Consider the following 72,089-nt stretch of genomic DNA (forward strand, 5'->3'; position numbering starts at 1 on the left):
ATAAGAAATTACATGATTGGTTAACATTTACATTTAAAGCAAGCTAAACTGGGCAAATAATGATTGGTTGACCTTTACAGAAAAAATGTCCTTGGTCCATAGCTTGACCGAAAAAGGTTACGTCACACCCGGACCAACAGAATGCATGGCATGCCTTGCCCCGGGCTCTGAAGAATGGGTTGGTTAACAACTCTTAGTCCTAGGTGGGTGGGGGGCAACACCACTTGGGGGCTAACACCTGCCTTAAGCAAATGCCATCTATGGCTCCAAGAATTGTGCATGGCTTTCTGTCATAAATTCCTAGCATTGGGGCTAAAGTGGATCACGAGTCAAGTCGCAGAACTGAGATGGAGTGTTAAACAAAAATGGAGTTGCTTAGGTTTCTTAAAACATTATAATTCTTCCCTAGGGCTTTACTGCTTCAGCCTCCAGGAGGGGCATTGCAGCTGTGGGGATAATTCTGAGGACTTTGCCCCTTGGTCAGGGCTGTAAACCCTTTGAAGTCTTTTACTAAGCAACTCTAGGCTCCCAGGCTGACTTTCCTCTACTAAGTAACTAAAACCAGTCACAGTTAAAATCATACAAAAACCATACAATCATCCAGTACAAAGCAATTCATACAGAAGCAAAAATGGCTGTTAGGTGCTGTGATTATATATATATATATATATATATATATATATATATATATATATATATGATTTTTTGCGTTCTTCAGTCCCTCTTCTGAAGCTGCGACCGTGCATCCTGCTCCCCGGTAGCTCCCTCACCCACTGGGCAGTGAGAAAGAGGCGGAGTTGTGTTGTTGGGAGCTAATTGGTGCTCCTGGTGCATTTTGGTGCAGTTGGAGTGCACTCCAGTCTGATCCCTGCCTCCTCTGCTGCTGCTAATGGTCACTGGAATCGAGTTCCTTGGGCTTTGGAGATAATGCTGGAGTCGCACCTTTGCTCAGCCCCCGGGGTCTGGGGCTCCCCTGAAGGCTTGCGTCACCTTGGTTCCAGTGCACATTCCTGGGGATGACACACAAGAGTTAATGAAATGGGGGGGAAGTAGTAGCTCATGCCTGTATGCCTAGCTACTCGGGAGGCCGCGATCTGAGGATCAATCTCTGAAGCCAGTCTGGCAGGAAGTCCATGAAAGTGTTATTTCCAATAAAGACTCAGAAAAAGCCAAAAGCAGGTCAGGGCTGTGGCTCAAGTGGTAGAGCACTAGCCTTAAGCACAATGAGGGTCAGGAGCAGGACCCAGTCCCTGGAGTCAACCCACAGGGCTGGCCAATAAAAGTAATCAAACTTCTGCTGTCTTTTCTGCCCTTGCTCATCAGCCTAGGGCTGGCTTTGTGTGCTCTGCTCTGCCACAGTGCTGTTGCACCCAGAAAGCTTGCTCTTTCTCACCCGCACTGACCGACTCATTCTCCACTCGAAGTTGAATTTTTTTTGCGCAAGGCTGATATTCTACTGTTGAGTCCCACTTCTACTTCTGACTTTCTGGTATAATTGGGTTAAGAGCCCCAGAGATTTTTCTGCCTAGCCTGGCTTCAAGCCTCCATCCTCAGTTCTCAGCCCATTGAGAAGCTAGTATTATAAATGTGACCCATGGGTACCCAGCAAATTTGACTTTTATTTATTTATTTTTACTATTGTTTAACTATGGATGTGGAAACAAATTGTCGTTTTTTATATCTGGTTTATTTCACTTACAATATATAGATTCATTCATGTAGCATGGGTCCGAATGCCATTCCTTTTTAAGATTGAATAGTATTTCATTGGATGCATAGATCACATTTTGTTTATTCATCCATGGACATTTGGGTTGCTCCTACCTTTCCACTACTGTGAATGATGCGATGACTAATATTATAGTTCTTTTATATTGGGCACACTGCTGTAACAGAGTAGCCAGAGGAGCGGCTAGAACCCCAGGTGAACTGTGGGGACTCACCAGTACTTTTCCTTCACATTAACAATCCACAAGAATCCTTACAGCCTGCAAGGTCCATATGATATGACCGATTTACACCTTTTGCTTTTCTCCTAGTTAGGCTGATCTTGCTGTTTTCCTAACTAAATAAATACCCAAGAAGTTAACAAATCAGGCAGGGCCTTTGCAAACTTCTAGAAATTTCTTCTCTAAACCTTTGTGTGGACCTGGATACTTGAAGGCTTCTGCTTATAACCCTAGCTACTCAGTAGGCTGAGATCTGAGGATACTTGTTAAAAGCCAGACTGGGCAGACAAAGCTGACAGACTCCTATCTCCAATAAACTAGCAAAACACCTCAAAGTGGAGGTTTGGCTCAAGTGGTAGAGGATCTGCCTTGCACGAAAAGCTAAGCAAGGGCATGAGACCTGGAGTTCAAGCCCCCTGGCATGCATACACACACACACACACACACACACACACACACAAATAAACCTTTGTGTAGTTCTCTCCATTTTCTCAGGAACAGGAGCAGAAGTTCTACCTCAGCAACCCCTTCCCTTGCCTGCTGACCTAAAATATTCATTTTCTCACTAGTTCTTTGATTTCTCCACAGAGCAGGTCTCAGTTTGGGCCTCCCTCGAGAGGATGTGAGCTCCTAGGTCACAATCTATTCTATACCATCCTTATCTCTAGCAGCACCTGCTACTGTTTATTGAGAATAAACTAGAGCTCTTTCTGGACTGAAGAATTTGCAGAAAAGGTCCCCCTCTTCCCTGAGCCAAGCAGCCTAAGTAAACCTGAGACCTGAAGATTTTAGCTCATATACTTCTCCACCTTGGGAAAGTAAACTGAGGACCTTCCCCAGCTAGGTACATTGTAGCTATTGTATTCAGTAATTACTGCTTGAGGGAAGTATAGCAGTCAAAGTCATAAAAGGAAGGAAATTATTTAGTCTCTCTCCCCTTCACCTCTCTTCAACTAGCTTCCTAGAGTACTCTGAAGGAAATTGGAGTTGAGGTGTGTTTTGTTTTCCTTTTATCTTCCCAGAGTCACTTTTTAATCAAAGTTGAAAACCAGGCCAGGCTTCCCCACAATACTTTAAGAACCCAGATTTAATCTCATGCCCTTTCATCACTTTTTTTTTTTTTTTTTTTTTTTTTGGTTCTGGTCATGGGGCCTGAACTCTGGGCCTGGGCGCTCTCCCTCAGCTCTTCAGCTCAAGGCTAGCGCTCTACCACTTGAAGCACAGCGCCACTTCCAGCTTTTTTCTTTTTGCTTATGTGGTGCTGAGGAATCGAACCCAGGGCCTCATGCATGCAAGGCAAGCACTCTACCACTGAGCCACCTTCCCAGCCCCTTTCATCACTTTTGTAATATAGGATGCACCAAACAAGGGATTTTTATCCTCCTCCCAGAGACAAGACTACTTTCAGTGGAAAAACAGACCTGATCATTGACTGAAAGTAAATGAGAACTGATACTTTCAGACTGAGCCCTCCTATTGGGGCAGCCATGGGAATTAAATGAGATAATATATAGTAAAAGGTTGCCTGGCTGTGGTGGCTCACATATGTAATCCTATCTACTCAGGAAGCTGAAGTCTGAGGACTGGGGCTTGAACTCAGGGCCTGGGCCCTGTCCTTGAGCTTAAGGCTAGTGCTCTACCACTTGAGCCACAGCTTTTTTAAGTAGTGTATTGAAGATAAAAGTCTCATGGACTTTAGTGCCTGGGCTGGCTTTGAAACAGGATCCTCAAATCTCAGCCTCCTGAGTAGTTAGGATAACAGGTGTGAGCCACCAGCACTTGACTCACAATGACCCCTTTAAAGCCCTCTCACCTGCACTGTTGATCTTGCTATGGTTGCTTCACATATTTGTTTATTTACTTGGTTGTCACTGTGCTTCCTCAAATAGATGATTGGTTGTGACTTGGGTCATCACCTTGTCAGCTTCTAGACTATTGTATTTGATGAATGGTAAATCTCTCCTCCCACTGTCCCCTTGCTACTTCTCTCTTTATTATTTTTGTGTGGTCCTGTGCCTTGAACTCAAGGTTTGGGTCCTGTCCTTGAGGTTTTATTGCTTATGCTAGCACTCAACCCCTTGAACCACAGCCTCCCCATTCAGTTTTCTTGGTGGGTAACTGGAGATAAGAGTCTCAGACAAGCCTATCCTGGTGGCTCCCACCTGTAATCCTAGCTACTCAGGAGGCAGAGATCTGAGAATCTGGGTTTAAAAGCCAGTAAAGGCAGGAAAGTTCAGGAGATTCTTATCTCCAGTCAATCACAGAAAGAGCCAGATGTGGCTATATGGCTCAAGTGATAGAGCGCAATCCTTAAGCAAAAATTTAGGGACAGTGCCCACGCCTAGAGTTTAAGGCCCAAGACTGGCAAAAAATAAAAAGGAAAGCAAGCAAGCAAGAAAGAAACTCATAGACATTTCTGCCCAGATTTGCTTCGAATAGTGATCCTCAGATCTCTGCCCCACAAGTAGCTAGGATTACGAGCATGAGCCACCAACATCCACGTCCCTTTTTATTTAAGTATTTATTTTAACAAACTGTGGTCTGTGTCTTCAACCTTCCTGGTGGGATGCAAAATTTCTTACCAGGTGTCCTTACTTTGGCTTTTTTAGGGATCTTCAGTGTTGATGCTATTTATTCTGGGACCTCAAGCTGATGAAGCCAAAGCCTTAGCCAAGGGTTTTGAAAAAAGAATAGATTCACCTAGAAGTGCTGGTTTATGGGTCAGTATTTAAAACACATTTTATTGTGTGTGTATGTATGTGTGTGTGTGTGTGTGTGTGTGTGTGCGCATGCATGTGCAAGTGCTCTGATACTAGGGCTTGCTCTCTTGCTTAGCTTTTCTGCTCAAGTCTGGTATTTACCACTTAAGCCACACTTCCATTTCTGACTTTTTTTTTTTTTGGTTCGGGTTGTGGGGCCTGAACTCTGGGCCTTGGCGCTGTCCCTCAGCTCTTCAGCTCAAGGCTAGCACTCTACTGCTTGATCCACAGCACCACTTCCGGTTTTTTTCTATTTGCTTATGTGGTGCTGAGGAATCGAACCCAGGGCCTCAGGCATGCAAGGCAAGCGCTTTACCACTAAGCCATCTTCTCAGCCCCCATTTCTGACTTTTTAAAACTTAATTGTCGGTAAGAATCTCACAAGCTTTTTTGCCCAGGATGACTACAAACCAAGGTCTTTAGATCTCAGCCTCTTTAAGTTGCTTGAATGGCAGGCAGGAACCAGTGTCTGGCTTGTTCTTAATATTCTTTTTTATTTTTTTTGTCTGTCGTGGGTCTTGAAATCTGGGCCTGGTACTGTCCTTGCACTCTTCAGCTCAAGGCGAGTGCTCTACCGCGTGAGCCACAGAGCCACTTCCATGTTTTTAATATTCTTTAACAAACTCCTGATTCAAAGACTGGGTCTCCATTTTCCCATCTCATCATCACAAACCTTTAATCCCCATTCATTCTCTTCTCTATGAAGAAAGGATGATGATAATGGTGTGATTTCCAGGCTGGCACCAGACAGATCGGCTTAGCTGAAAGCAAAGCCCAAAAATCATAAGTCTGAGACTTCTGGCAAAGATCCAGGAGAAAGGAGAAGGGATTGGAATGCAAGGGTTTAAGGACAATGTCTGTGAACTATGGAGGAAATGAAGGCTCAGAAGACAGAGGTGACCTCTCACAGTCCCTTTGGTGGCAGTGGGGTACAGGAGGAGCCTAGTGTCCTGCACCCCAGGACTTGGCATGTCTGCAGTGAGTGGGCATTCATCTAACTCCTTAGAGGTCTCCAAGAGGGCAGTGGCATTATCAGAAGCCCCAAGATCACTCATACTGTGGCAGATGTAAGAGGTAGCAGGCTCAGATTCCATACTGTCTATCCCTGGCTTATTTCCTTATGTTTGCCCTACTCATCATAATAGCATTGCAGTAGATACCTAGGACCAGAGACTGAGTGATTCATTCAAAATAGGAGGGAGTGACAATCAACACCAATGATAGCAAGGGAGTGAAAAGCCAGGGCAGGAAGCTAGGGAGGTTGGCGGGACTGAAAAATGGACAAGAAGAGAGCTGTAGCCAGGTGCTCGTTACTCACACCTGTAATTCTCACTACTCAGGAGGCTGAGATCAGAGGATGATGGTTTAAAGTCAGCCTGGGAAGAAAAATCCAACAGACTCTTATGTCCAGTTACTCAAAAAAAAAAAAAAAAACAATAACAACCTGGAAGTGGAGCTGTGTCTCAAGTGGTAGAGGGCTGTCTTGAGTGAAAAGTCAAGTGAGGTAGATGCTGGTGGTTCACACCTGTAATCTTAGCTACTCAGGAGGCTGAAATCTGAAGATCATGGTTCAAAGCCAACCTGAGCATGAAAGTTTGTGAGACTTCTTTTTTTGAGTTACTACAGGGGGTAGGAGGGAGTCAGTACCGAGGCTTGAACTCAGGACCTAGGTGTTCCTGAACTCTTTTGCTCAAGGCTAGCACTCTACCACTTGGAGCCATAGCAACACTTCTAGTTTTCGTTTGGTTAATTATAGATAAAAGTCTCATGGAATTTCCTGTTTGGGCTAGCTTTGAACCATGATCCTCATATCTTAGCTCCCTGAGTAGCTAGGATTACAGGCATGAGCTATGAGACACTCATTTCCCTTTAATTACTAAAAAGCTGGAAGCACAGATGTTCCTCAAAAGGTAGCATGCTAGCCTTGAGCATAAACAGCTCAAGGTCAATGTCCAGGCTCTGAATTCAAGCCCCAGGACCTGCATACATACACACCAAGGACCTGCATACACACCAAGGGGGTCCACTAACAGCCAGAGTGATGAAGGCTATGAAGAGAACATTCATTCACCTGCCTACCACACTAGGACCTTGCAGAACAATCTAGAACTGTGTAGAGAGTTCTGTCTCCTCCCCGTTTGCTGTTCTCCCTTAGATTTGGATGCTGGCTCTTCCTGTTACTGAAGTCCCCATTCTTAGGCCTGTAGGAGACCCTTCCTCCAGTTCTGTCCCCAGCACCACACCCAAAACACGGCTCCCAGTCAGCCACCCCTTCTATACCCCACACCCCATGGTCATACTACTGTATCTTCCTCTGTGTGTGTGTGTGTGTATGCACGCATGCACACGTGTGTGTATGTATGCATGTGTGCACGCTCATCCTGGGAATTGAATTTAGGACCTGCACATTGTCCCTCAGCTTTTCTACTCAAGGTTATCTCTGTATCTCTTGAGCCACAGCTCTGCTTTCAGCTTTTTGATAGTTAATTGGAGATAAGTGTCTTATGGACTTTCCTGTCTGGCTGCACACCATGATTCTTGCCTCACTCCCAGTCTCCTGAGTAGCTAATACCAGTACACAGAAAATCTATCTATCTATCTATCTATCTATCTATCTATCTATCTATCTATCTATCTATCTATCTATCTATTGTTGGTAATGAGGCTTCAACTCAGAACCTAGTCACTATCCCTTAACTTTTTTGATCAAGGCTGGAACTCTGCCACTTTAAACACAGCCCAACTTTGGAATATTTGCTGGTTCTTTGAAGGTAAGTCTAGGGACTTTTCCTACCCAAGTTGTCTTTGAACCAAGATCCTTAGTTCTCCGCCTCCAGAATCCTTCCTATGTTATTTTTCCATATCTGTTTGTTACTATTTATCTGCTTTTGTCCAGAGAAGCTGATCTGAGACCCTTCCCAGATCACGCATGCTGCCATGTGCAGTGTGGCAAAGGAATGGCTTGCAGAATGAAGGAATGAAGTCTGTGTGTCCAGCCTCCATCTAGGGATGTGGCAGGTTTCAGGTTAAGGCAGTAAAGGTGGCTAATTTATGATCCCTGGCTCGTGAGCCCATGTTCTTCCCATAATGAGAAAGCCTACAGCTGGAAAGAAAGACATGAGATCTTGGGGGTGGCAGCCCTGAACTCCCATTCTGGTAGAAAGGATGTTCTCCCTAGGAGAGTTTTGGGAGTCTGTGATGAGAAACAAAGTAGTCACCAGGAAGGAATAGGAATAGCCCAAAAGGCAGGGAGTAACAGAACACTCCCCTCCCCTCACCCAAAATCTAAGACCACTGGACAATAAATGGTTGGTGTGAACATTGCTCTGTCCTTTGACTGGGCTTGGACAATGTCCCTGCTTCTGTGTGTGTGTGTGTGTGTGTGTGTATGCGTGCACGAGGGTACACACACACACACCATGGATGAACACAGAAATATTATCTTATAAGAAATGTACTCATTATCTTGCCCATGTAATTGTAACCCCTCTGTACAGTATTTTCACAATAAAAAGAAAAAGAAAAAAATATTACTTTAAAAAATCATCTCTAAAACAACTCACTGATGGCTTACGACTGTAATCCTAGCTATTCGGGGAGGCAGAGATCTGAAGATCTCAGTTCAAAGCCAGCCCCAGCAGATATATTTGAGAGATTCTTATCTCCCATGAACCAGCAAAATCCCAAAAGTGAACATATGGCTCCAGTGGGAAGAGTGCCAGCCTTGAGAAGAAAAGCCAAGTAAGAGTGACAGACTCTGAGTTAAAGCCCCAATGCTAGCAAAAATCAGGCAAATAACTAATTTTAAAAATCCGCTCAGAGCTTTCCTCATCTGTAAAATGGAATGATGAGCAAGATAATGGAAGAATGAAGGAATCCTGAAGGGCCTCAGTTCACCCCATTCCACCCCCAACACCTAGCAAATATACAAAATCACCTGCTCATTACTTAGAGCCAACCAACTAGGCCTGCCTAACCTTGTTGTTTTAGTGCCACCTGCTGGTACAGATGCAAAATGCTGCATGTTGCCATCCTAGGAGACACTTAGGCATGTGTCTTACCTGCTCCACAGACCTCTGGCCTCATTGGGTCTCACCTTGTCTATCTGCTACATAAACACAGTATACTCCTTCTGCTCCATATCCTGCATCTTCCTGGCTTGTGATTTTCAGATTATTTCTTTTCTATTCCTTCTGTTGATCCTGGGGCTTGATCTCAAGCCAGGGTGCTGTCCCTTAATATGTATGCTCAAGGCTAGCACTCTACCAATTGAACCACACCTCCACTTCTGGCCTTTTGGTGATTACTTGGAGATAAGAGTTTCGTATGAGCTAGGTGTCAATTGCTCAGGCCTTTAATTCTAGCTTCTCAGGAGGCTGGTATCTGAGGATGTCAGTTCAAAGCCAGCCTGGGCAAGAAAATCTGTTAGTTTCCTATCTCCAGTTATTTACAGAAAAATCTAGAAGTGGTGCTGTGGCATAGAGTGCTACCTTTGAGCAAAAGAGCTCTGGATAGCTCCCAGATGCTGAGTTCAAGCCATAGGACTAGCAAAAAAAAAAAAAAAAAAAAAGTTTTATAGTTTTTTTTTTTGCCTGGGCTGGCTTTGAACCCTGATCCTCAGATCTCAGCCTCCTGAGTAACGAGGATTACACACAAAGGGCCCCTCTTGTAGAGGTTCTGCCTCCTATCACCTTGACCTTCAGCCTTCCTGTATACAGGCTCCCAGACTTCATCTCATCCTGCCTTGAGCAGTTAAGCATGTGGGCCCCTGGGCATCACACTGTGGCCCATCACCCCTGGAAGACTTGTACATGAACACTGGACTGATTGGACCTCAGAGGTGTTTCCTTTCTTTTTAGTCCCCTTCTTTGTAGAGATCTTCATTTCTTTGATTTTCAATCCCAAATAATTTAATAATCTTACTGATATCCATCCCTTCTTTCAAAACTGATCACACCTCTTTTGTGGGCCTATTTTTAAGGCCCTGATAATACACCTTGTGTCCTGTTGTGGCTTCTCCTGACCAGCTAACTCAGGAGGACTAATGCTTGTGCAAAAGATCTGATAAGTTTACAGGTGTTATGAAGGAGTCTGGATGGATTCAATTGACTGGATGAGTTTGTACTGATTTATACAAAACACTGATTTAATATTTCATATTAATGAAATGTAATCTGATTACTCCAAAGCATTGTATGTGTGTTTATATACACATATGTGTCTATGTTTCTTTGAAAGAATGGCAGTTTTTATTTTAGAACTATATCAAACTCAAGAATAGTAATTGGTATAGTTGATATTTCCAATGACAGCAGATTTTTTTTGCCTCCAATAATCAATATTTATTGAGCATTTACAGTGTACTGACATAATAGAACATACAGAAAATATTGTCCCTGCTCTGGAGGATCTTACATTCTGAAAGAAAAAAATATATCTTTTTTTTTTTCTTGGTCGTGGGGCCTGGGCGCTGTCCCTCAGCTCTTCAGCTTGAGGTGAGTGCTCTACCACTTGAGCCACAGCACCACTTCGGACTTTTTCTGTGTATGTGGTGCTGAGGAATAGAAACTAGGGCCTTATGCTTGTGAGGCAAGCACTCTATCACTGAGCCACCTTCTCAGCCCCACCTGTCTTTTAAAATGGCACTTTTATTTGGTGTCTTCTGTAACATTCTGAGGAAATACTCTGTAGGGTGAGATTTGGTATAACTCAGACCCATCATTACTTAGAGAAGATTTAAAGGCAAACAATGGCAGACCATTTGGGATAGAGTTTATAGGAGATATACAGTCTCATCAAGTAAGGTGAGATATGCTGCAGTAGAGGATGAGGTTAATAGTTTGTGGGATGCAAGCAAAGAAAGCAAGGGATCTTAGACAGTAAGTAGAGCCAGAAAAGTCATGTGACCTTTTCCAAAGCACATGGCCACCAAGGAGGAATGGTTGGTGACAAGACAGAAGACTAAAAAAAAGGAAGGTAATCCTGTGCACCTGACAAATAAAATGACCAAAATCAGAAGGCAAACAGAATCAAGAAATTCTCAAAAACCAAAACAGAATTTATAGTTAATGCTAACCAATGTCATGATGGGTCAAAAACGTTGTGGCTTCCTAAGTTAGAAAATGCTATATATCAAAATTTTAACTGGAACATATTACTTTTCAAATCAATTTTCCCCTCCCAAAGGAAAAACTTGGCTCTGTAGGAGATGGTCATTAGATAGATTAGTATTTTTGCTATTGTGATAAACTTTGCACTTTAAACTTGGTGAAAGCCCATTAGCTGCCAAAAGGGAGTAAGGAACAAGTTTATAATAATGTACAATTTCTTTTGAGGTGTTTCAAAACCAAAAGACTAATTTACATGAAAGTTGTAGAGAAAGTAGTAATAATGATTACCAAACAGTTCATTTTCACTGCATCTTTACTTTTACATTTGTTCGTAGGTTGCCTAAAACATTTAAATACAAATAAAATGTGTAGCAAAAATAATGAGCAAACATTACAAATAATGGAATGTGAACTATTTCTGCCCTTATCCAGAGTTAATTGAGACGCAACTTTGTGTCAAAGAATACTTCTAGTGCTGTACTCTAAGTTGTGCACACTGAGATAACTCTTCCACAGAAATACATGATTCCAGCATGTAACAGCCATGGAATATGTTTGTACCACAGCCCTGCAAGTGCGCCCAAACTTTCTAATATCCAGAATAACTACACCTGTGCCTGGAACCAGTTTTCCCTTTTATTCTCCACCAGTACAAACCAATATGTAGGAAGATTTCTTCACTTTGACCTGGAAGCAGTTTTAACACTGGCCTTTGTGAAGTCACCATGTACCAAAGTACATGCCAAACATTTACAACTTGTATAAAAATTCTACATCCTCATATTGGTCATCTCAAGATGAAAACAGATAGCTTACTAAATGTTAATGGGCAATATCTATTCCCCTAATATTAAGCAACAAAAAAAACCCTGGGAAATATAGAAATTCAAATAGAAGCAACGTAAACCTGTCATAAATCATAAATGACAAACTATTTGTGGGACAGTATGGATGACAAATGGTCTACTGTATAAATTTTAGAATGAGGCAGACAAAAGTTGGAAAGCCATTTAATTTTCCCCTCCTTCTCCTGCTTTCACTTCATCTTATATCCACAATGTCAACTTTTCGCTCAGTAACTACGTTATTAGCGTGCAGTCTTTGAACCACTCTTCACTGAATGTATCAAGTTCAACAATGACTTCATCAAAAGCTGTCTTTGCAAGAAAGCTAGCTTCCTCTGGGGAGTTCAGAATTTCATAATAAAACACAGAGAAGTTAAGGGGCAGACCCAAACTGATAGGTTTATCAGTTGTGAAGCTTGAACTCTGGGTCTGTGCGCTGTCTCTCAGCTCTTCAGCTCAAAGCTAGTGCTCTACTACTTGAGCCACAGCGCCACTTCTGGTTTTCTGAGAGGTTTATCAGATATAAGAGTCTCAAATGTTTCTATCTTGCTATTGTTTCTAACATATTTATAAGATTTCTTTATTGCTTCGTATGTCCCTCCCTGATGGTATAACCCCTGTTTTCACTGTATTTGATGTTGTATAATTTGTGGAGGGGAAGGGAAAAAACAAATTGTTTAAATAGGGATACAGGTGGACCCATTGCAACAATATGAAGTACAAGACGTTATGCCGAAAAACGAATTTTACAATTTTGGCACATGGGGGTGGAGGGTGTGATGAGATGTGAGGGGGGGATAGGAAGGGATGGGATGGGGAAACAAAGGAGGAGGCAACAATGCTTGATATGAAATGTACTCATTACCTTGCTCATGTAATTGTAACCCCTCTGTACACTATTTTCACAAGAAAAACAAAAGTCTCTCAGACATTCCTGCCCAGGCTGGGCTGGCTTTGAACGGTGATGCTCAGATCTAAGCCTCCTGAGTAGCTAGGATTACAGGTGTGAACCACTAGCACTCAGCTTGCATTTCCTTTTGGCTGATCTCAAAAGCTTCTTGGTATGCTGGTTATGAACGATTCACAATCCCTTTCTTGTCATCAGCAGCAGCAATCTCAGCCAAGTAGTGGTAGTAGTCTCTCTTCATTTTCAAATACAAGACTGCTTTCTGCTTGTGAAGCACTAGGGATGGAGAACTTTTCCAAACGTGACAGTGCATCATTGTAGCTATCTCCTAGCTCATTCTTGATTCTATGTTCTTCATCATCTGCTGTTTTTCTCAGCACCTTCCATTTTTTTGCTCAATACTTGAAATGACCCTCTAAGATGACCTATAGGCATCTATAACATTTCTGTAAGCAACTGAGAGAAGATTCCTTTAATCATTAGACAATTCAGCTCTTTGCTCAGTGAGACTTCATGTCACCATATTGCTCAGCCTGCTAGGTCAGTTTGGCCTTCTGTACCAGCTCATTTGTACCCATGACTGGATTTTGTGTCCTGAGTAGGTGGTGGAGGACAGACAGGGTTTCAGTGGCTTCTGGGTGGTGGCAGGAGTGGCATTAAGGCTGAGACTCGGCCCTGGATCTTGAAGTTCACGGGCTCCAGTGATGGCATTTCCTCCAATCCAATTTTATTGTTTTTTTTTTAATTCACACTGAAATTTTCAATCAATGAAAGTACATTTTGATTGATGCTCTCTTTTGCCATTTTAAAATGATTTCATATCCAGACATTATAGTAACATGTGGTTGTGGGATTTATTTTTGAAACAATACGATGTCAATGTGTATGTTGGCAGGTGCTCAATGTGAACATTCTATGACCTCTTACCACAATGATGAGATGAAGAATGAAGTCTTGCCTTCAACTCCAACTGTCATTGAGAGCCAAGAGGTTCACATTTGTGAACAGTTGGGATATGCTCAGGTTCCATCTAAAATTCTGAGAAATGGGAAATCTTTACTATTGTTATGGAGGTATGTTTAGAGTTTCTGAATGCTGCTTTTACAAGAGACTGCTCAATGTTACTTAATCTATATTCCTCATCTTTTTTTTTTTTTTTTTGGTCAGTCGTGGGACTTGAACTCTGGGCTTGGGCTCTATCCCTGTGCTTCTCAGCTCAAGGGGAGCTCTCTACTGCTTGAGCCACAGCGCCACTTCCAGTTTTTGAGTGGTTTTTATTGGAGATAAGAGTCTCATGGACTTTCCTTCCTGGGCTGGCTTTCAACCATGATCCTCAGATCTCAGCCTTCTGAAAAGCTAGGATTTCAGGTGTGAGCTACCAGTGCCCAGATATTCCTCATCTTTTAAAAAATTCTCTAATAGGGGCTGGGAAGGTGGCTCAGTGGTAGAGTGCTTGCCTTATATGCATTAGGCCCTGGGTTTGATTCCTCAGCACCACATAAGCAGAAAAAGCCAGAAGTGGTGATGTGGCTGAAATGGTAGAGCGCTAGCCTTGAGCTGAAGAGCTGAGGTACAGTGCCCAGGCCCAGGAAAGACAAAAAAAAAAAAGGAAGAAAGAAAAAAAACCAAACAATATCTTTACTTATTTTTAAATATGCAACAAAATACTACATTTTGACTTAAGGATCTGCAATGAAACCATTTTTAAAAATACTTTTCTAATTTAAAATATTGTAGTTCTTTGAATGTAAACATCTTTTTGTAAACATCTTAGAAGAGAAAATGTAACAGGGGGCACACCTTCACTGCCCTTATCAGAAGGACTCGTGATACAAAATAGAACAATATCAAAATTTGATATGTGGCATAAGGAGTAGAGCACCAAGCTTGAGCATAAAAAGCAAAGACTAATGTGCCATGAGTTTAAAGCTCTCTATGAGCACAAATAAAAAAAGATAAATATAGTAATAGAATATCATGAAACAAATTGTGCATCATCTTATTTGTGTTGATGTCCAAATAGAAAACATTAGACATGGAAATCCAGAAATTTTACATGGGTTTTCAGAGTACTGTGTGTGTGTGTGTGTGTGTGTGTGTGTGTGTGTGTGTGAGAGAGAGAGAGAGAGAGAGAGAGAGAGAGAGAGAGAGAGAGAGAGAGAGAGAGAGAGAGAGAGAGAGAGAGAGAGAGAGAGAGAGGATAACTGTCCCTGAAAGAGAGAGAGAAGATAACTTTGTCCCTGTGACTAGGGGGATCCTGAGGAAGTAGTCACAAGGCGTAGTGTCATCAGGTCAGTAGAGTGCATAGTGGATGATGAAGGGAAAATAGCTTGGATGGTTCTCAGTGAGTTAAGGACTGTGGGAGTGACTGGGTATCTATCCTGAAGCACCTGGTGAGGGTAAGACTGAGTGGGCCCCTGATTGTTGAGGAGTACCTGAAGAGGCAGATAACTTTTCTCAGCTGACCTTGACCCCTGGCGTGTTTGACTCACATCAGTAATCAGCAGAAAGTTGTCATTCCCTTCATAGCATCACTTCAGTAGGACAAAAGACTAACCGGGGCCAATCAGTCAAGGAAAAGTGAATTCTTGGCAAAGATATCAATTGGTAATTGGTTCAGGATGTTCTGATCTGTGAACCATCTTGGGAGCCACGTAGAACAATGGTCACAGGTGGGGTCACCTACTGATCAGAAAGGCTCCCTAGAGGTCTTTGACAGCAAGATGGTGAGTGGATTGTACAAGTGTGCTCTTCCTCATGTCCTTCAGAAAAAGTCCATTTCGAAGAAGGTGACCTATTTTTCGCCAGGAGTGGAAATGTAGACTTGGTAGGCATTCATGATTTGAATCTTTTCCTGGCTTAGGCTATCTACTAGAGCATCAGTATTTCCAGGATAAGTTGATGAAGATTTGAAGAAAGGGAAAAAAACTTGCTCTGGCTTTGGATTCCATGACATTATACAGAGGAATGAAGGGTTCCAGGAGATAGCTCTCCAGCACTCAACTAGATTCTTTTCTCATTACCATTACTCAGGAGTGTTGGGATTCTGAGGAAGTATTTAAAAACAATCTACCCTTCCCTCAGGGCTGGGTTGAGATCACAGGAAACAGTAGATATTATCTATGAGCTGCAATATAAAGGATGTAGAGTTAAGGCTCACTTGACTTTCCCATGGTTAGACAATTGGAATAACATAGGCAGGAGTAACATGTCCACAACAACCAACATGGAACTGTGGCATCGAATAATCTATTCATTGTATAGATGTCATGTTCTATTTGAATCCAGGGCTCAGCTATGCTTTAATGGCTAAGGAATTTCCATATTTGTTACATTCATATGGCTTCTGTCCTCTGGGTATTTTCTGAGACAAACTGACCTATGTCTTCTTGAAAAACTTTCCACATTTGTTGTATTCATAATATGTCTCTCCTGTGGGTAGTCAATGAAGAATCCTAAGCTGTGCCTTCTGAGTGAAAAACTGCACATTTGCTACATGCATGAGGCTTCTATCCAGTGTGGGTTCTCTGATATAAATTGAGTTTTTTCCAGGTGAAAGATCTTCCACATTTGTTATATTCCTAAGATTTCTCATGTGTATGAATTCACTTATGCCTGCTGAGTTAGGAGGTTCTGGTTAAATGATTTTCCACATTTGTTACATCTATAAGGTTTCTCAACTGTGTGAATTCTATCATGTGTGACCTCCACTTAAAATCTTTCCATAGTTGTTGCATTCATAAGGTTTCTATCCTGTATGTGTTCTCTGATGCAAAGTGACATGTGACTTCCGGCTGAAAGACTTTCCACATTTATTGCATTCATAAGGTTTCTCACCTGTGTGAATTCTCTTATGCCTCTTGAGGTTTGACTTCTGGGTAAAGGATTTTTCACATATCTTACATTCATAAGGTTTCTCTGCTGTGTGTATTCTCTGATGGACACGAAGTTCTGTCTTCTGGATGAAAGACTTTGCACATTCGTTACATTTATATGGTTTCTCACCTGTGTGAATTCTTTTGTTTGTTGAGGGTTGACTTTCGGGTAAAGGACTTTTCACATATCTTACATTCATAAGCTTTCTCTGCTGTGTGTATTCTCTGATGGACATGAAGTTCTGTCTTCTGGATGAAAGACTTTGCACATTCGTTATATTTATATGGTTTCTCACCTGTGTGAATTCTTTTGTTTGTTGAGGGTTGACTTTCAGGTAAAGGACTTTTCATACATCTTACATTCATAAGGCTTCTCTCCTGTGTGTGTTCTCTGATGAATAGTAAGTTCTGCCTTCCAGTTGCAAGACTTTCCACATTTGTTACATTCATAAGGTTTCTCTCCTGTGTGTGTTCTTTGATGAACATGAAGGTATGCCTTACGGGTGAAAGACTGTCCACATTTTATACAGGCATCAGTTTCTCTCCTGTGTGTATTCTGTGGTGAACATGAAGGTGTGTCTTACGGGCGAAAGACCTTCCACATTTGTCACATTTATAAGGTTTCTCTCCTGTGTGTCTTCTCTGATGCAAAGTGAGGCCTGACTTATGTCTGAAGGTGTTTCCACAGTTGTCACATTCATAAGGTTTCTCTCCTGTATGGATTCTCCAATGGACAGTAAAGTTTGCCTTGTGTCTGAAAGATTTTCCACATTTGTTACATTCATAAGGTTTCTCTCCTGTGTGTGTTCTTTGATGAGCATGAAGGCATGCCTTACGGGTGAAAGACTGTCCACATTTTATACAGGCATAAGGTTTCTCTCCTGTGTGTATTCTGTGGTGAACATAAAGGTGTGTCTTACAGGCGAAAGACCTTCCACATTTGTCACATTTATAAGGTTTCTCTCCTGTGTGTCTTCTCTGATGCAAAGTGAGGCCTGACTTATGTCTGAAGGTGTTTCCACAGTTGTCACATTCATAAGGTTTCTCTCCTGTATGGATTCTCCAATGGACAGTAAAGTTTGCCTTGTGTCTGAAAGATTTTCCACATTTGTTACATTCATAAGGTTTCTCTCCTGTGTGTGTTCTTTGATGAGCATGAAGGTATGCCTTACGGGTGAAAGACCTTCCACATTTGTCACATTTATAAGGTTTCTCTCCTGTGTGTATTCTGTGGTGAACATGAAGGTGTGTCTTACGGGCGAAAGACCTTCCACATTTGTCACATTTATAAGGTTTCTCTCCTGTGTGTCTTCTCTGATGCAAAGTGAGGTCTGACTTCTGTCTGAAGGTGTTTCCACAGTTGTCACATTCATAAGGTTTCTCTCCTGTGTGTGTTCTTTGATGAACATGAAGGGATGCCTTACGGGTGAAAGACTGTCCACATTTTATACATGCATAAGGTTTCTCTCCTGTGTGTATTCTGTGGTGAACATGAAGGTGTGTCTTACGGGTGAAAGACCTTCCACATTTGTCACATTTATAAGGTTTCTCTCCTGTGTGTATTCTGTGGTGAACATGAAGGTGTGTCTTACGGGTGAAAGACCTTCCACATTTGTCACATTTATAAGGTTTCTCTCCTGTGTGTCTTCTCTGATGCAAAGTGAGGCCTGACTTATGTCTGAAGGTGTTTCCACAGTTGTCACATTCATAAGGTTTCTCTCCTGTGTGTGTTCTTTGATGAACATGAAGGGATGCCTTACGGGTGAAAGACTGTCCACATTTTATACATGCATAAGGTTTCTCTCCTGTGTGTATTCTGTGGTGAACATGAAGGTGTGTCTTACGGGTGAAAGACCTTCCACATTTGTCACATTTATAAGGTTTCTCTCCTGTGTGTACTCTGTGGTGAACATGAAGGTGTGTCTTACGGGTGAAAGACCTTCCACATTTGTCACATTTATAAGGTTTCTCTCCTGTGTGTCTTCTCTGATGCAAAGTGAGGCCTGACTTATGTCTGAAGGTGTTTCCACAGTTGTCACATTCATAAGGTTTCTCTCCTGTATGGATTCTCCAATGGACAGTAAAGTTTGCCTTGTGTCTGAAAGATTTTCCACATTTGTTACATTCATAAGGTTTCTCTCCTGTGTGTGTTCTCTGATGAAAAATGAGGTATGACTGCCTGAAGTTCTTTCCACATTTCTTGCATTCAGAAGTTTTCTCTTCTGTGTGAGTTCTCCAATGCCTGCTGAGAGATGACTTCTGGGTGGGAAATTTCCTACATTCCTCATATGCATAGGATAGCTCTACTGTGGGTGTTTCAGGCTGGAAAGTCAGGTCTGACTTCTGAAAGATAAATTTTGCAAATTGGAGACTCATCAGACTACTCCTCTGGAGATTTGCTCTGAGGTTTTGTAAGGTATATTGCTTTAGTGAAAGACTAATGGACTAATGTCCACTACATGGACAAGGATTCTGTCCTGAGTATATTTTCTGATGTGTAGTGACTATAAGGCTAAAGTAGAATGTTTTTACAGACCATACATTCAGGTGCTCTCCTTACTCTCTGAAGTATTTCTTAGACAAGGAGAGCTGACTTATAGTCTTTTCTATATTTACTAAGTGGAAGGTCTCTCTCACACAAACCCAATTACATCTAAAAAATATGATCTCTAGCCGGGCGCTGGTGGCTCACGCCTGTAATCCTAGCTACTCAGGAGGCTGAGATCTGAGGATTGTGGTTCAAAGCCAGCCCGGGCAGGAAGGAAGGTTCATGAGACTCTTATCTCCAATAAACTGCTAGAAAAACGGAAGTGGTGCTTTGACTCAAGCGGTAAAGTGCTTACCTTGAGCTGAAGAGCACAAGGACAGCACCCAAGCCCAGAGTTCAAGCCCCATGACAAAAAAAAAAGAATATGATCTCTAACCCAGGCACTGGTGGTTCATGCTGTAATCCTGGTTACTCAAGAGGCTGAGATCTAAGAACTGTGGTTCAAAGCCAGGCAGGGCAGGAAAGTCTGTGAGACTCTTATCTCCAATAAAGTACCAGAAAACAGGAATTGGTGCTGTGGCTCAGGTGGTAGAGCACTGTGTTGAGCTGAAGAGCTGAGGGACAGTGCATAGACCCTGAGTTCAAGCCCCACAACTGACAAAAAAGCTTTTTAAATAAGAAAATTTTTAAAAAAGAATATGGTCTCTGAGTTTAATACTTCCCTTCTCCATATTCAAAATTCTGCAGCTCATTTGGAGTTCTCATACTTTTGACTAAAATGTTCTGAATATCTGCAGGATTCTTCAATTACAGGAGACACACCAGGCCTACATGCAGCATGCATCTCATCAGGCTCACTATAGAGAAGCATGTTCTGATACTCAATGAAATCCTCAGTCCTTATCTCTAAGGAGTTCACATTATTTCTAATCACCTCTGGCTTATGTTTTGAGCTCAAATTAAGGGTCATTACTAATCTCACCCTTTCCTCCACTGTGTTAATTTTCGTGACTGTTGCTTCACACAGACATTCATCTGACTTTGCTGGCACATCTTAATCACATCCTCAATTCCTGGGACATCTAAGATGAGTCATAGAAAAAAAGATAAAAAATAAGTAAAATCCAAAGTTCACTTAGTGTAGACATTTATTTCATTGTAACTGTTAGAGATTTTAAAATATCAAAGTCAGAAATGATTTATAGAAAATATATGCTTTTTTCTCAAATGTATTGAAGTAATACTGATTACTTCCAGTGGAAAATAATGTTTTTGTGTTTAAATTTTTTCTTCTTTTATATCAGAGGAAATATTTACTCAAATCACTCAACTATGTGCTGCTAGAATTTTAAGCCAAGTACTAGCCTTTAGTAATTATAGTGTTGTTTTTCTCAAATATACTTTTGTTTGATCATAAGGGGATAGCTGCTGTGTTTTTCATTTTTCTTGAAAAAATTTATGTACTGTGCTGCTTTTTTCTTAACTAGTAGGTTAGGAAAAGTAATATTTCCTAGATTCAGAGACCAAAAGAATGTTTTATACACCCCTTGTCCTTTCACTTAAACAGGAATTGTTCTCAGAAGTAAGGATTCATACCTATATCTCTTCAGTTCTAACTTCTTAGTAAGAATTACTTTTAGGTCCCTTTGAGAATTTTAAAAACCATTTCTCTCCATCTTTAACAAAGTTTCATCAAAATTCCTTTTCTAACACTCCTGCCTTTTAGATTCATGGAAGACCAAATATCCTCCAGGTAAAGATCATTCAATTATCCTCTCTATACTAAAATCTTTGGTTCTGAATCCCAGTCTCTGCCAACCATGACTGATAAGAAATTTGCCTTCTCTGGGACTGGGAAGGTGGCTCAGTGGTAGAGCGCTTGCCTTGCATGCATGAGGCCCTGGGTTTGATTCCTCAGCACCACATAAGCAGAAAAAAAAAAGCCGGAAAGTAGCACTCTGGCTCAAATGGTAGAGCGCTAGCCTTATGCTGAAGAGCTGAGGGACAGTGCCCAGGCCCAGAGTTCAGGCCCACGACTGGACCCCCCCCCAAAAAAAAAAAAAGAAATTTGCTTTCTCAAAGTATAGTAGCCCAGAAGTACTCCTTATTTCCACTTACCCGGATTGTGCTAGTTTCAAAGAAAATGATATCTCATTTCCTCCATTACTTTTTGTTGGTTTGTTTCAGAATGATTTCCACACAGAGAAAGAGAATTGCTAACTATAACTCAACTGCCACACAGAATTCAGGGTATCTCCATATTAATTCTTGATTCACAAAGGAGATAAAGGATCACATAATTCTCTGACTAGGAACATTATTGCTCAGTTCAGCACAAGATGAACTTACCAACTGGGGGCTGGATCCAATGTCACTATGCAAGGTGCATTAACTTACCTGAGAAATTCTTGTCTGAGGCTTCTCCTATCCATGGTTCTACACCTTGCTCCAGCTTGACAATCAAGTTAGGTTTAGGAACACAGGGCCCTGCTAATAAGAACCAGTGCAGAACTATTGTTCATGCTGAGTCATCATTCCTCTAACATCTCAGACATCCTGTTCACAATGTTGCTCTTAAATGTTGTTTCTCAGTTCTCACTGGCTTCATGATTGACTTTCCCCAGCTTTGGATTTATTTTACCGGTTTTGTTGCTTAATCTCGGCCCTTGTGCTCTATGATAGCAATGTACCAGTTTAAGTCCCCTCTACACTTTTAATTTTTGAGTGGTTAGTTGGAGATAAGAGTCTCATGGGGACTATTCAGCCATTGCTGGCTTCAAACTGAAATTCCCCAGATTCAGCCTTCTAAGTAGCTAGGATTATAGGCTTGAGCCATTGCACCCAGGGACAGGTTTGGATTATAAATAGCCACTTTCAACTAGTGATTTCCAGTTCATATTTCCAATAGTCATACCTCTTCTACTGTATACCACCTAAAATAATCACCTCAAGTTTGGGAAGACAGTCTCCTGTTAGTGGAGCATAGTTTAAAACTTTTGTCAAATTTCTGATTTGCTTCTTGAAGAATGAGAATAAAATTGCCTCAGGAGTTACATGATAAAGTTGAAGTTTTCCTTTGGAAGAAATGATACTTCTCACACACTGGAACCTTACATCTAAATACTATTGAAAATCTGACAAATATTCAGCTATCTACTGAAAACAAATCATTTGACTTTGCAAATTAGTATGACTTTTGCTCACCCAAAGACACCAGGTTGTTGTAGGTCTCCAGCATTACATCTCTATACAAGGTCCTCTGAGCAGTGTCCAGGTCCATCCACTCCTCCCAGCTAAAGTCCACAGACAAATCATCAAATGACACCAGCTTCTGTGAGGGTATATTTCCATCAAATAATTAGCCTTCTGTCATGGGAACAGTAGGTCTGGAATTTCACCCTTTTAACGTGTATTTTGTGTCATCTATACATTGGGAGAATTAAAAATCAAATATTTTGCCTCTATGTTAACACTAATTAAAATACAAAGATTCCCTAATAAATCAGAACACATTTTTGGTGCTAGCAAGAGAAAGAAGATAACAATTCTAAGGAGCTAATAACCTGACATGATAACATTAAATATAAGTAGGTACCAGAAAGATGTTTTGATAAAATTTACTACATATTAGGGTAACAATGTAGTAAAAAAAATTACTTTTTCTTCCCATTGAAGAGCCTATTTAGATATTCTATTAAAAAGTATTGTTGTAAGCAATCAAAACACATTAAGGATATCACATGGACTACATACCACTTTAGTAGATCTACAAAAAGCACAGTGTCCAGGTTAATGTTAAATGGAGTAAGAGTACTTGAGAAAGTAGCTAATGATTGATAAGGCCATACAAGATTTGACTTAGTTCCCACAATAACAATATCCTATGTCAATCATTTTTGTTATTAATTTTCTAAAGAATGTAGTGAGGTCATAGATATCCTGATACTTCCTTCCTAAGTAAAAAAGAACTGCTAGCATGAATTTTTGTGAACATTGCCTACCTCCTACAATATAGACTACAGGTGAGGGAGTAATAAAATATTTCTTGAAAAGATTATTTGAAATAAAATACAACACTTAATTTGAATCATGAAATATTTGAGTTTAGGTTGAATATTAATTCTGCATAAACCAATAACAATAATCTTGTTTCATTGTAATATCCAATTAACTGTTAATGTTAAATATTCAGGTAAGAATAAACAAAACAATTGCTTCTAGCTCAACTGGTATCCTATCCTACTTACTTTGGAGGCTGAGGTCTATAAACCAGCCTGAGTAGACAACTCAATTTAAGCAGCTAATAAGCAGGTTGGACTCATGGCTGAAGTGATGGGCCCAACATTGAATGAAGAAGCTAACTGACTATGAGGGCTGTGAGTTCAAGATCCAGTACTAGCCCAAGAAAGGTATGGTGGTGATTGAGGTAGGAATGTCAAATGAGTTTCCAAGTTAGATACCAACTGTGACAACACAGCAATCCTCATCTCAGAGCTAAAGAGAAAAGAAAAAGTGGAACAGGGAGAGAAGGTGAGCAAAGGGGTAGGGAAAAGAAGAAAGAAGAGAGGTGTGGAGAGGAGGGAAAGAGAGGGAAAGGGCAGGAAGAAAAGAAGAGAGGAGGGAAGAAAAGCCTCATGACATTAGATTTGACAGTAACTCCGTGGATAGGACACCAAAAGTATCTGATACAAAGCTAAACATTATTTAAATTCATACACTTAAAACTTTTCCTTCAAAAGGTACAATGAACCAAAAAGAAAAAACATGGTATAAAAGAAAATGTTCTCAAATATTTTTAAATATGTTAATTACTGGAATGCATTAGAAAATATAAAACCAATCCAAAACTACTGCACAGAAAATCTGATTTTAAAATGGGAAAAAAACTGAAGAATATATGCAAATAGTAAATAATAGTAATGAGAAAAATTCATATCAAAATTATAATGAAATAACTAACAATCTCTCTATGTGTATATGTCTTTAGGTTTTTCTAATTTTCTTTGGCTCTGGAATCCCATAGAACTATCTAGGCAACACTTTCCCTATATAATGGATAATAAAAATCTGAATTCTAAGAGCCACATCAGCAAATTAAATTGATCAGTAAGAAAAACTAGTTCCCAGATAGATCAGTTGAAGAAAAGAAAAAAAGAGACAGATGGATGGAAGAGGCCCTGAGAGAAAGAAAATGAAAAAGTGATAGAAAAATAGATACAAAAAGAGAGAGCGAGAAAAATAACGAAAGCTAGTGAGTAGAAAATCTAGAATAAATAGTTCTGGAATCCTTAGCCAGAGCAAAAAGGTAAGAAAAGGACATTAAAGAGAGCCACAAAAGGAAGGAAGAAATTAAACTATCCCTATTTGCAGATGACATGATCTTATACCTAAACGACCCCCAAAATTCCACTCCCAAACTCACAGAACTTATAAGTCACTTGGGCAAAGTAGCAGGATATGAAACTAGTGCACAAAAATCAGTTGCCTTTCAGTATATCAACAATATACAAGAAGAAAGGGAAATCAGGAAAACAACCTCATTCATAATAACCTCCAAATGGCTAGGAATTAACCTAACCAAAGATGTAAAGGACCTATTTAGTGAAAACTATAAAAGCCTAAAGAAAGAAATTAAAGAGGACACCAGGAAATGGAAAGACCTTCCATGTTCTTGGATAGGCAGAATCAATATTGTGAAAATGGCCATCCTGCCAAAAATGATATACAAATTCAATGCAGTTCCAATAGAGAAAACAACCCAAAAATTCATCGGGAACTGCAAAAGACCTAGAATACCCAAAGCAATCCTAGGCAAAAGGAGCAAAGCAGGAGGTATCACAATACCAGATTTCAAGCTCTTCTATAGAGTCATAATAACAAAACAGCTTTGTGTTGGCACAAAAATAGACCTGAAAACCAATGGAATAGACTAGAAGACCTAGAAATAAAACCACATACTTACCATCAGCTGCTGTTTAACAAAGGAGCTAAAGACATACACTGGAAAAAACATAGTCTCTTCAACGATTGGTGCTGGGAAAACTGGGCAGCCACATGCAGAAAACTATAGTGGACCCCAGCCTAATACCATGCACTAATATCAACTCAAAATGGATTAAAGATCTTAACATCAAACCTCAAACTCTGAAACTACCGCAGGACAGAGTAGGAGAGACACTGGAACTTAAAGACACAAGCAGTACCTTCTTGAACAGAGAGTCCCAGGGTCACAACAATTGGAGAGAGACTCAACAACTGGGACTACCTTAAAATAAAAAGTTTCTGCACAGCTACAGACATAGCTACCAAACTAGAAAGACAGCCAAACAACTGGGAAAAGATATTTACCAGCAATACACCAGACAAAGGCCTAATATCCACTATATACAGGGAACTCAAGAAACTAATCTCTCCCAAATCTAACAAACCAATAATTAAATGGGAAAGGGATCTAAAAGGAAATTTCTCAGAAGAAGAGATAAAAATGGCAATTAAACACAGGAAATGTTCATCATCCCAGGGCATAAAGGAAATGCAAATAAAAATAACCCTGAGGTACCACCTTACCATAGTCAGAATGGCTTAGATCCTAAATTCAAACAACAACAAATGAAGGTGGGGATGTGGAGAAAGATTAGTGGTGGGAATGCATTAGCAGTGGGAATGTAACTAATGCAACCACTCTGGAAAAAGCAGTCTGGAGGTTCCTCAGAAAACTAAACATACACCTTACCTATGACCCAGCTATATCACTCCTAGGTATCTACCCTGAGCAACAGGAACCAGGATACAAGGACACATGCACCTCCATGTTCATTGCTGCACTTTTCACAATAGCCAAGATATGGAAACAACACAGATGCCCACTACAGATGAATGGATCCAAAATTGTGGTACCTATATACAATGGAATTTTTTATGTAGCCATTAGAAAGGACAAAATAATGACATTTGTAGGAAAATAGAACTAGAACAAATCATGTTGAGCAAAATAAGCCAAGCTGACATATGGTCTCCCTGATATACAAGTGCACATATGAGGGAATCTAGGAGGAGGGTATAGAATCAGAAAGAAACAAGTGATAAAATACAGCAAAGGGGTCTATCAGCTGCCCTGGACATCCATGAAAGTGAACTACATACACAACTCAAGGGCAGTGGTGGAAGGGAGGGAATGAGAGAGAAAGAGGGAATAGCTTACACTAAGCACAAAGAAAGAAATGTGCATATCACCCAACATGGAAGAGATAGTTGTATTGTCAAAGTTTGTAGAGTTCACAAGCTTCATAGACCATGATGATGACAATTAGCCTTGTAAAGTTAAAAATGTGTTTTGACTTTGGCTACCTATCCCAAAATATTGTGGAAATTTAAGTAATCACTTCATCTCAATAAATAAATTTTAAAACATTGGAAACAAGCAAATCTGCACTCAAGACAAAAGGTGAGATTTTATAAACTACTAAATCTATAAGCAATTTTTAATTAATTTATGAACATGTTCCTCAAGCTGGACCTGTTTTTTCTGTTTTTAAATCTTAGACATACTTAGGTTCATAAAATGGAATGTACAGTAAAGAGGAATAAAAAGCAACTCACCAGAGATCCGTTCATTCTTTCTTGCTGTTGACAATGAACAGATGATTCTGGAAGCATGGCTGGAAGATAAGCCAAATTACAAAGTCAGGAAAAAACCTGTGTGATTTTGCCCCAGATTTTCCTGCTCAAACCATTATACATAAGCTGGAAAAGCATAAAGCCTTCTTATAAGGGAAGATTGTTTCAAGTGTGAAGTAAAGCATTGAACACTAAAGACAAATCCACAGTCCATTAGTTGGTATAGTATAAAAGCAATTCATGTCTATGTTTAATATACATGTAGAATTCATAAAAACTAATGTTCCCACAAAATAATTGAATAATTGAAACCAAAAAAAATTATATCACATTTTTACTAAAACTAGTTATTACTGAAATACACTTAGGGACACATGAGCTATTAATCTATTAATGCACAGGTATCCATCTTAGGACTCCAGTGACCATTTGTGCTCTACCTCATACATACTTAGACACCATGGAATGCATGTATGTTATAACTTAATTTTTCTCACCCAGAGTTATACCGGAAAAAATATATACAATTCGTTTTTCTAATGTTATAGTGTTCCAATAATGGTTGCCAAATGGCCTAATTCTCTGTATCGAAATACTCAGAGCACCCTTGTGCAATGACTTGCTATTTGCCATTGAACCTGCTTGACACCAGTAAAGATGATGCAAACACAGGTTTGAGAAGTTCCTAATTCTCACTTTCCTAAACAGTCAAATTAAGAACCTTGGGGGCTAGGAAGGTGGCTCAGTGGTAGAGCGCTTGCCTTGTATGCATGAGGCCCTGGGTTTGATTCCTCAGCACCACATAAGCAAAAAGAAAAAAGCTGGGGCGACCCGGCCACCGGCAGCGGGATGCGGGGGGCCTGGCCACAGAGAACTCAGAGAACTCTGGGGCCTGGAGCACGGCCCCGCCCAGCCCCGGCCTCGCCTCACCTCCTGGCCCAAAAGGCCGCGCGCACTCCCCAGTACCCTGATTTCTGCAGCGGGCAGTGGGATGTAGTCTCCAGAAAGCAGTGCTTCCTCCAGCACCTCCTGTTGGACTTTGTGGTGGATTCCAAGGTGTGACACCTCCCTGGGATAGCTTCCCTGACAGCCTACAGTTCCATTAGACTGGTTGTATGTTTGTCATCTGGGTATTACAGAAGGGCCTGGGGTAAGTGCCACTGACTGCCAGAGCCTCGGTCCTGCTGAAGTGAACAGTCTTAGGGACCCTGCAAACTACTTACCAGCACTGAGGATGCTCCCTATTTGGAAGAGATTCTAAGTTGCACATTTCAAGTCCTGGAGAAGTAACATGTCCAAAGTGGAAAGGGAGCAATGACAAGGCCTTCAGCCTGTCAATGGCTTATGCTGTCAAAGCCCGGATTGGAAGCAGGCCCTGGGGTTTTGAAGACCAGCCGTGGAGTTAAGCTGGGAAATGCAAGATAGAGGGACCCTTCATGCTGCATCATCTCATAGCAGAAAGCAGAAGAGGAAGGGGCAATGAGAGAGAAAGAGCTTGGACTCACAACTTCAAGCTCTTTAATAATGAGCATGAAACCATTTGGGGATTTAAGTTTCCACTGCACATTCAAACCGCAACAGCACCTATCATGGGCCAGCAGTTTGTAGATGAAGTTGCATTGGCTACAAGATCTGGTGGATGTTGTGAATGAAGACTTACGAGTGAAATTGGTCTGTCTGTTACTCATCAGTGAGAAGTTCCTGGCTGTCACTCTTCCTTCTAATACTCTATTGAATTTAGAGATTCCCCAACTGCTTTCATCTGATTCAATAAGCAGAGCAAAGGAAAATGTGATCAACTACCTGAGACTGTTACCATTGCTTTCAATTTGGGGATGAAAATGGAAGGAACTGGAAGAATGTTTTAATGGTCAGCTATTGGCTGGAAGCAGCCCCTAGAGCACATGACCTCATTTCTCAGCTTCTACAAGCAAATGCAGTCTGAAAATACTAAGTGGAGGATTCCAAAAATTAACTAACTTCTTACAGTTTGTTGTTGTGATTGTTGTTTTTGCCAATCCCTTATTGTGCCTAGTTTACAAACGAAACATTATCCTAGGTGTACATGGATAGGAAAACCATTGGTCCTGCAAGGCTCAGTTCCGTTTGTGGTTTGGGGCATCCTCTAAGGGTTGTGAAATAGGATACAAGGGATTGTAACATAGCATGTCTATAGGCCAACTCCAGGTAGCAGGCCTTCGATGAGACACATGTTGTAAACATAGGCAGAAAGAGGAAATGTTTGTAGACAAAGAACAAAAATGTCACCCCATTTGTAGATTTAAAAAAATAAATAAAGCCAGGAGCCTATGGTTCAGGCCTATAATCCTAGCTACTTAGGAGGCTGAGATCTGAAGATTTCAGTTCAAAGCCAGCCTGGGTAGAAAACTCAGACTCATATCTCCAATTAATCACACACACACACACACACACACACACACACACACACACACACACACACACACACACACACACACACACACACACACACACACACACACACACACACACAGCTAGGAGTGATGCTGTGGGTCAAGTGGTACTAGCCTTGAGCAAAAAAGCTCAGGGACAGTGCATGAGTTTCAGCCCAGGACTGGCACAAAAATAAATACATATACATACATACATACATGCATATATACATACATGCATGCATGCGTACACGTCCTTCCATGAAACCATGGAACAGCAACCACGTCAGAATTGCTTGGTCAAGAGGTAACAGAGAACTCAGCCTGCATTAGGTTCATAGGAGGAAAATCTTCCAGCTCAATATGAAACTAACTTTGACCCCATTTTACAGTTAAAAAGAAAGAAAGAAAAAAAATACATACCCAGAAGTCCCAATCCTTTAAAATCCTATCTTTAAATAAAACAGAATTCTACTCTCAAAAAAAAAAGAAAAAGAAAAAAGCCAGAAGTGGCACTGTGGCTAAAGTGGTAGAGCGCTAGCCTGGAGCTGAAGAGCTGAGGCCCCATGACCGGACCCCCCCCCCCCAAAAAAAAGAACCTTGGCCATCCTGCTGCAGATACAGGGCCTAATAAAGATGCAACATAAAATACTGCTCATAGGAGTGACACAATCCCAACCAACCACCCTCAGCAAAGGACCCAGAATATTAAAGTTTTCTATGTTTCTTAAACAACATTAACACAAAAGACTAAGCTGAGGACACCCCAAATTTTAGATTCATAAAAGTTAAATATAATGAATTAAATAGCTGTGAACTTTTGCTTATACTTGTTGGTTTATCACACAGGAATTGCTATTATCCACAGTTCTGGTTTTTTTTTTTACACAATTACTTAGAATGGAAATTTGCTAATCTAAAATAACATGAACTGGGTTGTAGGGGAGGGAAAGTAAAAGAAAATTGAGGGAAGGAAGAACAAGTTTGAAAAGAAATGTACTCATTACCTTACTTATATAACTGCAACCCCTCTGCAAATCACCTTGACAATAAAAAAGGAAAAAAAAAGGAAGTAAAATCTGAAACACCATCTTACTGACCATACATAATTGCTCTGTGAGAAAACACAGAAACACATAGACCTACAAAGTCCTTGATCACCTATATAAATGTTTGGTAATAAAATTAGAGATAATTATGTTGAATTCTCTATTGGTAAAAAAAAAAAGAACTTTACGGTGATATTTGCCAAGAATGAGAATCTACTCTGCAGATTTCAGTGAGGATGTTTTAGGAAAGACAATATGAATCATTTTAAAGCAACGTTTGTATCTTACTACTGGTTTTGTCCGCATCACCTGAATGCTTTCATACTTTAAAAAACTTTAAAAGATTTAATTATTGGCAATGTGTCTATATTCACAATGCTTGACACTGGGAGTGAAATATATTTCAGGGTGGGCATTTTTTTCTTTTTTTTTTTTTTTTTTGTCGGCCGTGGGGCTTGAACTCTGGGCCTGGGCGTTGTCCCTTAGCTCTTCAGCTCAAGGTGAGCGCTCTACCACTTGAGCTACAGCGCCACTTCCGGTTTTCTGGTGGTTTATTGGAGATAGGAGTCTCACGGTCTCTCCTGCCCGGGCTGGCTTTGAACCGCGATCCTCAGATCTCAGCCTCCTGAGTAGCTAGGATTACAGGCGTAAGCCACCAGCGCCCGGCGGCATTTTTTTCTTTTGGGATTTGGACTATCATCATAAACATAAGTGACTGAAGATCACTCCTTAAACATTAAAAAATTTCTATTTCAGGTTGGCCGCAGTTGCTGGATGGTAGGCGGTGGCCGTGGCCTGCTGGAGAATGCAAACCCCCTCATCTATGAGCGCTCTGGGGAGCGGCCCGTGACTGCAGGGGAGGAGGACGAGGAGGTTCCCTACAGCATTGATGCACCAGAGATCTTCGATCTTACTCGCTCCATCAATGACCCAGGGCATCCCCTGACCCTAGAGGAGTTGAACGTAGTAGAGCAAGTTTGGGTTCAGGTTAGAGACCCTGAGAGCACAGTGGCGGTGGCCTTCACGCCCACCATTCTGCACTGCAGCATGGCCACCCTTATTGGTTTGTCTATCAAAGTCAAGCTTCTGCGATCCCTTCCCCAGCGTTTCAAGATGGATGTGCACATTACCGCAGGAACCCATGCCTCGGAGCATGCAGTGAACAAACAGCTTGCAGATAAGGAGCGAGTAGCAGCTGCCCTGGAGAACACCCACCTACTAGAGGTTGTGAATCAGTGTCTGTCAGCTCGTTCTTAAGCTTGGCTTCTGACTCCCAGCCTGCATACTGGTCTCTACTGGCCCCAGCTGCATCCAGGGGTCATGACTTTGTTTTCTTGAATCACTGACAATGAGAAATTAACATTTTGCATTTTGTAATAAACCTTTAATTTATATTCATTAAAAAATTTCTATTTCAGATTATTTTATTAGACATATTACTACCAATTATAGCTGGGAGTAGAGATGTGGCTTAAGTGGTAAACATTACCCTTGAGCAAAAGAAGTTCATAGTGTTTAGACCTTGATCTCAAGAACTGGGACTAGCACACAAAAAGAGGGCATTGTATTTTAATTATAGTTTATCAATTGTCTTGGAATATATTTTTAGGCACTCTCTCATTTTAAGTGGTGTAAAATATGCTCATTATTCTTTTGGAGAAATTGTAATTTATCAACAACAGAAAGTAGAGGAGCTGGGAAGATGGCTCAGTGTAGAGCGCTTGCCTTGCATGCATGAGGCCCTGGGCTAGATTCCTCAGCACCACATAAGCAAAAAGAAAAATGCTGGAAGTGGCGCTGTGGCTCAAGTGGTAGAATGCTAGCCTTGAGCTGAAGAGCTGAGGGACAGCACCCTGGCCCAGAGTTCAGGCCCCACGACCAAACCCCCTCCCCCAACAAAAAAAACCCAAAAAACAAAAAAAAAAAAAAAAAAAGAAAGTAGAGAATATCCATGTTAGTAACATTTTAAAGTTGCAAATGCCATAAGAAGTGCACAAAAATAGGACCAACATGTTCCTATAAGGTATTTTAAGGAATGTTTATGCCTTATTAACTTCAATTTCCAAAAGGAATTTCCTAAGTGAATTATTACTTTTTTAAGAAGATTGTGGCAAATGGGTAATACTAGCTAAATCTTCAGGATATACAACATCTACAAAGCATACAACCTTGAGCAATATATATTTTCTCAAGGTTTCTTCTACAATTTTCTTAGAAGGCCAAAGGTCTCTTCAACTCTCTGAACTGCCAGGAAGTACCAACATGTTAGAGCTAGCATCAGCAAATCCACAGATGGGGCACTGAAGATAAGTATGACAGATCACATACTATAAATAATTGTGGAAAGAAGCTGAATAAATCATTGAGAATTGGATTAGGGATTGGTACCTAGACCGATACTTTCAGTTGTGATAGTTTTCCTTCTACCCTAAACCATACCCTCCTGTACTCTCTGATAACTATGCTCTGGCTTATTCCTCAGCTCAGCTCACCTTCCCTCCTGAAAGTTGGTCTAAACCTTTCAAAAGCGGCAAGTGATTGCTCCTTTCAAAAGCATCAAGTGATTGCTTCAAGAAGTAGAACAATTATTGCTTAGGGGAAGGAAAGCTAAAAACATCTTCACCTTCCTGTGCTTTTCTGCCTCTGTTCTTTAGGAGGGAGATTTCTATTTGTAGGGTGCCCTCCTTGCTAGGCTTCATTCCTGAAACTATAGGACCAGCACACACTACTCCAATATCCCATGTAGACCTTTCTCTAAAAACAAGGTTACGTACAAACATGAGTAAACAAGCCAGAAGTGCTAAGAAGGCTAACAAACAGAAGCAGAGTAAAAATGCCTCTCAGATAAACAACAAAATATAACCCCAAAATAGAACTGCAATATAAGAAGATTCAAGGCACACACTTTACAATTTTACTGCAATTGTTACCATGCTCATGTTACAGCAGGGCAAAGTGAATTAAAGTCACATGGGTTAACAACAAAATCTCTAGGTCATAATAAATAATAAACATAAAGTTCCAGGGTCTCCTAGTCTGGAGAAACACCCAAATTGCTCTTGGAGCTTCAGAAGCCAGATTCTGGTGTCTAGAAGCACACAGGCTAATGGCAGCACAAGTTCATGACTCCCAAACAAATCATCAACCCCAGACTGGAGGAACACCTGCAAGGTAGAACCACCGGGTCCTGTGCCCAACTTGCAGTTAGTGCCAGACATCGGATCTGTAGCTTGAGATCTCTTACAGTTACAACTCCCAAAGTCCACTGAAGAGAGGCTGAGTGCCTGCCTTGGGGCTTTCACCTACTGAATGCAAAACTGCACTTCAGAGCACTTCCAACAGCAATGCAAAGGGCCAGGAACCACAATTTATAAATGGAAAACACCAATCATGGGTGGGGAGGCGCACATGAAGAAGGATCTACACACACACACACACACACACACACACACACACACACACACGCAGAAGGATCTACACACACACACACACACACACACGCAGAAGGATCTACACACACACACACACACACACACACACACACACTCAAAGTATCTAAGTGCAATTGAGATTATAATTCCCACAAAGTGATGAGCCATCCTTGAGGAAGTAGGCTCCTTGCAGAGCTTGGACCAATGCTTGACCCTAGGCTTGCTTAGATGCATGGGGACCTTCCTCTCCCAACTGTAAGTTGAGTTTCTTCTTGAAAAATCAGTTTGCTTCCTGAAAAATTCCAAGACCAAACAGAGAAAGGAAATGTTTGGGGAGTATTAAATGAGTTGGCATTTTAGTTCTTTGTTCTAATAATGTAATTGAGGTTATGAGATTGTTGTTTTCATTTTTTATTTTTGTTTAACACATATGTTCTGCTGAATGTAAACTATGTCTCTGTTTTGCCTTAAATTTTGGAATAACTACCCTCTCACTGTAAAGAGAGTCACAGCCACTAAATTGATTCTTGGATCATTTTCCACTGCTCAAAAGTATACACTGGAATGAAACGGTATGACTGTTAGGTAGATATAAAACACAATGCTTGTGTCATTAGATTTCTCAAAATTAATCTATTAATTAATTTCCCAGAAACTACCAAATTCCATCAACAAAACAATAAGGCATTTTTGGTTGGTTGTTTCTGAATTTTGACTTTCTTTTAATGTGTTTGTTGCTATTGGTCCTGTTGCTTGAACTCAGACCTTTGGCACTGTCTGTTTGAATTTGCTGTGTTCTACTTGCCTTTTCTTCATTAATTTCTTCAGCTAACTAGTGAAACTCCTAAAGGAGTTTCTCAGAGCATGGTATATTACCTCTATTGCCCTTCAAGAAATGCTGGATTGCTGTAATCAGGGTGAATATGGGTTTGAGTAGAGGAATGAAGTTTAGGGTAGGTCTGAGTTGTGGTGACGTTTTATCACTTGCCTCAATCCAGTCTGTTTTTGTCTTGCTTTGCACACCCTACTTTGTTTTGAATTCCTACCTCTTGTCCTAAAAGTTCCACTCAGTAACTCTAGGCTATATATCTAAGGGACCTCTAACTAGTCTTCCCAGACCTTATCAATCAGCAATAAATCTACTGTCTCCCTCCCTCATATCTGAGTTTCCATGCTTCTCTCTTAAAGGTTTCTTGTGATTTTGGATGATAAAGTATGATTTGGAAAGACTGGATAGGAAACGTTCATGCCTGATATTCAGTCCTCCAGTGTATGGGATCTTCATGTCTCTTTTGTGGACCTGATCTATTCCTCATAAAAATGGAGATCATAGGGCATATTTATAAGTATAAGCTTCAAATTGAGAGTATCTATACTAATATAAAGGAAAGAATAATTTCCTTCTATAAAAGTAAATTACTGAGAGGCAAGGAGGCAAGGATCAGGTAAAAACGGGGTGCTTTGAAGACTAGCTATATAGTGCAGTTTTCATTTTTCGAGATTACATAAAATGTTTTATTTTTTATACTAGTATAAACAGAACTGACTCCCTACATTATTTTAAAATTGTTCATTGCTCACAAAGGAAAGTTCATTATTATTTTTGGAGGGAGGTCCGGTCATGGGGCCTGAACTGTGGGCCTGGGCACTGTCCCTCAGCTCTTCAGCTCAAGGCTAGCACTCTACAACTTGAGCCACAGCACCACTTCCAGCTTTTTTTTCCTCTACTTATGTTGTGCTGAGGAATCAAACCCAGGGCCTCATGCATGCAAGGCAAGCGCTCTACCAATGAGCCACTTTCCCAGCAAGTTCATTATTTTTATACATACATTATACCCTGTTAGTTCAGTGAATTCAGTTATTGACCATAATTACTTTTAATGAGTTTTGTGATTTTCTAAATAAAAGAAAATGTTAGCTTTGGGCACCAGTGGCTGTTGCCTCTAATCTGAGTTTCTCAGAAGATTGACTTCTGAGTACTACAGTGAAAGCCAGTCTGGACAAAGAAGTATATGAGACTTACCTCCAATTAACCATCAAAAAACCAAGTGGGAAAACTCTAGCCTTGAGTAAAAATCTCGGGGGATAACACACTATCCCAGAGTTTTAGGCCCAGGATTGCACAAATAGCCCAGGATTGCACAAATAAAAAGATAATTTTATCTGCACAAAAAATAATTACACCCCTTCCTTTCTACATAGATACTTACATTTCTATTGTCAAATTGACCTTACAAGGAACTCTAGTACAGTGCAACTTAAAATTGATGAGAGTATATATATATTTATTTTAGGATATAACTACTTGTGGTTTCACCATTATGTATCATTATGTATGGCTATCAACTGTTCTTTTTAAAAAACAAATATTTTTACTAACATCTATCAGTTATGCAGGGAGTTTCATGATAACATTTTTTTTTGGGGGGGTGGTAAGTTGTGTGGCTTAACTCTGGGCCTGGGCGCTGTCCCTGAGCTCTTCAGCTCAAGGTGAGCACTCTACCACTAGAGCCACAGCACCACTTCCTGTTTTCTGGTGGTTAATTGGAGATAAGAGTCTCTTTGGACTTTCCTGCTCTTGCTTTTCTGCCCATGCTGGCTTTGAACCATGATCCTCAGGTCTTAGCCTCCTGAGTAGCTAGGATTACAGGCGTGAGCCACTGGCGCCTGGCTTCATGGTAATATTTCAATACAATAATATAATTTACTTCATCAGCCCCACTCAATCATTCTCCCTCATTCACTCTCCTTCCTAAAATAATTTTAACCTACTTCATTGCACTGTTTTTGTAAATGGTTCTATATACTTTGACAGAAAGAGAATAAACATATTATTTGCATGTATAAGAATAAAACAATGAAACGTCCAAATTATTTTACATCATGATGAAGAGAATAAGGAATAGAATACATTATAAACATATATGAAAATGTCATAATGAAACCCTAAGTATATAACTAATATATTCAGTTTCTTTTGTTCCTTTCTTTGAACTGTCTTTGACCTTTTATTTTTTTCCCCTCTACCCTCTTCACTGGGCAGAGCCACTCCACACCCAGCTTTGACCCTGTTCTGCATCTTGCAGGCTCCATTAAAGGCAAAAAGTTCTGGCGATTTTAGGAACATCCATTATCTCAAAGTCTGAAAGCTGGGTGCCAGTGGCTCACTCACACCTATAATCCTAGCTACAGGAGACTAAGATCTATGGATCAGAGTTCAAAGCCAGCTCAGGTAGGAAAGCTAGTGAGTTTTTAGTTTTTTGTCAATCATGGGGTTTGAAATCAGGGTCTGGGTGTTGCCTTGAACAACTTTTCCTCAAGGCTAGTGCTCTACCACTTTCAATAACAGCTGGTGGTTAATTGGAGATAAGAGGCTTACTCTGGTTGGCTTTGAGCCTCAATCCTCAGATCTCAGCCTAATGAGCAGCTACAAGTGTGAGCCATTATAGCCTGGCTGGTGAGACTCTTATCTCATAAGAACCACCAAAAAGCCGGAAGTGGAAGCCTAGCTCTAATGGTAGGGCATCAACCTTATCTAAACACAAAAGCTGAGGGAGAGGTCTTGGAGCCTGAGTTCAAGCCACAGAATCAGCACATGTCCATGCATGCATGCATGCATGCATACACTCATACACACACATACAAAGTAGTCTAATAGTGAAAAAAACCCTCCAGAATGACATATGATAGGTGAGTTTTGAAAGAACAAGGAAGGTAAATATACAAACAAATGAAGTTGACATCTGTGGTGGTTAACCTTGAGGTTGAACTTAATTGGAATCAATTTAATTGGATTTAGATGCACCCAGCTGATTAGTAAAGCACCAATCTGGGGAGGGGGACCTTCCCTAGCAGATTAACTGAAGCAGAAATCCCTCCTGCTTGTGGGTAGCACCATCCTTTAGGCTGGTGTTCCATATGGAATTCAAAGGGGCCTGCAATCCAGGCATTCTCTTTCCCTCTTATCCCTCCCAGTGCTCCCTGGCTTCCATGAGTTATTCTGCTTTGTCCTGATTGCCTGAAATCTCTTGACACTGAGCAAAATAAATCCTTTCTCCCTTATTTGGGTCAAGTATTTTGTTATGGCAACAACATCAAAACATATGACTAACACAACCTAATCTGCCTCTTTTCCTTCTACCTCCAGTTTTATTTATTTATTTATTTTTGCCAGTTATGGGATTTGCACTCAGTTCCTGAGCACTGGCCCTGAGCCTCTTTGGGCTCAATCAAGGTTAGTGCTCTACCACTTGAGGCACAGTGCCATTTCCAGCTTTTCCTGAATAGTTTATTAGAGGTAAGAGTTTCACAGACTTCCCTTCCTGGCTGATTTGAAACACATCCTCAGATCTTAGCCACTTGAGTAGCTAGGATTATAGGTTTGAGGCTAGCCACCTTCCACCTCTTCTCCTTCTTCCTCTTGGTTCTTCCTCCTCTTTCTTCCCCTCCCTCTTCCTCCTCACCATGCTAAATAAATATAGGCTTTACCACTGAATGAGACACCCAGCCGTAGGTTGCCATCTTTACTCAATGAAACAGCTGACTTTAATGGTTGCTGATTATATATCCCAGGAACCAACCCACCTTTTGCTATGTGAACTTGCTAACAGACCCAAGAGATAGGTAATGATTACCTTGGCCACTGGAACACAGAAAAAATGATCACCCAGGGCCAAGATCACAAAACTTGAATCTTGGCCCCACAAACATTTCATTCCAACTTCAGTAGTGAAGATGAGACTCAAACACAGACAGTTTCCTCACCAAATAGAGCCGTGTACTTAATCATACCTGTGGCTGTTGTTGATTCCATGCTAGAGGAATGTGAGGGTATGGGGCTGGGAATATGACTTAGTGGTAGAATTCTTGCCTAGCATGCATAAAGCACTGGGTTCGATTCCTCAGAACCACATAAACAGAAGTGGCACTGTGGCTCAAGTGGGAGAGTGCTAGCCTTGAGCAAAGAGAGGCTCAGGGACAGAGCTCAGGCACTGAGTTCAAGCCCAAAGACTGGCAAAAAAAAAAAAAAGCAAGGAGGGTGAGGGTAGGGGATGACAAAGGCTACACACACAAATGGAGTATTATTTGAGGATGAGCAAATTGGAAAGGCCAGGATAAAATTGGAAAGGATAAATTGGAAAGACCAGGATAAAAGACCCAGCTCTGGCATATACTAATTTGTGACATCAAAGACAAGTCATTTGAATTTGCTTGTCTCTATTTCTATATCTGTAAAATGGGGATAATCAGAGCCCTCATATCTAAGCTTCCTGAGTAGCTAGAATTACAGGCATGTGCCACCAACACCTGGCTAGTGATGATGAATTTTAACATATTAGTTCTGCTAGACTGTAGTACCTCATTTTTGAGGCAAACATCAGTATATGTTGCTACGAAAATACTTTTGGATGTGATTACCATTTTAATCACATGGGTAAAGTTTAAATGGGTAAGTCCAAATAATTTTAAACTTTGGGTAAAGAAGAGTGATTACCTTTCCTAAAAGGAATGGCCTTTACTCAATGACTCGATAAACTTCAGAAGGAAGTTGAAGTTACCCAAATTCTGTCACTTAGCTGCAAAGTAGAAATTCTACCTGCGTTTCCAATCTACAGATTAATGATGCAACATGAGTTCTTGTTGAGCTATCAGGCCTGATATCCCCCAATCTACATATATGCACATGCATGTATATACACATGTATGATACACATGCATGTGTAAATTTCCCTTTAGCTTTTTCTGCCTCAAACTAGTACTGTACTTCTTGAAATACACCTTCATTTCCAGGTTTTGCCTGGTGTGTGGGAGATAAGACTTTCTGGCTTTGAACCATGATCCTCAAATCTCAGCCTCCTGAATAGCTCAAACTATAGGCATGAGTCACTGTCATATGACACATATATGACATCTTGGTTCTGTTTCCAGAGAAATCAAAGACATTGGCTGTTCTTCCTTCATGTGGACCTTATACTCAGCCCCTCCAGGAGCTCAAGCCACCTAGTAGGAAGTCAATATACACCAAGGATCTGGGTCAGGCCTGGGGTGTCACACAGGATGCCAGGCTTATTCCCTGGCTGCTAGCAAAGGAGGTTCTGACAAAGGGGCAAGAAACTATGAATTTGTCTTGGGGGATGGTCAGAAATCTTTTTCTTTTTTTTTTTTTTTTTGGTGCCAGTACTAGAGCTTGAACACAGGATCTGGGTGCTGTCCCTCAGCTGTTTTATTCAGGACTAACACTACCACTTGGGCTCCTGATCCATTTGAGGCATTTTAGTGGTTAATTGGAGATAAGTCTCACACTGGCTTCAACCAAGATCCTCAGGTATAAGCCTCCAGAGTTGCTAAGATTACAAGCATCAACTACCAGCACCTGGCTCAGATAGTATTCTTATTGGTCATATTAATTTCATTTTTAGCTGTGTGGCTCTAATCAAGTGGCTTACTCTCTCTGACTCCTATTTCTTTTTTTTTTTTTTTGTCGGTGGTGGGGCTTGAACTCTGGGCCTGGGCACTGTCCCTCAGCTCTTCAGCTCAACGCTAGCACTCTACCACTTGAGCTACAGCGCCACTTCCTGACTCCTATTTCTTGATAAGTGAAATGAGGATTTTAAAAAAGCAGAATAATAATAATAAATACTTTGTGGGGGTGGCTATGGATATTAGATAGGATAAAGATAAAACAAATGAAATATCCCTCTCTCAAATACGGCAGTTATTAGTTATCAGTATTTATTTGTCATTACTTGGGCTGGCCTTGATCTGAGAAGCCTTCTAAGGTGCAAGGTAGATGAGAGAAGTCCCACTGCCACCTCTTCCCTGTCCCACCTCACTGGCCCCCTTTGAGGTCACCAGAGGCCCCTGGCCATGATAGATGTCCCATCCTTATAGGCTGACTTGCTGCCAGAATTAACTTTAACCACTAGTGCTCTGGCTGTATGTTTGAGGAAAGTGGCTAAATGCTGCTGGGGACAATGGGGAGATAGCAGCTCAATCTAGACTATGGTCTTTGAAGGTTCCCCTAGACAATAAGAAGAGAGAGAGAGAAGGAGAGGGAGAAAGAGAAAGAAGGAGGAGGCTGCTCCACAAGCTGTTTAGTCTATTAATCGTGGTGCTGACAGTCTTTTCTGGCTGGCCCAGGGCTGCCAACTGGGCTGGAGAGACCAGCCCTTCCTTTTCCTGGGGTGCTGATGTTGTAGGTATTTTTGTTTGTTTGTTTTTACATTTTTCCTGGCTACCACAAGAACATGGGATAGGAGAAAGATCAGATTGGAAGATTTTAGGAATGTCACAGAAAGGCTCGGACTCCAGGGAGTGGACACCCATCTCTGCCTCTTCTCGTCAGCAGAGGTCCTTGATGTCCTTAGTTTCTTAGTCTTCACAAGAGAAGCAAAGGCTAGCACTTCCTTCCCAGGGCCCAGCCCAAGGAGGATTCAGTAGGCCTGAACTAAAGTACAGCAGGGGCTCTATAGGGAGAATCTGGCATTCAGTACCAGCCAGACAAATGGTTAAAAAACTCAAGTTTGGCTCCTGGCTCTCTGTAGGTTCTCAGATACCTAGCAGCTTCTATTTCACTCAGCTCTTGGAAATAGTTCTTTCCTTCCTATCCCTCCCTCCGTCTCTTCTTCCCCTTTCCCCCTTCCTTCCTCTCTTTTATTGTCAGTCTTTGGGCTTAAACTCAGGGCCTAGGTGCTGTCATTGAACTTTTTCTCTCAAGAGTAGCTTTCTATCACTGAGACACAGTTCCAATTCTGGTTTTCTGGCTAGGGTTACAGGTATGAGTCACTGATGCCCAGATCTTTGTCCCCTCCCTCCCTCCATTCCCCCCCCCCCAACTCTTTCTGTTTTCTTGAACTCAGGGTCTGGGCACTGTTCCTGAGCTGTTTTGTTCAAGGCTGAAATCCTACCACTTGAGCCACAGCTCCACTTCCAGATTTTTGATAGTTAATTGAAGATTGGAGCCTCACAGTGTTTCTTGCCTAGGCTAGCTTTGAACCACAACTCTCAGATCTCAGCCTCCTGACTAGCTAGGATTACAAGTGTGAACCACCAGCACCTGGCTTCGTTGTCCTTTTCAAGAACTATAATTGCAGGCAGAGTAGTTAGTGCTATACTGAAACACCAGCCAGGCACTGTGAAAAGGACATACATGTCTCAACTGGCCTAGGATCAAACATTATTAAAACCATTCACACTGGGGGAACTAAGCTCACTTAAGCAGATTTATCTAGAAGACTCAACAATGAGATGTACAAGCCTTTATGTCGAAAACGAACTTTACAACTTTGGGGAAAGAGGGGGGAGGAGGATTGAGTGGGGGGAGGGAGGAGGATTGGGTGAGGGGGCGGGGGGGGGGGAGGATGGGAAGGGATGAGAAGGGGAAACAAAGGAGGAGGCTACAATGCTTGATAAGAAATGTACTCAATATCTTGCCCATGTAATTGTAACCCCTCTGTACAGTATTTTCACAATTAAAAAAAAAAAGAATCTATGCCTGATGCCAATGGTTCACATCTATAATCCTAGCTACTTAGGAGGCTGAGTTCTGAGAACCTTGGTACAAAGCCAGCTTGGGCAGAAAGGTCTGTAAGACTCTTATATCCAATGAAGAATTAAAGAGCAAGAAGTGAGGCTGTGGCTACAGTGGCAGTGTGCCAAGCTTGAGAATAAAAGCTCAGGGACAGCATCCAGAGTCAAAGTTCAAGGCCTAATAGTGGTGCATGTGTGCACATGCATGCACACGCACATAAAGCACACACACACACACAGGACACAGAATTTCTCTAGCCTGTTTTTCTCTTGGGTCACATGTGTTGCTCGTAGGAAAGGTACTGGGACAGGGGCAGAGATTAGTTGTCCGATGCCATTGACTCACCAGAAATTTTTCTCCTCTGTAATATGGAAATGAGGATATCTGACTTATATGGTTGTTGGGAGCATTAGATGAGCTAACAATAAAGTGTGTGTGTGTGTGTGTGTGTGTGTGTGTGCGTGCGTGTGTGTGTGTGCGTGCGTGTGTGTGTGTGTGTGTGTGTGTGTGTGCCAGTCCTAGGGCTGTCCCTGAGCTTTTTTGCTCAAGGTTGGCATTCTACCACTTGGGCCACTGGTGCACTTCCAACTTTTCTGGTGTTTAATTGGAGATAAAAGTGTCACAGGCTTTCCGACCCTGAGCTGGCACTGAACCACAACCATCAGATTGCTAGCCTCCTGAGTGGCTAGGATTACACATGTGAGCCACTGGCTTATGGCTGCAATAAGGTTTTAATGAAGGAGAGCTGGTGAGATTCTTCAGTACCTATTTCATGTGACCTCCTCTGAGACCCCTAAAGTACAATCAGTGGGAGACTCTGCCTTCAAAGCACCAAGAGAAGTCAAGACCAGCCAAGTAATGCTGCATTGACAAACAGCCTGGCATTTTTTCTACTCACAATATGAGTTCAAGGTGAGTCAGTAGGAGCTTCTGTTCTTCTTATGAGGGACAGAAGTCACTGAGCAGAGTCTCTGCTCTGACACACTTCCCTAAGATCACAGGCAAAGGGAAATGAACTCAGACTACACACTGACATGTTGTAATCATATGATTGTGCCTAACCATGAAAAGAACAGAAAGGTATAAGTCTACCATGTTTCAGCCAACAATCAGTCAAGTCTGACCCTGCTACATGAATTACCCACTTCCCATGGGACCAGGAAAAATCCCCTAAGTAAATCTGAAATGTCCTGCTATATGAAGCAATTCAAGCATGCATAGACTTGCCAGGAGATGAGAGAGTTGAAGCATGTGACTCAGCAGGAAAATGCTGGTCAAAGCCAGGTGCCAGTGGTTCACACATGTAATCTTAGCTACTTAGAAGGCTGAGGTCTGAGAATCCTGATTCTAAGCCAGCTCAGGCAGGAAAGTCTGTAAGAGACTCCTACCTCGAATGAACCTCCAAAAAGCCAGAAATGGAGCTGTGGATCAGGTAGTAGAGCACTGGCCATTAAAAAACTAAAAGACAGCGCCCTGGCCCTGAGTTCAAGACCCCCCCCACACACACACACACAAAGAAAAAAAAAGCTAATTTAGTCCAAGTGCATGTACACATTTAAGTTTCAAAGAGGCAGAAACAAATATGATCACAGTTTTGAATGCAAAAAATACCAAGTCCCATCAGTTCAGAGGAGAGTGGAATGTATGTTCCCTCAGGGAACTGCATTCTGGGATATTCTGGGGGATCCTTCCACTAGGATACCTCTATACTTCTGGTGAGTCAAAGGTGGCAAGTTCTTCAAGAACCAGAAACTCACCTTTCACCCCAATCCAAGGGACTTGAAGTTCTAAGAGGATCTTTGCATTCACTCCCCAAGGAATCCACAGGATCTGAGAAAGAAATAGGATGGGGAAAGCTGGATAAGGAAAGAGAAGCAGGGAGGCCCAGGGGTCTCTGTGCAAATGGGAAAATGGGAAAGGGACTGACCTGAGTAGAAACAACAGGATCAGCAGGTGAGGATGAGGGAGGGGAGCAAAGATGATGAGGGAACCAGTCCTACAGAAGGCATCACACCCTGGGATACAGGCATATGTGGAAAGAGTACTCCCCAGAAAGAAAACACTGGGGGCTGGGAAGGTGGCTCAGTGGTAGAGCGCTTACCTTGCATGCCTGAGGCCCTGGGTTCGATTCCCGAGCACCACATAAGCAAAAAGAAAAAAGCCGGAAGTGGCGCTATGGCTCAAGTGGTAGAGCGCTAGCCTTGAGCTGAAGAGCTGAGGGATAGCGCCCAGGCCCAGAGTTCAGGCCCCATGACCGGACCCCCCCCCCAAAAAAAAAAGAAAGAGAACACTGGACGAGGTCAGGGGACAGGAGAGGGCAGCAGAAAGGAGGCCAGATTGTAAAGTATGGAAATTTGAAATAAGAGTCCCAGACTGGGGCACCAAGGACCCTGGGTTCTAATTCTGACTACTGAGTGGTCAAATCTCTGTCCTCAGAGCCTCAATTAACTCCATCTGGGAAACAAACCGAAAAAACAGGAAGAAGCACCGACTTTTCTGGTGCTGCCTCTGAGGACATCGACCAGAAGAGGAGGGAAAAGGAGCTGCAGAGTGGTGTTGGGTAGGGGAGAAGGCCGCACAGCACCAAAGCACTCACCTGACCGGCTATGGGGACCAGCACAGCTCCTGTCTCCCCGCCCCCCCATCCCACCTCCCGGGCCACGAGGTGCCATCGGCCTGTTGCTGGTGGTCCAGAGCCCACAGCCCCAGGTTGGGTAGAAAGACCAGGGCCGCCAGTACCAAGGCGCCCGTCTGCAGAAGCCCCTACTGCTTCTGCCAGTTCAGAGCCAGTCACCATCGCCGTGCCCCATCTGACTCCGCTGACCCCGGCGGCCCCGCTGGCCCCGAAGCCCTGCTCCACACCCACCACAAGACCCCGGGTAGCAGAAGCCGCAACTCACCAAACTCAGGCAGCCCCAGCACCATCCAGGCCCCAATTCCCTAGCATTTCCGCCTCTCCCCAGGATGTAAGCCAGAAGATACCATTGACTCACTGCCATGGGGGAGGTTGCAGCTGCCAATAACAATGTTGGGCCCTGAGGAGCCATCAGATCCACGATTCTGTATTCTACAATTGCTAGAAAACGCCTATATTTGTTGACCTCCGCCTCTTTTTGGAATGTTTCAGTCTGTCCAGGTGCCACCTGAGGGTCCGACCTCAGAGATACCCCCTCCATCGCTGCAATAGTGTGTCCCGCTCCTCCACTGATCCCCTGCCCACCAGGCGGTGAGAAAGCAGATTTGAGTTCTTGTTGGGCGCTGAAATGGTGCCGGCTACACGCTGGTGAGAGGCCTCTGTTTGGGCGTGGTTGAGTGCGCTTCAGAATCCGATCCTGGTCTCCTTCTGCTGCTGCTGGGAGGGAGTCCTTGGGCTTTGCAGATAGTGATAGATCCCTGCCATTCCCAGCCCCTGGAGTCTGGGACTCCCCACTCATCTTGGCAGGGCCCTGAGGACAACCAGATCTCATTTGACCCAGGGATCGCAGTGTCTTTTGGCATTCTTCCCTCCTCAGATCCTCAGCCGCTCCCACTGCCTTTCCTGGGGCAGCCCATAGCCCTCCAGCTCCACCCAGAGCTGAGCTCCTTCCAGCCCTAGAGTTCCCACCAGAATAGCTGGCCACTCCCACTCTGCCCAGATCTACCTGCGCCTGCAGAGAACCTCCTCTACCACTAGCCCCAGAGTTATGAACTATCACCTATATAGGAGTAGACACCGTATTGCTCCCTAGCCCGTGGGCAACATGGCCCCACTAATCAATCTCTTTACAACAGTCCTTGTCCTGTATGTGCCTGCCTCTGCATGGTTCCCTGGCATGGCCAGAATGGATTCTTTCAGTGTCCTGTGCGGTGAAATGAGGCCCACGCAGTAATCCCTGTGCAGTTCTGCCCACAGGTCCTAGGTTTCTTTGTGTAGAAGATACTAGATGTTGGGTGTGTTCACTCCCATAAGTAATCCAGACTGCAGTCAGAGCCCACCAGCCTGTGACACCTGTCTGCCATGCCTAACAAAGTGGTGGGGAGGTAACCCAAGCCTATCTACAGGCTCCTTCCTCACGCAGGTCTAGTCCCACACATATCCACTGGACACTCAGCACAGGCTGAGCCCTTCCCAAAACCTCAGATTCAGGGTTTGTCTCCATTCAGTCCTATTTGGCAAGCCATCAGCCAGCACCCATGTGTGCCAGACTCTGTGCCAGGCTCCAGGAAGATGTGCAGGCAGTTCAAAACCCTGGGAGTTGAAATGGGGGTTGGGGACTGAAACATTAAACAAATATGCAGTTACCCAAGACAGTGAAATGTGTGCATAACTGTGGTAAGGGCTCTGAAGAAAGGCTGGACCACAGAGAATCTGGGCTTCTTGCTCCAGTACTCATTCCTTAACTGTTTCTTCCAACACCCTCCTCTCTGGCATACTCCACAGTGCCCTCTTGATTCTCTGCCTCTCCAGCCCAACCACTGATTCTGGTGACTTACCAACCCCAGCCCTAGACAGGCATCCTGATGACTCTCGCCTCCCATTTCTTCTAGCTCCAGGCCAAACAGTAAGGGGTCCGTTTTTCTCACATCACAGCTTGGTCTTAACACCTGTAACAAAACTTTGAAGGCTTGGGTCACCTTGGCTGAGTCTGCATTTCTGGGGATGACATGCAAGAGTTAATCAAACTGGGCAGTGGTGGATCATGCCTCTAATCTTAGCTACTCAGGAGGCTCAGTAGCTAGTCCATGTAGCACCCTCATAACACCTCTTCTCAGAACTGACCCCACCCACAAATTCCCATAGTGTATGTAATGTGACCTGTGACTGCCCGTGTGACCCATGAAACTACCACTAAAATTTTGTTTAAATTCAGCCTATACCTGTCCATGGCTGCTGCTTCCATTTTTCCTTGGAGCAGGCCCAGCAGGTCTGCCCCCTCAATAAAGCCTTGAACTGTTCTCACGCACCTTTTATTTCTTACAAATTGGAGTCTCAGGCACTAATCTGACTTCAAGCCTCCATCCGTAGTTCTCAGCCTTCTGAGTAGCTAGTATCATAAATGTGAGCCACGGTTACCCAACAAATTTGCCTATTTTTTGATACCTCATGGATGTGGAAACATATAGTTTTTTATATCTAGTTTAATTTACTTGCTATATTTTATAGATTCTTTCATGTTATTGCTCAGAATGTCATTCCTTTCTAAGATTCAATAATATTCCCTTGGATGGATTTACCACATTTTGTTTATCCATCAGTGGACATTTGGGTTGTTTCTACATTTTCACTATAGTGAATAACGTAGTCAATAACATTATATGTCTCTTATATTAAGCAGACTGATGTAACAGAGTAGCCAAAGTCATCCTTTCATAAGAAACTCAGATGAACTTTGGGGACCACCTGTGGCTTTCCTTTACATTAACTATCCATGAGAATCCTTACAGCCTGTGAGGCCTATATGGTGTGACCAACTTACATCCCTGAGCTAAGCAGCCCATGTAAAGCTGAGACCTTAAGATTTTAGCTCAAAAACCTCTCCACCATGGGAAGGTGAACTGAGGACCTTCCCAGACTAGGCACATTGTAACTACTGTATCCAGTAATTACTGCTTGAGCAAAGTATAGCAATCAGAAAGGACAGTATTTAGAATCTCTCCCCTTCCCATCTCCTCTTCTTGCTCCCTAGATGATTTTGAAGGAATCTGGATTTGAGGTTTGTTTTGTTTTGTTTTTATCTTCCCAGATTCACTGTTTTTTGTCTCTCTTAGGGCTTGAACTCTGGTCCTGGGCACTGTTCCTCAGCTCTCAGGAAGTAATCTACCACTTCAGCCACAGTACCACTTCGGTTTTTCTGGTGGTTAATTGGAGATAAGTATCTCATGGACTTTCCTGCCCAGGCTGGTTTTGAACTGTGATCCTCAGACCTCAGTCTCCTGAATAACTAGGATTACAGGTGTGAGCCACTGGTGCCTGGCCAGAGTCACTTTTTGATCAAAGATACACACCAGCCAAGTCTTCCCACAATAGGGAATCTGCCCTAATAACTGAGCCTCAATCTGGGACCTCTTTCATCACTTTTGCAATATAGGATGCACCAAGCAGGGGGAGGGGCTTCTTGAGCTTTCTCCTCCTCCCAGAGAAAAGTCTACTTCCAGGGGGAAAACAGAGTTGACCATGAACTAAAACTGAACCAGAACTGCTGCTTTCAAGTCTGAGCCTTCCTATGGGACAGTCATGGGCATTAAATGAGAATATATAATAAGGTGTTCCCTGGCCCTGGTGGCTCACACCTAGAATCCTAACTACTCAGGAAGCTAAAGTCTGAGGACTGGGGCTTGCCCTTAGGACCTGGGACCTGACCTTGAGACCAGGCTAGCACTCCATCACTTGAGCCAAAGCACCACTTCCAGCTATTTCTGAGTTGTTTACTGGAGAGTTTCATGGACTTTCTTGCCTGGGCTGGCTTTGAAACATGAACCTTAGATATCAACCTCCTGAGTAGCTAAGATTATAGCCAGGGCCTGGATAGCCCCCCACCTTGCTCATGCCATAGCCTTATTCTCTTTCTCATTTGGAACCAGCCACACACCCTTTCCACCTTGTCTTGAGTTCATTCCAGCCCTAAGGCTTTCACCCTAGCTATTGCCTCTGCCTGATCATTTCCATATTGCCCCTGAAGCTGGCTCCCTCTCATCCTACAGGTGTTGGCTTCAATGCCACTTCTTTACAGAGACCTTCTTTGTGTGTGGATTCTGGGATTTGAATGGGTTTGATCTCAGGATTTGGGCACTGTTGCTTAGTTTTTGTATCTCAAGGCTGGCATTCTACCACTTGAGTTCTCACTTATGACTTATTGCTAGTTACTGGGAGATAAGAAATTCGCAGACTTTGCCCAAGCTGACTTTGAACCATGATCCTCAGATGTCAGTCTCCTGAGTAGTTAGAATTACAGCTGTGACTCACCATCACTCAACTCACAAGCACTCTCACCTGCACTGTTTATCTTGCTATGGGTGCTTCATATAGTTGTTTATATACTAGATTTCCACTGGGCTTCCCCAAATAGATAATCAGTTGAGACTTTGATAGATGCCTTGTCTGCTCCTAGACTACATTGTGAACCATTTGCATTTGATATGTATCTGATGAATGGTGAGTTTCTCCTTCCATAGTCACCTTGCTACCTCTCTGTCTCTCTGTCTTTCTTTCTCTCTGTCTCTGCCTTTCTCTGTCTGTCTCTGCCTTTCTCTGTCTGTCTCTGTCTCTCTGTCTCTCTGTCTCTCTGTCTCGTCTCTGTCTCTGTCTCTGTCTCTGTCTCTCTCTGTCTCTCTCTCTCTCTCTCTGTTCCTCAGCCTTGAACTCAGGGTCTGGGCACTATTCCTGAGGTTTTTTTGCTCAAGTATAGCACTCTATTACTAGAACCACAGCTCCACTTCCAGCTTTTTTGGTGGTTAATTGGAGAGAAGAGTCTCACAAACACCCAGGGCAGGTGGCTCATACTTGTAACCCTAGCTACTCAGAAAGCTGAGATCTGAGGATCATGGTTTAAAGGCAGCCAGGGTATGGAAGTCCATGAGACTCTTATCTCCAATTAATCACAGAAAGAGCCAGAGTGGCACAATGGCTCAAGTGATAGAGTGCTAGCTTTGAGCAAAAGGATCTTAGGGACAGTGCCCAGGCTCAGAATTTAAGGCCCAAGCCTGGCAAAAAAGTAGTAGTAGTAGTAGTAGTAGTAGTAGTAGTAGCTCACATTCTTGCCCAGACTAGTTGCAAATCATGATCCTTAGATCTCAGTCTCCTGAGTATCTAGGATTGCAAGCATAAGCCACCATCATCCAGGTCCTTTTATTTATTTATTTTAACAGACTGCTTATTCATGGACTCTGTCCCCAATTTTCCATCTTGTTGTTAGTAACTGGAAAAGTCAACCAGAAGAATGGTAACAAGTGCAGGCCTTCAACCTTTCTGGTGGGGATACAAAAACCTTTTCTACTATGTGTCCTTGCCTTGGCTTTTTAGATACCTTCAATGGTAATGCCATTCATCATGGAACCTCAAGCTAATGAGGCCAAAGCCTTGAGCCACGGATTGTGAAAGAATAGATCTACCATTCTAGAGGTGCTGGTTTATGGGCCAGCATGTTTTAAACACATTGTATTGATTGATAATTGATTGTGTGTGTGTGTGTGTGTGTGTGTGTGTGTGTGTTGGTACTAGGGCTTACTCTGTTGCTTAGTTTTCTGCTCAAGTCTGGTGTTCAACTACTTGAGACAAACTTCTATTTCTGGCTTTTTTGTAAGGTTAATTGGAGATAAGAGTCGCACAGGCCTTTTTGCTCAGGCGAAAAACCACCAGTGTGTGGCTTGTTTTAATATTGTTTAACAAACTGCTGATTCACAAACTCAGTCTCCAATTTCCCATCTCATCACCAGAAACCATTAGCCCCCATTTATTTTTTTTATTTTTTATTTTTTATTTTTTGCTGGTCGTGGAGCTTGAACTCTGGGCCTGGGCACTGTTCTGAGCTCTTCAGCTCAAGGCTAACATTCTGTTCTGAGCTCTTCAGCTCAAGGCTAACGCTCTACCACTTGAGCCATAGCACCCACTTCCAGCTTTTTCTGGGTATGTGCTGAGGAATGGAACCCAGGGCCTCATGCATGCAAGGCAAGCACTCTACCACTGAGCCACCTTCCCAGCCCCTAGCCCCCATTTCTTTATCTTCCAAGTGAGGATGATTGTAATGGTATGATTTCCAGGCTGGCAACAGAGAGATGTGCTTAGCCAGAAGCTGTAAGTATACCAGGAGCTGGTGGCTTAGGCCTGTCATCCTAGCTACTCAGGAGGCTGAGATCTGAGAATCATGGTTCAAAGCCATCCAGGGCAGGAAAGTCTTTCAGACTGTTACTTCTAATTAACCACCAGAAAACCAGAAGTGGTGCTGTGCCTCAAGTGGTAGAGCACTAGCCTTGAACAAAATAGATGAGACACAACCCAGATTCTGAGTTCAAGCCTCAGGATTGGTGTGAACATGAAAGACAATGTGTGTATGCACCCTCTCTCCACCAATCACACACTGGAAAGTAGAGAAGTGGAGGGAGTGGCACCAGAACATCCAGACACATGTCATGAACCAATCAAGCTGGGGCATTGCCTTTCCCTTCTGGAATGCTTGGGGATTTCCTTTCTAGCCTCCAAATCAGAGTCACTCTTCCACTGCCGCGGACCGGGTTCTGTTGGGACGACGGAGGATACCTAGGTGAGGAACCTGGAATAGGATGGGGAGATGGCAAACAGACAACTCACACACATTAGGAGTGGATGCTGAGTGCTGAGTGCTGAGTGCGATTTAATGCAGAGGATAACAAACTTTTATAATAGAAGTCTTCATAAGAAAAGGGGCAAAAGGTTACACAATCTTGCTGCAAGGCTTCGTTCTTGGATGGTCACCAGCTGGTCGCCTGAAAGGGCAAAAGTTTACACAATCTTGCTGCAGGGCTTCATTCTTAGTGGTCACCAGCTGGTCGCCTGAAAGGCACTTGTTTCCGGTTATCTCTAAGAAATATAATGGGTTTCGACGTTTGTCACCATCTCACCATTACCTTATTTCTATAGAGGCCTTAATTATCCCATAAGATTTTTCCTGTTCCTTCTTTAATAGTAAGGTCATGGAGGCCTAGATCTAGCAAGTCTCTTAGTAAATGAGAGTACCAGGAAGTTCTTTCTCCTAAGTAGTTATCTCAGCAATTGCCATACATTCCTTCTATTCTAGCAGCGCCTACAGCTTCTTGTAAATTTCTTACAATTCCTTCTGCTGGAGTGACTTTGTGAAACCCCCAATACTTTTATATTTGCTTATGGCTTGTCTACTAGCCTCCATAAGAGGGGTTTCAGGGTAGCACTTAACTCTGGTGAGTTAGTCATATTTTTAAGACACTCATCAGATATTGGAGTCGTCAAACACTCTTAAGAAAGAGCTTTGAATAAGGGAACGTTGACAATGAGTAAGTACAATGAACAGCAGAAACAGTAAAAGATTGATAGGCACTCTTATGAGGAGAAGAAAGACAGAAACACATCTTTTCCCAGGGGATTTTCCAGCCTTTTCCCAGGAGTAGGCCTCTTAGAAGCCCTATTCTCCGAGGTAGACTTCGGTGAAGTCCCAAAACTTGGAGATAGGTTTCTGTAAAGTCCCATTCTCTGAGGTAGACTTTGGTGAAGTCCCAAAACTCAGAGATAGGTCTCGAGGCCCCTATCATGGTCTGATAGATGGTTTCCCATGCTAAGCAGACTCTACTGGGGTCGGCGTGGCATTCCACTGCAATTCAGATTCTGGATAGTGTCTACCTGAGCCAGGACAAGTTCTTTCTTTCCTCTCCAACTCTCTCCAGGAGCTGGTGTCCACCAAAGCTGGTGGGAACATGTTGAAATGCTTTAGCTTGGGGGTGATTTCTATTCCAAATGTTCACTGGATTTGTCCAGGAACTGCCAGGCTTGATTTTGAGCAGGTGACCAAGCCAGCTGGGCTTGCTTGGTCACTGAGCTGTAGCCTGTTGTTTGCCACTCAGGACTCTAGGTCAGCCCATGGGGAGGAAGAGCAGCAGTGGGCCTCCTGGCCCAATCCATGACTCTACAGCATCCTCTCCTGGCCAGCCACAGAATTACAGGCACTCTTGTCTGGTTCTGGTTTCATAGTTTGTTTCCATTCCTGAGGCTTTAACTCAGGGTCTGGCCTATTCTTGAGTGTTTCATCCTCATGCCTAGTGATCTACCACTTGAGCCACAGCTCTACTTCCAGCTTTTTAGTTGATCATTTGAAATTTAAAAAATCTCAGACTTTCCTGTCAGAGCTGGCATTGAATGTTATTTCTCAGCTCTCAGCCTCTTGAGTAACCTAGGATTGCAGACATCAGTCACCACCACTGGCATCCAACTAATCCTAGCTTTGCTCCTCACTGGCAGAAAGACATTGGGAAAATTATTGAACTTCCTAGTCACTTGTTGGAATGTTGAAAATGATTTGTTTTTGTAATGCTGATCCTAGGGCTTGGTGCTGTCCTTGTGTTTTTGTTTGTGTTTCTTTTTGTCTTGTCAATTGTGGCTTTAACTCAGGACCTAGGCACTGTCCTTAAGCTTTTCTGTTCAAAGCTAGTTAGTGTTCTACTATTTAGAACCACAACTTCACTTCAGGGTTTGTGGTGATTAACTGGAGATAAAACTCTCACTGACTACCCTACTCTGGTTGGCTTTGAATCCCAATCCTCAGATCTCAGCCTTCTTAGTAGCTAGGATTACAGGCACGAGCCACCACCATCACCCAGATCCTTGAGCTTTTTTTTAACTCAAAGTTGGTGCTCTACCATTTGAACCCCAGCTCCACTTCCTGGTGTTTGGTAAGCCCCATGACTGACAAAACAGTCTCATGGGCTTTCCTGCTTGGACCAGCTTCAAACCACAATCCTTTAACCTCAATTGCATGAGTAGCTGGAATTAAAGGCATGAGCAACTGGCACCCAGTTTTTATGTTTCTTAAACCAAATTAAGTCACTTTCCAACCCCCAACCTTTAAGAACTTCTGTTTCAGAATAAAAGTCAAATTCCCCACCATAGCCTGAGGGGCTCCACCTTAGCTAGTGGTTCTCAAACCCCTCTAGAGAGCTTGTTTGAAGCAGGAATGTGTATGTGTATGTATACACATTCTCTAACCCCCAATCACACTAAAGTGTTAACCTTCAAAAATAAAGCTTTTCTTTTTTCTCATTGTTACGTCTACAGTGTCTACAACTAATAAACACAATAGACATAAAAGTAATGAACCAGACACAAATATATGCATTATTAAAGTCCCTGAAGTCATAATGAATTTCCCAATTTTTATTTAAAGCATGTACCTACATATACCAGAATTTAGCAACTCAACAAACTTCAACCGTTCCCCATGGTATAACCCCTGCTTTCACTGTATATGATGTTGGTATAATTTGTGGAGGGGAAGGGAAAAAACAAATCTTTAAAACAGAGATACAGGTGGACCCATTGCAACAATGAGATGTACAAGTCATTATGTCAAAAAACAAACTTTACAACTTTCGGGGGGGGGGGTTGAGGAGGATTCGGTGGGGGGGGCAGAGGGAGGATGGGAAGGAATGGGAAGGGGAAACAAAGGAGGAGGCTACAATGCTTGATAAGAAATGTACTCATTATCTTGCCCATGTAATTGTAACCCCTCTGTACAGTATTTTCACAATAAAAAAAAATAAAATAAAAAATAAAATAACCAAACTTCAAGTAGGATAAACTCAGAAATCCACACTGTCACATTGTAATTAAATTGTTGAAGACAGAGAACCTCCAGAGTAATACACACAACTCATGATACACAAGAGATCCTCAATGAGATTATGACCAATTTCTCATCAGAAACGTAGGAGGACAGCAGACAGCAAGAGCAACAAAGTTAAAGTGCTAAAAGTAAGACTATCATCCAACCTTTCCAAAAGAAGAAAACCTGGACACTAGTAGCTCATGCATGTAATCCTACTTTCTCAGGAGGCTGATATCTGAGGATTGCAGTTCAAGGCCAGGCTGGTCAGAAAAGTCCCCATGAGACTCTTATTTCCAATTAACCACTCAAAAACCAAGTGGCTTGACCACAAAGAGGCTCAGGGACAGTGTCCAGGCCCTGAGTTCAATACCACACCTGACAAAAAATAAAATTAAAAAATAAAAAGAGAAAAACTTTCCTCAAAAAATGAGAGCTGAGCTGAGTACCAATAGCTGGGGGCCTGTCATCTTAACTACTCATGATTCTAAATTTTGAAGATTATCTCCAATTAACCACCAAAACAAAACAAAACAAAAAGCCAGAGTAGAGCTGTGGCTCAAGTGATAGAGGACAGGCCTTGAGGGAAAAAAAAAACTTAGGGATGGCATGTATGCCCTGAGTTCAAGTACCAGGACAAGCCCTCTCCCCGCCCTGAATCTTTCCCAAAAGAAAAAGCCAAATAAGAGCAAAAAGGTAAAAAATTCAATCTTAGTAGCCCTCTCAAACACACAAAAATTGAAATAAAAGCAATGAAGTGGACATGCTGGTAAATCTAAATAAGGCTTTATTGTTATAAAACAACAGCTATGGGGGCTGGGAAATGGCTCAGTGGTAGAGCGCTTGCCTTGCATGCATGAGGCCCTGGATTCCATTCCTCAGCACCACATAAGCAAAAAGAAAAGAAGCCGGAAGTGGCGCTGTGGCTCAAGTGGTAGAGTACTAGCCTTGAGCTGAAGAGCTGAGAGACAGCGCCAAGTCCCAGAGTTCAGGCCCCATGACCGGACCCCCCCCCCCCAAAAAAAATCCAGCTATAAACAATAACTAGTTACATATTGTTGTTGTTGTTGGTTGTGGGGCTTGAACTCTGGGGCCTGGACGCTGTCCCTGAGCTCTTCAGCTCAAGGTTAGTGCTCTACCACTTGAGCCACAGTGTCACTTCCAGTTTTCTGGTGGTTTATTGAAGATAGGAGTCTCATGGACTTTCTTGCATGGGCTGGCTTTGAATCATGATCTTCAGATCTCAGCCTCCTGAGTAGCTAGCATTATAGGCGTGAGCCATTGACCCCTGGCTAGTTACATATTTTTAAAAGAGAAGTTCTATGTTTCAAATGTAGAATCTCTAGTTTCAAACTAGATCCCTCTCACTAGGCAGAGGATCTACCACTGGAACCCACTCCCCTAGACCTTGCCTTTCATTAATTTGAAAATATCAACCCACTACCTCTTGATTGCAAAGCAAGAATCATATGATAAATTATTTTTCTCATAGATGGTATTATCTGCCAGTAACTCCTAGTGGAAGTGGATATTTCCACCACCAAGTGAAGTGGGAGAGAATAAAGACCCAGTGACCCAGTGGTCCCAGTGCAGGGAATCCTGCATACAAGGAGAGAAATGTACATGTAAATGATGGAAATCCACAGGAGGTAGAGAAATGCAGCCTGCACCTGGCTTCACCTCCTGACTTTCCCTTTCCCATGCCTGGTTGAATCCTTCCTGGCCATATTTATTACAATGTATCCTTTCTTAGCAATACCTCCTGTACCTCAGTTATAGGTTTGAAGTTTCTCTTATTCTGAGAGTTTGTTTGCTTTGTGGTTTCATCTTGTATATTCTTACAGCCTTTTACTTTTAATAAATCATTTCTTCAAGTGGTGTGCCAGAGATTTTGAGTTTTTTAAAAATAAAATCGTATGGCATCAAACATAAAAAATCAGGGTTAAATTTTTAATCTGGATATCACTCTGGTAGTCTCTTTGATAAGCTCTGGTGTGCCTAGGACTTCATTGTGGTGCACCATGGATTCACACATTGTTGGACCAAGTCCTAGGACCTACCCACAAGAAAACTGAGGTCTTTGCACTGGGAGCCTGGGGTTAGTGTCTGTGCAGGAGCAGATCCTAGGATCCCATGGCCCTGAAGAAGGACAGAGGTGCTTGGCCACTGTCCCAAAACATTGCCATAGTCATCCACCTTGACCTACCTGAAGTCATTGACAACAGTCCTCAAGGTCTAAGAGCTAGACCCCGGCTGTAATTGGCCCATTCTTCCCTGATGTCACTGGGTCCAGCTGGATTGGTCCATTTCCTCACTGATCTCACATGCCATTGTGAGGTCCCTGCAGTGGTTCCAGAAGGTAGGTAGTTTCTGTGCAGTGCTGAGATCTCCTTTGATGACTACTGGACTAAGTCAGAGCTAGGTTGATACTTTTTTAGCTGGGGAGGGAGGTTTTGTGTTGTGTGGGTATGGGGATTTCTGTTATTCTGTAGTTTAGATTGTGCTAATTTCAGTTAAGATATACTACCACTGAATTGATTTAGCTGTTTCATTAAGATTTGATACCCAACACATTGATTTTGCTAATTTTAATTATGATTTGCTACCTACTGTATTTACTTAGCTAAGTATAGTTAAGATTTACTATGCATCATATTTAAGGAGCTAAGTTTAGTTAGGGTTGATTCCCTGCCATCCCATAAAGAAAATGGAGTCAAATGACAATGGATACACTACATTCTCCTCCAGGGAAGATGAGATCCTTGCCAGTCAATACCATGTACAGCATGTACATTGTCTATGGCAGCTATGGGGAAGTGAAGGCCTATCTGCCTCACAGACAGTGAGGTAGCAGTAAAAATACTGGAGCGAGAAGACTACCGTATGCTGGTAGAAAATGAAGTGGATATTGTTAAGGCTCTGAATCACCCCCACATGATTAGAGTGTTCCAAGTGATCCAGGGAGAGAAACATGTCTACCTGGTAATAGAAATGGCCACCAAGGGAAACCTGCAAAAGTGGATCAGAGCATCATGCCACCTATTTGAGAATGAATCTAAGTTTCTGAAGCAGATAGTAACTCCTGTGCAGTACTTTCATCTGAATAGGATGGACCACCTTGACCTAAAGCCTGACAACATCCTACTGGATGAAAATGGCAATACTAATGACTTTGGGTTAAGCCCGAGGATTGCCCCAGGGCAGTTGCTCACAGAAATGTGTGGTGCCTACATATTCCATGCCCCTGAAACCTGAAACAGGTTTCAAGGTGGATCTCTGGGGCCTGGGCACCAGCTTGGTTTTTATGATTACAAGAAAATTCCCATTTAAAGGGACCACTTCCATCCAGCTATGTATACCAATTATACAGGGCAGGTATGATGTACCATATCACCTGACTGCAAAAGGACATAGCATCCTTTCACAGCTGCTAACTGTAAACCCACAGCAGAGGACAGATACACACCAGGTAATGGTTTGATAAGAGTTGAAGAAGGCTGTCTGTGTCCAGGTGAGCCACTGTCCAACAAGTTAGGTCGGACAATTGTCACCAGAATGTGTTTCATGGGATCCAACAAACTTCAGACCTACACATTGGTACTACAGAGAACATTTGATGAAGTGATGGCCACTTACTTTCTGATAAAAGATGGTTTAAAACAAGATAGTGCCAGCCCTGTGAAACTAAATCAGTGCACCTGCTGTGTTCAACCATACCCAAATGTCACAAACCTTCCCACTTTTCTTGTAAAGAGATCAAGTTTAACATGACCATTTCAGTCTCTTCTGCCAATGTGCAGCTAGACGCAGTGCCGCCTCCCTGCCATTCCCTTCTGCTTCCTGCAGAGGAGCTCCATTCCCAGTATCTCACACCATACTTCAGTGGCTGCCCTCAACTGCTTCTCCCTCCTGACGAGCTATGAAGAGACAGCTGTAAAGCAAAAGCCCTGCCCTCTGCAGAGCCCCAGGATGAGAACAGAGTCTGCAGGGTTAGCAAGAGACAGTGCTGCAGTGAGCCTGGAATGAAGCTTAGAAGATATGGGGTCTGGTATGGAAGAGCTGCCAGAGGAGGCTGCACAGAAAGTTCATACTAGTGTGTTCCCAGCATACCTAGCAAAGACTGCGGCTCTTGCCTTGGGAACAGAGATAAAACATCAGAGGAAAATGCCTTTCCCTCTGAGCAGCCTAAGAATGATAGCAGAGACTCTATCTCGAAAAGAAAATGGGGCAAGAGGGAAGTGGTTAGCAGGATAGTAGTCCCTGCTCTTCACAGATGGTGCTGCTGTCTGCGAACCAGGGAACAGAACAGTTACAGGGAAGGCAGAGAAGAGCCCTGAAAGACTTCAAAGCCACTCAGAGCCAGAAACCCTATCACTGACATATGAAGCTTCTCACACACCCATCTGGAGACAGCAGAACAACCCCAGCCCCAGGGGGTTTGGAAGAACAGGGTCATGCAAGAGAAATGAGCCTGAGTCTCTGAACACTAATAACCCTATTAGAAGATGGCTCTAGTCACAAAATGTACTGCCTGAATACACTTAAAACTGATTTTCTTAGGGAAAACAAAGTGAAAGTCTTTCAAAGACAAAACAGGAACGATCATTATCATAAGGAAACAATTGAGGCCAAACTGTCTGTGGTTGCCTAGAAATGCTGTCCTCTAAAGAGAGGACATCCTTAGAACACTCAGGATGAATGAGAATAGCTTAGAAGTGTTTGTCTTCTCACTTTAAAACTAGCTAAATGACTTCAGCTTTTAAGCTTGAATTCTAATTTTACTTAGAGTGTGTAGACAAATCCCTATTCCCTTTGTTTAGAAATGTATGTGGTGTAAATCTGTATATTTTATAAACCTATGAATCTATCAATACTATAGTCTATAAGAACCTGTAAATTTATTCCCTTATGTAACTGTAACCTCTCTGTATATCACTTTGACAATAAAATTAAAATAAAAATCTGAATTCTAGAAGTAATATTATAAATATTATGTAACTCTGTTCTTAAAATCGAGAAAACCCAACTTTATTTGCAAGCAAGAGAGAGAGAGAGAAAGAAGAGAGAGAGGGAAAAAAGAGAATGAGAAACCAGCATCAATTGCTGCTGGTGAAGATCTTGAATTCTGCACCTCCTCTCCTGTGAGAAAGAGACTCACGAGTGATTACCACTGCCTGTGGTCACGCCCCCATCACCATGACTAGGCACATAACACAAAGGAAATGAGAAAAGTCGATAACACACATTCTATCCATTTCCCCAAGGCTGCACAGCCCAAGGGATCAGAGCATGAAGATGCATCTTAACATAGACTGTGAATTTTCAGTTCTAGACAAATGACCGCCCTGGCAGAAAGAAAAACTAAAGGTTTTTGTTGTTGATGGCAGTGGTGGTTGGGGTAAAATTTTGGTAAGAACAGCTTGGTTTTACTTTGACCTTTTTCGCTTTGTTCTTTTCTCCTTAAAAGAAATTCTTTGTTTTTCCTTGTATCTTATGAAATAATTCTTTCAGTTTTTTTTCTATTTTCCAAATTATATTTTTCATTTAAATATATTTTTCCTCTCTCTATCCATGCCTGCTCCATGTCTCCTAGTCACAGAGCTTGAAGTCAGGTCATGAACACTGTCCCTGAGCTCATGTTAAGGCCAGTGCTCTGCCTCTTGAGCCACATTCTACTTCTACTTCTGAATTTTTTGGTGATTAATTGGAGATGAGTATCCTGGACTTTTGTTCCCAGACTGACCTCAAAACTCAAACCTCAAATCTCAGGTGTACAGGCATGATCCACCTGTGCCCAGCAGGTTTAGATGCTTTAATTTACATGTAGGGCTAGGTGCTGACTCTGAGCTTTTATGCTCAAGACTAACTCTAGCACTTGAGCCACATCACTTCAGGTTCTTTGGGGATGAGTTAGAGATAATAACCTCAATGTCTTCCCTACCTTGGTTGACTTTGAAGAGCCTCAGACCTCAGCCTCCTGAATAGAGGAGTACACGTGGGAGCCATGGGTGCCTGGCCAATTAATAAGTCCCCAAACTACCTTGAATACTTTAGAATGACAAACCGTTTTCTACTGCCTGGATTTCAGACACACTGCAGGTTGTAAGGGAGGAACAAGCTGTGTTGGAGAACCAGAAATACTTGCTCAGGGTGCTAATGTATCAGAGAAACTATTCACTGTGAGGTGAAATGTGATTTACTCTTTGAATCAACTAAATTCCTTTCTTTCTAGTCTTTTTCTTAATAGAACACTTCACTTCATTGTTTTTCAATTCCAAAAAATTTAAAATTAAATTTATCCCTTCTTTGAGAATTGATTACACAATAAATGAGTTTCCTCATTTGTGTGCCTGTTTTCAAGGGCCTGATATGGGTCTTGTGTCCTATTCCACCATGGCTCCTCCTGAGATGAGCTTCCTCAGGAGAGTCAATGATTGTGTAAAAGGTCTCATAAACTGACAGGTGTTATAGAGGAGTCTGGGTGGACTCAAGTGACTGGATGAGATTGTACTCATTTATACATAGCACTGATTTAATATTTCAAATGAATGAAATGTAATCTTATTTCTTACTACAAAGCAATATATATACATTTACATATTATATATATATATGTCTGTCTTTGAAAGAATTGCAAACTTTATTTTAGAACTATATGAAACTCAAGAAAAGTAGAAATTGGTAAGGTTGATATTTCAAAGTAGAAATTGGTAAGGTTGATATTTCAAATCAAGTAAATAGGTTGTATTTTATTTTACTTTTTTGCATGTCAACTTTATGCTTAATTCACACTGAAATTTTCAAAATCAATGAGAGTGCATTTCAAAAGCTGCTCACTTTTGGCCATTTAAAAAACTTTTATAAGCATGTATTAGTATAACATGTGGTTCTGGGATTTATTTTTTTCCACATAAAACTATCCATGATAAACTGTCTGCCGGCAGGTATTCAGTGTGAACATTCCATGATGACCTGTCACCACAGTGATGAAATGAGGCATGTCTTGCCTTCTATTTCAACTGTCAATCAGAGCCACGTGTCACATTTGTGAGTAGTTGGGACATTCTATTTCCTGTAAAAGTCCTAAGAGATGGGAAATCTGAGAAGCCACTGTAGAGGTATGTACATACTGAGGTTCTGAATGCTGCTTTTATCCATGGGACTGCTCTATCTTAATCTATATTCCTCATTTTTTACATTCTGTAATAGTTTTATTTTTTTTAATCTTTTTTAAAATTTTTTTTGCACTCCACGTGGCTGGGAAAGAGAGGAGAGAGAGAGGAAAGAGCTAGAAAAGAGCAGAAAAAGGGGTAAGAACAGCAGCACTCACGTGGTATTCAGGTAAGAGGTAGGTTTATTCAGTAGACCTGATGGGACCAGGCAAGGTTGGCACTCCACGTGGCTGGGAAAGAGAGAGGAAAGAGCTAGAGCAGAGAGAGCTAGAAAAGAGCAAGAGCAAGAGAGAGAGAGAGAGAGCTAGAAAAAGGCAGAGAGAGCAATAGTTTTATTTTTTAAATTTAATTGCCACAATGATGTTACATTTATATCCATAAGGTAATGAATACATTTGTAAATGTTACAAAATTTCATTAAAATATTCAATTAAGTTATGAAACTAATTTTTAAAATATTTTAAATTCTAAATATTGTAGTTTTTCCAATGTAGGGTTTGTAAACATCTTGGAAGAGAAAAGATAACAGGGAACACAAGTACTCTCCCTCCAACAGGTGAGGGGACTCGTGATACTGAATAGAACAATGTCAGAATTTGAGATGTGGCTTAAGGAGTAGAGTGCCAAGCTTGAGCATAAAAGCTAAAGGAGACTAAAGCATCATGAATTGAAGGCTAAGTATCAGCACAAACACAAGGAAAAGGTGAATATATTAATAAAATTCCATGAAACATAGGTTGTATATCTTCTTCTTCATGTAGATGTCCTTAGACATAGTAATCCAGAAGTTTGGGATGGGTTTTCAGGGTATAGTGACTGAGAGAGTACTGATAACTTAGTCCCTGTTAGGCAGATAATGGTGTAGTGTTGACAAGGAATTGGGTTATCAGGATAGTGGAGTGGACACGGGGTGATGGAGGGAAAGTAGCTTGGGTATTAGTATTAGCATTAGTTTGTGCGAGTTATGCACTGTGGCAGTGAATGTGTATCTACAAGGGAGATCAACTTCTGCTCTCTTGTCCTGAGGCAGCTAGTGAAGGTGAGACTTACTGAGCTCCTGGCTGGTGAGGAGGACCTGAGAAGGAAGATGCCTGTCCTCAGCTGCCCTTGTCCCTTACTTGTTCTTTCACTCAGCTCAGTAATCACCAGAAAGTTGTCACCATCCTCCAACCATCAGTTCAGTAGGACACAAGGCCTCTGTTAATTAGTTTTAACTGCTCATCAGGGATGATCAAAGAACAGTGAATTCTTGGAACAGACATCAAGTGGCAATTGGTTTGGGATGTTCTGAGTTCTGAGCCTTCTTGGGTGCCAAGTAGAACAATGGTCACACGTGGGGTCACCTACTGGTCAGGAAGGTTCCCTAGAGACCTTTGACTGAGAAGATGCTGAGAGAGGATTGTCACAAGTGAGCACCCTCTCATGTCCTTCAGAGAAAGTCTATTTATAAGAAGCTATCCTATTTTTGGTCAGGAATAGAAAGGTAGAGGCATTAGGCACAGGTTCATGATTTGAACCTTTCCCTGGCTCAAGCTGTCCCCTAGAGCATTAGTATTCCCAGAGTCACTTTGTTACAGAGGATTTAAGACTAAGACTTGCTCTTGGTTCTAGATTCCATGACATCATGCAGAGGAATCAAGAGTTGGGGGAGCTCTGTATCCAGCACCCAATTAGATTCTTTTCTCATTACCATCACTCAGGAGTGTATTGAATCTGAGGAAGTGTTCAAAATCTCTTACTTTCAATTCTTGCTATGATCTTTCCTCAGGGCTGGGTTGAAATCACAGGAAACAGTAGATGTTCTCTATGACTTGCAAATTATTTAATCACATAAAGAAAGTAGACTTCAGGCTCACCTGTCTTTCCCCATGGTTAACCAATTGGAACAACATAGGCAGACAACTCCAAACATGGAACTTTGCACAGAGTAATCTATACATTGTATAGATTCCATATTCAATTTGATTCCAGGACACCAGGACTCAACCCTTTGATTCCTATCACCTTTTTCTCTATCTGATGTGTTATTTCTATGTGAACTGCTCTCAGTGAAAGTATTTGCCCACATAATCACTCTGTGATGTTTAAGCACTTGCCACACTGGAAAATCTTCATGTTAGGTTAATTAGGTAGGTGCTCAATGAGAACACCACATGTTATTCAGGCAAAGAGCTGTTTATTTCTGAACTTCTGGTTTAAGGCCAGTTTGGGGATTCTAGGTGGCTAGAAATGGCCAATTCACCCCTGGGCCATGTCTTATCTAGGGCATGGGTGAGGAGAAAGTGTGGTCAGGTGGGGGAAAGCTGTGGCCAGGTGGGAGAAGGTGTGGCAACCTCTGATGTGGCTATGATCTCAGAGCCTGGGACCCTCCCACAGTCAGATGAGAGGAGTGACCAGGGGCAGACCAATATGTGATCTCAGAGAAGGGGGAGATGACTGCCTCCAGGTATGCCAGTTATATAGTTCACACAGGTACTGGTAGAAGATGTATACAGATGCGGGGGGGGGGGGAGAGAATAGTCATCTGTATGGGGCCCTCCCGGAGTGTACCTTACACTGCTCAAGCCCACACTGACTCGGTCAATTTGACCAAAGGATTAAGAAGACCAAAATCTTGAACAGAGAGTCCTGACAAAATGGACCAATCTCTCATGCTTCTGCTAACAGCTATTCTACTCTCAACTTCTGTGAGAAATTACTTCTGTTTTTGTTAGCTTCCATGTTTGTGTGAGATTGCTCAATGTCTTTCGGTACCAGGATATTTCACTTCATGTAATATCTTTCATGACCCTTCAACAGTCTTCTCATCACACAAAGAAAAATGCGTTCCAGATGTTAGATATGCAAGCAATGCATAATGAAAACAAAGAACATCACATTGTACTTCAAAATAACAGCAATATAATTTGTAATCAAATAAAATCTTTGAAAAAAATTATTACGAATTGTCACATGGTCAGCTATTCTACTCCCAGTCTCTGTGAGAAGTTGGTTCTAGTTTTCAAAGCTTCCATTTTTGTGTGAGATTGCTCAATAGTTTCTGCACCTTGTAATTTAACAATATAGGATCTTCCATAGTCCTCCAAGAGATTGTAAATGACAGCCTTCTTCTCACCTCTGCTTTAATACTTCACACTTTAGTTTTCATTTGCATTTTGAAGAACCCCTTAAAATCTTGAGGGAAAGCTAGGCACCGGTGGCTCATGTCTGTAATCCTAGCTACTCAGGAGGCTGAAAGCTGAGGATCCCGGTTCAAAGCCAGCCTGGACAGGAAAAGCCCATGAGACTCTAATCTCCAATTCACCACAAGAACACCAGAAGTGGCACTGTGGCTCAAATGGTAGAGCACTTTCCTTGAGCTGAAGAGTTGAGGGACAACACCCATGACCAGAGTTTAAGCCCCATGACGTACAAAAACAAATAAAAGAAATAAAATCTTGAGGGGCTAGGTAACACACATTGCCTCTTGTCTTCTTGTTTTAAAAGATACATTTTATTTTTTTTATTCTGCATTACCTCTTAGAAAACTTTTGAACTCAAATGACAGTTTTCCTTAATGCAAGAATTACAATCAACAGCACTGTACCAAGAATCTAGACTTAACATCTTTTTGTCTTTTGAAACACATATCCAATATCAGTATAGCATTGAAACCAAGTCGCATTACACAGATAAACTTTTTTACCCTCTTTGTAAACCTTTTTTTAAAAATGTTTAATACATCCAAGGGGCAGTTCTAGCAATACCAATCATATCACTCAATTTACCACCAGGTTTTCAGGGTCCATCTGCAAGCAAGAGAGGACAAAGGCCACTCACCCCTCCTATAGAATGGGCTAATTCCCATCTGCCTCTTTAGGGTTAGGTGAACTGCCTTTGTGCCAGCTTGCCCTCTTCACCATGTGTGGACTTCCCCAAGCCTGGATAAGCTTCACTTCTGCCTGTTCACCCCTCACCCTTAAAGATAAGTCTTCTATTGTCTCATACTGTTTTTCCCTTTCCTTTTTTTTGCAGGGGGGTCCGGTCGTGGGGCCTGAACTCTGGGCCTGGGCGCTGTCCCTCAGCTCTTCAGCTCAAGGCTAGCGCTCTACCACTTGAGCCACAGCGCCACTTCCGGCTTTTTTCTTTTTGCTTATGTGGTGCTGAGGAATCGAACCCAGGGCCTCATGCATGCAACGCAAGCACTCTACCACTGAGCCACCTTCCCAGCCTTTTTTTTTTTTTTTTCTTGGCTGGAATACCCAAGCCTCAACAGCTATGTTATACTCCAGGAAATTCTACAACATTTTGAAAATGTGTTCTTAAAATCTCTTGTGTAGCTCATATGTATCAGAACTGTAAACTTAATTCTCTCAATTTCTTGTGCCATGTATAGAAAACTGCCAATGGGCACATGTTCAAACTGTGCGCTTTTGTCTTTTTCTTTGAAACAACTGACATTTGATGATGTGACCATGGATTTCTTGCCAGCCAAGTGGCTGTGCTGGACCCTGGCTTAGGGGGCTCTGTACAGGGATGCCATGGTGGACAACTACAGGAACCTGGTCTTTTGATTTCTGCACCCTTTTGTCTTGGGAAGGGAAGGTGAATCACATAAATGTTGGGACAGAAGGTGAGCCAAGCCAGGTGCCAGTGGTTCAAACCTGTAATTCTAGGTACTCAGGAGCCCTAGATTTTAGGATCGAGGTTCAAAGCCAGCCCGGGCAGGAAAGTTCCTGAGACTCATCTCCAATTAGCCACCAGAAAACCAAAGTGGCACTGTGGCACTCACCTTTTGCTGAAGAGCTCAGGGACAGCACTGAGGCCCAGAGTTCAAGCCCCACAACCAACCAAAACAAAAAATGGTGAACCAATACAATAATGATACTCACTAGACACTATAGATATCATGTTGGAAATGATGTGTACCAGGTAGGAGTAGAGTATTGGTAGGGGAAAATTCAGAAAAAATGAGGGAAGGGGTAACACTTTTTAAAAAGAAATGTACTCTTTTTTTTTTTTTTTGGGGTCCAGTAGTGGGGCCTGAACTCTGGGCCTGAGCGTTGTCGCTCAGCTCTTCAGCTCAAGGCTAGCACTCTACCACTTGAGCCACAGCCCCACTTCCAGCTTTTTTCTTTTTGCTTATGGGGTGCTGAGGAATCGAACCCAGGGCCTCAAGCATGCAAGGCAAGTGCTCTACCACTGAGCCAACTTCCCAGCCCCAAGAAATGTACTCTTTACATTACTTATTAATACTCCCGTCTTCTTACAAGACCTTTACAATACAATTTAAAAATAATTAAATAAAAATTAAAAAATAAAGGAAGTGGGCAGCTCAGGCAAGAGGATCACAAGTTTAGCCAAAATAGTTAAATTGCCAGACTACATCTTACAAAACCAAAAGCAAGAATTCTTAGGTAACAACACAAAAAATTCCAGACTCTAGGAGACTCCACAGGACCACTGGTTTCTTTAGCAAAATGTGGTAAAGTAAATAGTGCCTAAAGTGTCATATCCATACAGAATGTATGGATGTGATTTGTATGCTACATCAATCAATTCAAGACAACAAAACAGAGAGACATATTGACATATCAAGATTATTTGATGATATTAGGGAGTTACTGCCTTTTCTGAAATGTGACAATGATACCAAGATTATGGAGACAAGCACACTTGTCCTTCTAAGGTCTATTTACAAATAATAAAGAAGAAAGAAAATGACCATGAGCATATGTGGAATAAAAAGGACCACAACTATGTTCAAATCCGCTGGTAAACTTGGGGAGTATATACAATACAGATCTGAAATAAAGTATCTTTTAATGAAGTTGTAGGATTTTGGTTTGGAATTTATCATCATTTAAAGAATGAGATGTGCTTACATCACCAGTTTGAGACGCTGTTTATTCTCTAATCTAAAATGCCACTGTTATCAAACTACTTATGTGCTGGAATGTACTTTCGGTTTGTTAATCTTGCTCCATTAATTGATCTGATCAGTCTGGGCAGAACTGTTTTAAGTGAAATGGAAAAAAATTATAACAGACTATAACATAAAACAGACTATTTCATTGGGACCTCCATAGCAACACAGAGGGCTTGGAAACAGAAGGAGTTGAAGGGAAGTGGACTGGGCCTGTGCCCTTGCGAGGGTCAGTGTCTTGTCCACAAGGATGCAATCCTTGTGGGCAGAAGCTGTCTAAGATCCCACCCCTCATGTGCAAAATCTGTTTATCAGCTAGGACACAGCAGTGGAGGGAGCCCTGACTTATCCCCAGACCACCAGATACTCACAGCATACTTTATAAACACCATCTTTACTTTTATATGCATGGAAATGCCCATGTTGGCGTTCAGAACCAGTCCTTTAACACCACAACAGCAACAACAACAGCATAACAGAAGAGTTCTTTTATCTGTATCCATCATTGCACACATTTGTACCAGTTATAAAATATTGGATCATCTAGATGCAATTTGAGAACATTCGATTACATAATATCTTGTCATTAAATTTCCTATGTCCACTCTTGGGGTGCTCTGCTGATTTGTGTATCAGATTTCTGCCCTGGGCAGTTCTCATTTTGTCTGTTGGGTTGTTTTGGGTTGTTTTTCCTCCTTGCTTTAGGAACTCCTTCCTGTGCAGAGCTCTAGTGATTTTCAGAATCACGGCACATCATCATGGAGTGGTGATTTTTGTTTTTAAATTTCATTTCTGTCTAGGACAGATAATCTGCAGATTGGCCCTACATTGGTAGGGAGGATAATGAAGGAATCTACCTGCTTGGGATAGAGAGCTATTCTGTTGCTCAGATCCAACCCCTCCCTCCTCCATGGATTCCTTCCTTCATGTCACTGGGAGTGTATTCACTCACAAACTCATTTGCAAAGCATTCTTCACCATGTTGTTCTGTTGCTCCCAAAGCACCCGTGCTCACTGCTAGCTCTTCAGCTTAGGCTTATGAAGATAGCAAATATTTACTCTGGAGCATTTTATCTGGAATTGATTGTGATCTTCATGGAAAGCATAGAACATCCAGAGAAAAACTCACACAATCCCCCCTCAACACACAATCACACAGAAACACACACATACCTCCTTTTCAATGCTGTTTTCCTTAAGTGTGTTTAAAATATTTCTTATACTGAGAATTTGTCATGTTGAGAATCTTGGTGACTAGGTCTATGATGTTAAATCAGTCATTAAACTTCACTGCTCAGAAGGTTTGCGCTATCATATTAAAGGTTGTGAAGATTCAAAACCAGGCCAAGGGGTGAAAATCTAATGACTTATCATTCCCATTTTACAAGAAAAGCTCTTTCCATCCTGTTCTTTTGTCTGTTGTCAATTAGTTAATATACTGCCTGGTGGTTAACCTGCAGACTGCTAGGAAAAACCAGGCTTGTGATTCCACAGGGCCTTAGATGAGGATTTGGACATCAGAGCCTATGAAAGTAGGTTCCAGAAGGATGAAGTATAGGTCCTCAGATTCCCCACCCAATGCAAAATATTCCTTGCAAACTTGGCTGCAATGCAGGACATTGGGACCTGTATTGTGGAGGAGGCACAACTTACTTGATATAAAACTGGAAGAGTAATATATGACAATATCTAGTACACAGAAGATTGCATAGAGTCTCAGTTCTCCAACCTCTGGGATTTTCTCTTCATTATCAGCTGCTAGGGCATAGGTGTGCCATTGTCCTGACTGAATGAGAAACACCCCATCGGGAAAGTTAGAAGATGGATCTTCAGTTTTGCTCCCCAAACACTCAGGGGTTCAAGTAACCTGCTTGTGATGACCTGGAGGGTTCCCTCTCCAGATTCTGAGTTCCTAGACTCCTGTCTTTCAGAAGAGAAATTACTGGAAATATCCAGAGTCTCTGATTCTAACTGCATTGTATTAATCAATTTGAAGAGAGAGATTCAGGAAAGGAGTATTTTTAGGAGGAGATTCTATTCCTTAATTGAATGACCACATGGAGATCTGTTTGTCCAAGTAACACACACACACACACACACACACACACAATTATAAAAATTTAATACCTAAGCTTATATGAAATATCATGGCAAAAATCACAGATCATGTGGTCCATGTGTTCTTAACTATGTTTTATATTACTGTCCAATGACAAAGGAAGAGCTAAAAATAGAAGACTAATGGTTGAATATAGACACATAGGGCAATCTATTAAGAAATGTGATTGATGCACAAAAGTGAATGTGAGACAGACACACTGACACTCAGTCAAAGAGACATATAAACACACAGTTTCCCCCCACACACTAGTTCCCCATAACACCATATTCAGGCTACCTGGTACTGATACAATTGAAGATTCTGCTGGGCATGAGAACATGTGAGCAGCAGAGCCAGCAGCAGGATTCTTATGTTGTGGGGCTTTCTATCTCCTAAGGGAGAAACTTAAAGCAGCTCTGTGGTTGGGTAGGGTGGCATCTCATGGGCTCAAAGCCAGCCTGTGCAGGAAAGTCCATGAGGCTCTTCTCTCCAATTAACTACTCAGAAAAAAGTGGAAAATGGTATTGTGGCTTGAGCACAAAGAGACTAGGGACGGGGTCCAGGCCCTGAGTTCCATCCTCAGGACTGGCGGAGTCAAAAAGAAAGGGAATGAAGATATTGATCAGAAGATGCTGGAATTGAGTCTGAGAAGCAAACCACTGAGTCAAACTCTGGTTTCATATAGATTGGATGTGTTTCCTTAGGAGACATTTCTTAGGAAGGTAACATCAAATTTGATGTTACCTTTATTTCTCCCTCTGTCTCTCTCTGTATATAATATATAAATCTCTCATGCAAACAGCATATAACACCTTACACAAAAATAAATGCATAATACAACATGGCTATATAATGTATAGTATGCACATACAACATATATACATATGTGTGTGTGTGTGTGTGTGTGTGTGTGTGTGTGTGTGTAATATAAGGTTTGGAGCACTGTCTTGGATGATGTAATGATTTTTGCCCATGCAAGTCTATTGAGTCACACCAACATTCAGAAGGGTTCATCTTCACAAGTTTATTCTACCTGACCATGTGACTCTACTTTCCCAAATCAAAGTAATACCATTCACCCAGCCCTGGTGGGTCACACCAGCCATCCTGCAAACTCAGGAGGCTGAGATCTGGGGCAATGGAGGTTCAATCAGGAAAGGCTCCCAGACTCCTCTCTCCAACGAATCACCAAACACCCAGATCACCACAAGGTGGAGCTGTGGGTCAAGTGTTAGTGCACCAGCCTTGATTGAATGAGCTCTGGGGCCGAAGTCACAATCCAAGGTAAAGCCTAGGACATGGAAGATAAACTCCTATGAAGCCACAATCCAGGTTCCAATTTCAGTGATTTAAATGTAAGGTGCATGCCCAGTTAATTGGAGCTGATGGGTATGTATAAGAGAGATTTTCTGATTAATTACCAAAGGCAACTTAGAAACTTCTGTTTCCATATATTCCCACAACTCTTGCTTCATTACAATCATCTGAGAAGAGAGAAAGAAGCAGAAGGGAAGGCCAGTGCACAGACTCCATTTTGTGGCAGATGTCTCCTAACTCTGAGTAAAGAGAGGCCAGCAGACAGAACAACTGAATGATGAATGCTCTCCATTCATCTCTATTCCCATAGTGGGGGAAAAAAAGCAGTGATTTACCTTCCCCCTTCCAAATGTAGTGGATGTGGTCACTCTAGATGCCAGTTTCCAACACGATCCTTCTCAGCTCCATGTCTTCCTCTTCAGTGACAAGGCTGCCTGGTTTTCCTGCATGGAAAAGAAGACAAGACAGTAGCCACATCCACCATCGTACAACCGGCTGTATACTGCATCCTCTGGGATCTCCTGTGCTGTTTCCTGATTCAGAATCCCACCATGTCTCCTCAGCCTCCATCCAGGGACTCTGCCTGGCCCTCATCTACCCACCTCAGTCCAATGGCTCCGATAGCCCAGAAACTCAGTGTCAAATGGGGAAGAGCTTTATTCAGTGGCTAAGCAAGCAGACAAAGCACACATAGCTAAGCTGAAAGGGCCCAGCCCAACCTCACAGAGGGTGGACTTCTCATAGGGAGGGAGAGAGAAACACATGCAGCTCCCTGGCTGTCAGGGGGTATTTATAGGGTAAGTGGAGGGATCTGACCCCAAAGCTATGCAAAGCTGGGTGTTTTATTTTTGCTCTAAGCACTCCTGGTGTTATTCTTTCTGAGTTTCTGCCTGTTGGGGGCATTTATTCCAGGTAAGAAGCAGCCTGCCACAAAACAGATCCTTATCCTTGAGAAAAGGCTGGTGCCCTGTGATCTGCATTATGGACAGGAGGTGGCTTACATTGCAGGGGGGTGGGAGAGAATTTCTCAGGGAAGGCACAGATCCTGCCAGACAAATGTTCATTCTTGGGGTGAGAATTTCATTGCTCAGGAAGGAATGTCTCCTGTTGTCTTTCTTTGAAGCAAAGATGGTGCTTCTCTGTTTCTAAACACCATGTTGCTGAGTTGCCTTCACCAGGCCTCATTTTCCTCCATATCCTGCCTCATTTTCCCCTCAATGACTCTGGTCCCTTGATCTTAGGGTTGCTAGATGGATGAATATCAGCTGTATTTGCTCCAAACTGACCACACCTCATTTTGCCCAGCCTGTGCTGCTCCAATATC

At 42.2% G+C, this 72,089-nt stretch overlaps 1 protein-coding gene, 2 long non-coding RNA genes and 1 pseudogene across 3 annotated transcripts in view; 2 read left to right on the plus strand and 2 right to left on the minus strand.

The window, feature by feature from the left end:
* Positions 1 to 12,733: 12,733 nt before the first annotated feature.
* Positions 12,734 to 22,171, minus strand: LOC138838635 (zinc finger protein 420-like). The gene is made up of 7 exons (XM_070038037.1): positions 22,138 to 22,171; positions 21,331 to 21,420; positions 19,916 to 20,015; positions 17,529 to 18,846; positions 17,030 to 17,360; positions 16,408 to 16,575; positions 12,734 to 12,846 (listed from the first exon to the last, which is right to left on the minus strand). The coding sequence occupies exons 1-7, from the start codon at positions 22,169 to 22,171 to the stop codon at positions 12,734 to 12,736; spliced, it is 2,154 nt and encodes a 717-aa protein (XP_069894138.1).
* An 8,613-nt stretch (positions 22,172 to 30,784) lies between these two features.
* Positions 30,785 to 31,274, plus strand: LOC138838644 (cytosolic iron-sulfur assembly component 2B pseudogene; annotated as a pseudogene).
* A 25,376-nt stretch (positions 31,275 to 56,650) lies between these two features.
* Positions 56,651 to 62,143, plus strand: LOC138838645 (uncharacterized). The gene is made up of 3 exons (XR_011375693.1): positions 56,651 to 56,692; positions 61,215 to 61,388; positions 61,999 to 62,143. It is a non-coding gene; the product is annotated as an uncharacterized lncRNA (long non-coding RNA).
* An 8,314-nt stretch (positions 62,144 to 70,457) lies between these two features.
* The window catches only part of LOC138838646 (uncharacterized), an 8,089-nt gene continuing 6,457 nt past the window's right edge, over positions 70,458 to 72,089 (minus strand). Inside the window, exons 3-4 of the long non-coding RNA XR_011375694.1 lie at positions 71,101 to 71,208; positions 70,458 to 70,739 (exon numbers count right to left, since the gene is read on the minus strand). This is a non-coding gene — a long non-coding RNA (uncharacterized lncRNA). The remainder of the gene's footprint in view (positions 70,740 to 71,100; positions 71,209 to 72,089) is intronic.

Source organism: Dipodomys merriami, unplaced genomic scaffold, assembly GCF_024711535.1.
Source record: "Dipodomys merriami isolate MVZ:Mamm:240054 unplaced genomic scaffold, mDipMer1.0.p SCAF_286, whole genome shotgun sequence".
Taxonomy (NCBI): domain Eukaryota; kingdom Metazoa; phylum Chordata; class Mammalia; order Rodentia; family Heteromyidae; genus Dipodomys; species Dipodomys merriami.

Coding starts and splice junctions, on each gene's coding strand:
- LOC138838635 (XM_070038037.1), bottom strand. CDS start 22,171: ATGCTGGAGACCTACAACAACCTGGTGTCTTTGG. Junction 21,421..22,137: donor CAACAACCTGGTGTCTTTGG/GTGAGCAAAAGT, acceptor TCTTATTAGCAG/GGCCCTGTGTTCCTAAACCT. Junction 17,361..17,528: donor GAAAATCTTTCAGACACAAG/GCAAACTTTACT, acceptor TTCGCCTGTAAG/ACACACCTTTATGTTCACCA.